This window comes from Pinus tabuliformis, chromosome J (assembly GCF_031772625.1).
Source record: "Pinus tabuliformis cultivar Carrire ecotype Pingquan chromosome J, CPIR1, whole genome shotgun sequence".
Lineage (NCBI taxonomy): Eukaryota > Viridiplantae > Streptophyta > Pinopsida > Pinales > Pinaceae > Pinus > Pinus tabuliformis.
In genome coordinates this window covers 1,183,688,978-1,183,755,823 of record NC_142295.1, presented here as the reverse complement: position 1 = coordinate 1,183,755,823, position 66,846 = coordinate 1,183,688,978, and the positions used below count along the sequence as shown (strand labels likewise).

The 66,846-nt window shown below is 39.1% G+C and overlaps 1 protein-coding gene across 1 annotated transcript; it reads right to left on the bottom strand.

Annotated features, from left to right (window-relative positions):
* Positions 1-25,406: 25,406 nt before the first annotated feature.
* LOC149231301 (uncharacterized) lies at positions 25,407-66,411 on the bottom strand. Its single transcript, XM_089376264.1, has 3 exons — positions 66,091-66,411; positions 65,916-65,986; positions 25,407-25,835 (listed from the first exon to the last, which is right to left on the bottom strand). Exons 1-3 carry the CDS (start codon positions 66,206-66,208, stop codon positions 25,632-25,634), a joined length of 393 nt encoding a protein of 130 aa, XP_089232390.1. The 5' UTR covers positions 66,209-66,411; the 3' UTR covers positions 25,407-25,631.
* Between the last annotated feature and the right edge of the window lie 435 nt (positions 66,412-66,846).

Genomic DNA, 66,846 nt, shown 5'->3' with positions numbered 1-66,846 from the left:
AAATGGATTAGTTGAATTACACTAACAAAAATTTGATGAAGATCCTTAAGAAAATTACTGCAGAGAACCAGAAAGACTGGGATTCTAAGTTAAAGTTTGCTCTATGGGCTGCCAGAGTGACTACAAGAAGGTCAACAGAAAAATCACTTTTTGAGTTAGTGTATGGAACTCAAGCCCTGTTCCCAAGCCAACTTTTTAAGCCTGTGATTGCAATGATTCAAGAGGAAAAAGAAGAGCCCAATGCTCTGATAAGAAGAATGAATAAGGAAGTGGAGTTGAGCGAAAACAGGGATAAGATAAGAGACAACTTGATCATGTACCAATCAAAGATGAAGAGTATTTTTTACAGAAAGGCCAGAGAGATTGATTTTAAAGTTGGAGACCTGGTATTAAGGTGGGATACTAGAAGAGAAGATAAGGGCAAACATGGAAAGTTTGATCCTCTTTGGTATGGACCATTCAGAATTATAGAAGCAAGGACAAATAATACATTCTTCCTAGAGAATCTTGATGGCGAATCTTTGCAGCTGCCTGTCAATGGGCAGTACCTCAAGCATTACTTCCAGTTCTGAAGCATAAGCATCCTATCATTGTAGATACTGGAGTGAACTCATTGTACAAATTCCATAGAATTTTAATTGGCTAAGCAATATGTGACTCCATGCCCGAGGTGAAGGCACTGATCTATGGTTCTTGGTGCTTCTGTAGTAAAAGCACTATCCCCAGGTGGAGCCAGATGTTGTAGCATCCATTGTCCTTTTAATTCTATTTTCAGTTTTATTACAAAAAATGAAAAAATCAAATATTAAATTGTAGCGGAAATAAAGAGAAAAGCGGAAATTTAAAAGAAATAACTTATTTTAATTGATTGAAGGATTTTTAATGTGAGAAACCCATGAGAAGATCTAGGCCATCCAATCAACAGGCCACAGATCCTACGGTAATCGTGCGGTTAACTAGAACAGGGTTTATTTCGAAAATCGAACTCGATGATGTATGAAATACATTTTCATTCGTTGAAGTCTGGGCCAATCACATACGTCCATCGAAAGAGACAGGATCTGACGGATATCGCATCAAAAAGTAATCAGGTTTTATCTTTAAAATCAGACCTGATAAATCATTAACTGACAGTTTTATTTCTTATCAGGTCTGTATGGGAGTCAAAGGGGCGTTCAAAAAACAGACGCAATAAAGTTTTGTTCAAACAAGTTGAAAGTTTCATGAGTTCTGAGGAATTAGGCCATCCATTGAAGGCGTGATCGGATAGTGATCGCATACATCTCAAGCAGACGTGACAAGTTTATGAACCAGAGTTTTAATTCTTTGAGTTCCGTGGTAACCGAAGCTTTGCCATATTCTGTGTAAATTAATCAATTTCGCTATTATAGCAAAATGACCAAAGTTAGAGGCAGATGAATAAAATTCCAAAGAAAATATGATTGGTCGGGTTTCTTAGTGTTTCCACCAATTAGAACACTCCCGATATATGTGTGGGCCCAAGTTCACACACGGAGTTCTTGTAAAGTTGCAGTTTACTGTGTTAAAATAGTCTAACTGTCATCAGGACATCTACAAGGTTACAGCTTGCAGAATAACACTCAGACCACATACTCCAACTACCGATTTGAACAGTGAATAGCCATTACCTACTAATTTTTGTTACTTCATGTTATTTTATTTTCTTGAGAATGAAGTGTCTTTTACCCTCTATGTAATATTCTGTAATAACTTTTACTTTAGACAGTTAGGAGAATAGTTAAGTAGTTTGACAGTTTTGGTGATTACCAACTGTCTCATAATGTATAAAAAGAGGAAAATTTATAGAGAAGGGGTTCGAACTTTGGAGAACCTAGAGACTAGGCCACTGTATTCCTGATACAACTGTTGATTAATGAAAGAATCAGAAGTTTTCCATACATTGTTGGGTATGATTTTGTGACTTCTCTGTTATGTGTCATCAAATGTTTTCTTCCTTTAAGTATGGTAATGAAGTTGTAGGTCTTTATTTGCTTATGTAAATGAAGTTAAAATCCCTTAAAAGAGTGCTCCTATACTTGAAGTTCCTACCTCTGCAATTCTTCTAAGTTACAGATAGTAGATTCTGTATAAAACAGCATATTGTCTACGACTTCTATAAGCTTTCTTCATTCATCATTTATGTTCAGCAATCAATTGGAATTCTGGGATTTTCATGTCACCTAAGTATTGATGGTTTTAAAACCAAGTCTTTCAGGTCCTTCATTTGAGAATACCACATACAATTACGTGACAAACAAGTGACAACAATTATAAACATTAATGTCTTAAGCACAATTTCCACACAGCCAGGAAATTGGTTTCTTAAGGTACAACAAATACCAAGAACTATTTCCCACCAAGTTTTCATAAATGAAGGGTATACTAGGAGACCTAGGAGTTATGAATATTCCCCTTAAGCCTAATGCGAAGCCATTCAAACAAAGACCTTACAGGTGAAACCTGAAGTGTAAGGAGAAAGTAAAGATAGATCTTGATAAGATGATAGTAGCAAGAATTATTGAACATGTAGAAGAATTAGAATGGGTGAGTCCTATGGTAGTGCAAGAGAAGAAAACTCAAGGAGAAATCAAGGTTTATGTTTATCTGAGGAAGTTGAATGATGCATGTTTACATGACCCCTTCCCTACCCCTTTAATAGATGAAGTGCTAGACAATGTAGGAGGTCAAGAAGCTTACTCATTTACATATGGATTTCCAAGTTATCATCAGATTATGATTGCACCTGAAGATTGGCATAAGATCACATTTTATACAGAATGGGGCTCATATCAATACACAGTAATGCCTTTTGGATTAAAGAATGCCCCTGCTATATTTTCTAGAGTGGTGGTTGCAGGTTTTAAGGAATATATCCACAAATTTTTAGAGGTATATTTTGATGATTTGATAGTATTTGGGTTGCTAAGAAAACATATTGGAAGTTCAACACTTATGCTTGACACATGTAGACAATATCAAATCTCTTTGAACTTAAAGAAGTGCATATTTTGTGTACCCTTCGACATATTTTTGGGACATATTTTTTACAAGAAAGGACTAATGATGGACCCTCCTAATATTACAATCACTGTGAATTTTCCTCCACCTAAGACAGTAAGACAGCTTTGCACTACATTGGGACATACTGGGTATTACAGGAAATTCATCAAGGGGTATCTTCAGATCATTGAGCCTATGGATAAATTGTTAAAGAAGGATGCAACTTTTCAGTGGAATAAAGAATGTCATAAGAGCCTCAAAATATTGAAATAGAAAATGGTAGTTGCACCTATATTAGTGTTCCCTGATTGGAATAAGGAATTCCATGTCCACGTGGATGCCCCTTGTGTAGCTTTGGGAGTAGTATTGGTACAACCTGGTGTAGGAGAAATTGATCATCATATAGTTTTTCAAGTAGAAAGTTATCTAGAGCAGAAAATAATTACACCACTACAAAAAGGTAAGGACTAGCCATGGTGTATGCTTTGCAAAAATTTAGACACTATTTACTGGGATCACACTTTAAAATGTTTACAAATCATTCCACACTAAAGTATTTGGTTAATAATCCTATCTTAGGAGGAAATATTTGCATATGGTTATTGTTATTCCAGGAATATGACTTTGAAATCATTGTTAAACTAGGAAGATTGAATGCAAGACCTGATTATCTGTCAAGGTTGGAAATAGGGGAAGAACCAACCAGCATAGAGGATAATCTCCTTGATACAAAGTTATTTGCAATCAGAGTTTCAAATGACCATTTTGCAAATATAATTCAATTTTTTACCATGAGGATGGATCCTTCAGAGTATACTACGCAGCAAAAGAAATAATTAGTGGTTAAGGTAATTGACTTTTCATTAATACTAGGATAGATATATAAGATGTGATCAGATGAAATATTGTGCAGATATGTTCCTAAACATGAAAGACAAATGATTCTAGCAGAAGCTCATGGTGGCGTAGCTGGTGGACACCATGCAGGAAGAGATACTACACACAATATTTTGAGAGAAATATTGTTGTGGCCTACACTACATAAAGATGTGAAGGAGTATTGCATAGCATGTGATGTGTGTCAAAGAACAGGAAAACCTTCAAGAAGAGATGAGATGCCATTGGTACCACAAGTTACACTGTAGGCCTTTGACAAGTTGGCCATTGATTTTGTTGGACCTATCAACCCACCTGGAAAGAGGACTGGTGCAAGGTACATAATTACATCAACTGACTACTTGACAAGATGAGCCGAAGCACAACTAGTAAGGGACTGCAGCGCAAAGACTGTTGTGAAGTTTATTTTTGAGTATATATTGTCTATATTTGGATGTCCAAATATTTTGATGATTGACCAAGGTTTCCACTTCCTAAATAAAACTATTGAAGCATTGACTGAGGAATTCTAAGTTTATCATAAAAAGAGTACCCCTTATCACCCTTAGGCCAATGGAAAAGTAGAAGCATTCAATAAGATTTTGGAGAATGAACTGACTAAGGTATGCAATGTGAATAGAGAGTACTGGGACCTTAGAATCCCAATAGTTTTATGGGCTTATAGGACCACATGCAAAAACTTGACAGGTCAGACACCCTTCAGGTTAGTTTATGGGCAAAAGGTTGTGATTCCCATGGACTACATTGTGCTTAGCTTGAGGATTGTAACTTTTACAGATATGGAAAACCCTGATACAATGGAGGAAAGAATGTCGCAGTTGCTTTCTTTGTAATAAGACAAATTTATAGCAGAATTTCATCAGCAGATATAGAAAGCAAGAGAAAAGGCCTGGCATGACAGACATATTAAGTATAATAAGTTCCAAGTAGGAGACCTTGTTCTCCTCTATGACAGTAAGTTTGTAAAATTTTCAGGAAAATTCAAGATGCATTGGTTGGGCCTATATGTTATCAATCATATTATTGATGGAGGTGCAGTTTAATTAGAAAAGTTAAATGGATAATTAATTCAGGCAATATTAAATGGAAGTAGGTTGAAGTTGTATAGGGACAACCCTTCCCCTACAAATTCTCTCTAAAGAAGAAGGAAGAAAATTCTTAGTGCCACCTGTAGTTGAAAGTGGACAGTGGACTATAAACTATGCCACAGAGAGCTTCAACATAGGAAGTTACTTCGCTACAAATTGGATCGAAGTACATAGGATTTGCAATGTAAGAAGGGTTGTTTTCTACAATATGGATGTGTCGAAGTTCGCTGGAAAAGTAAAAATATAACCGTTAAAAGGGAAAGTAAACATAAGACACGCGGAAAGTTTCATTTATGAGGGCAGATTAGCAAGATCCAAGGATAGATATGCAATTAATGAACACAATCTGAACAAAATCTGGATAAAATCTAAGCTAATGATGAGGTTATAAACTTGAAATCACTATAAAAATCCACCTCCCTCCAAGATTTAACATTTTTCTTAATTGAGATTTCGAGTGCTACTATTGTGAAGAAATTACAGAGAAATTCTGCATGAACATCTTGTCAACTGAAGAATCCATTTGAATATTCAACGAAAAAGGCTTATCCAGAGTTATGGAAGCAGTAGCTGAAGCAGTAGTTGATATACCCACAACAGCGTCAACCGTCGCAGCATCATCCCAAAAATAGCAGAGATCTCCACGGAAGAAACCAACAAAGGAGTAGAGAGAAAAGAAGAAACAAGATAAGAAACTTGTTGAATAACCTGAGAAAATCATAGATACCAAGGAAGAAATGGAGTTGTAGATGGAAACAGGCGCAACATTTTCATCACCTCTCCCACCATATATTCCACCAAGAAAATTGAATGTTAAACCAATGAAAGACGCAAAGGATGTGAAGTTTGGCACCTTCACACCCCTATTGCCAAAGGAAGTACCATTAACTAGGGAATTACTTGGGAAAATACCACACCTAAATTTCACAAACTATGACGTCAATGACAGGTAAAAATACCCACAGTTTGCACCAGATCGATATTTGAAACAAGTGAACTACCTAGAGAGCAGAGAGATGAGGTTAGAACCATACAACTGGGCAAATGGATTGGTGTAGCTAGGTTTGATGAACATTTTGAATGTGTTGTACTACGGCAGAAGTCTGGAGAGCACGGCTTGTGTGCGAAATATACTCATGATGATGCACAACGGATGATTATGGATGGGAAATAAGATCCCTATAGATCCAATGTTGATTTGGAGAATCACCAAACTACCATATCGAGGGTGGAACTCTGGGGAGGAATTCATTGGAAAATATCAGGACCATGCCATAGGTGACAGTATGAAGAAGAAATTCAGTCTGACAAAAGGAAAGAGGGGATATCATATAAACTCAATCAGTGACCAGGAAGTTTGCTTTGCAACACACATACTGGCTGGGAAGATCATGAAAAAGTGTTGGGTTAATGAAGTCCCTACATTGGTAGTTTCATTAGCTTCACAGTGCACAAATGGGTTTCAATACAACTGGGTCGAATACCTTTGGAAGGAATTTTTGGATGAATGTCGCGAGGTCCAGGAAAAAGGTACAACATTTCATTATGCATGGTTAATTTTGATTGTAGCGATGCTAGCATGGAGAGAATCGAAGGATTTGCAGTTCCCTTCGGTAGCTTTCGATGTTTGTGAAGCCGTGTGGTATGTCTCACTGTGGTATACCACCCAACCTTCATGAGCAATGGAGAGTAAGATTCTTTTCATGTTATATCACATGGATTTGCATATGTTGGTGAACTAGCGCCCTCGCTTGTCGTCGAGCCTATACAAATAGTATAGATTTGTTGCAAAGTTTAAGGCTGATTTTCACAAAGTATATATACAGGATCATAGGGACACCAAGAATAAATGTCATCCTCTTCCATACTTAGTAACAAAATATGGTCTCCTCACACAAGTACAACAGTGGCCCATAGAATGGGATTGCGCTAGAGGTAGAGCTAGAAGATAGTACAACAGAGGAGGACACCTCGCAGCATCGTGAAGTGATTGGAAAGGACAAAGATCAGGATGATCAGGAATCAAAGGAAGAGGAGAAACATGATGAGGGTCACCATAATCCTCCTAAAGGAGATGAAAAGAATAAGAAGTCTGAAAAGACAGAAACAGAACAAGCTATGGCAGAAAAGAGGAAGGAACAGGGTGAAGCTGCCATGAAGATCAAGAAGAAGAAGGTAGATAAGATGAAGGATATCATGCCAATGGTCCTTAATGATGGGGACCTAGAGAAGATTAGGGATAGAAATCAAGAGGTGATAGTAGAGTCGTGGAATAAGTGGGAAGATCGCTACAACGCACTTCTCATAGGTGTGCAGAAGCAGATTGCAGAACTTAAAATTTTGGCATAAACAGTTAGACAACCCACACAGATAATGGAGAGGATTGGAGAAGAAAGGAAAATAGAGCCTACACTTTTAGCGAGGGTAGCGCCAATACCACCTAGAGCACTACAGTTTGACTCTGCCAAAGTATAGCAGCAAGCAAAAGGGTTGAAACATGTCAACATGAACATCATAACAGTACCATCGCAGAGATTACATAAGCTGCATTTCAAGATAATAGAGGAACTGAACTTGCGCGAAAAATGTAGAAATTTTGAATAATATGGCACTTATTCACAAATATTATCCTGATTATACACTATTTGCGGAATGCATGCATAATGCATAACCTCCTCTACTATTGATCATCAATTTGCAGTATTCAGAAACAATTGCATGCGCACATTGAAGCATCAATCACGCATATCAACACAGTATATCACGGGAAAAGCATACAGCTGAAAACCCCCAACTATCTATCTATTATATTGATTGAGAACATGTAACAAGACATAGTACAATACTCCTCGCAAGTACTCAGTACTATCTCCACCTGTTACACACAAACTAGCTCAGATCTGAATCAATCACAGGTTCAAATCTCCTCCGCTGCTTGCCTGCCTCCACTGCGCAATCCTGCATGAGAATAGATGAGAATGGCTGATCCAAACTCGTATTTTGCTTCGTTGAACCACGCAATCCTCATTGGCAATACTCAATCCATTGATTGTGCAAATCTCATGCACAACTATAGTCACAACTAATAGTTGTCTTGCCCTTTCACTCACCTCTAACACTTATCTCCACTGAACTGTCCATGCACTGAGTTAAAAAATGTATTCTTTAGTTGATTTATGAGTTAATAATTAGTGAATTAATTAACAATTAATTCACATCACTCATCACTAGTGTATTCTGCAGTTAGACTAAATACAACTAGTTCAACCAAGTCAAACTGAACACAACTCCATCAACTCCTCAATCAACTCCACCAAACTCAATCTCTTGAGTTCTGTTGGGTCCCTATAATACTAGTGATTACCCCATTACTATTGTAGTTATACCCCTTATTAATATTGTTGTGCCCCTATTGCCCCCATATTGTTATTACTGTGCCCCATAGAATCCCTCTATTGTTATTTTTGTGGCTTTATATTATTATTGTTAGGTCGGCTGGATTATATTGTGACTCCTTAGACTCCTATATATAGGAAGGAGGTTTTGTCATTTGTATCATCCGAGAATTGTTCATTTATGTAATGTAAAGGAGGTTTCCCCCTCGAAGAGGCTGAATTCTAAGGCGTTGATCTATCTTTTCTATCTTTTCTTGAGCTGGTTTCATAACATTTGGTATCAGAGCTTTGGATTCTAGGGTTTCGCTACTCCAAACAGGTCATCGTGGAATTTTCACTATAACTTTTTTCTGTGACGTTTCAGAAGTCTCAAAAAAAACCCATTTGAGAAGAAATCGCGTTGAACCTTGGGTCCAAATTTCAGATCTTTTCGCGCGATATTTGTGGAGATATGATCTGAGGAAGTTGGTCTTTTTGCAGACTCCTGAATTACATTCAAAACAGGTGACCTAGGGAAAATCGTCATAACTTTCTCTCTGGGGATCGGATTGAAGTTTCGTAAGAAGGTACAGAAAGAGGATGGACTGTAGTTTCTTGTGGGTTTTTTTCAGATCCAAAGGTCGAAACAGTGACTCGTGGCACGTCGTACAAGTTCACTCTACTGAACTAGTCTATAATCAAATGATTGTGGGAGATTTCACATAACTCTTCCTTGGAGAATCCAAATTGGGTCAGACTTGTGGCATTGGAAAGAGGACACAGAGGGCTACTACAGGTCACAAATTTAGAACTAGATAATTAGAAAGTACAGAGATACATCAGAGGCAATATCGCGCTCCTACAAAGTAAAAAAAGGTGTGTAGATTTTCTTTAATTTTTGCTTAAGCTTGGTTTGAAAATTTATTTTGAAGGAATTCAAAGGGCATATTAGAGAATTATTATCGATAACTAATGCCCCGAGGAAAGAAAATGCAAACACCTAGTAAGGAACCTGAAAGCTCTAGCATGACTCATGAAGAAGAAGAAGAAATGTTATATGATATATCAAAATTACAAGAACAAGTGCAACAAGTGTCACTTGCACAAAAAGCAACAGAATCTAAGATGGATGGTTTAAGGAAAGATGTAGAAGCTAAGATGGATGGTTTAAAGAAGGGTGTAGAAGCTAAGATGGATTGTTTAAAGAAAGGCGTAGAAGCTAAGATGGATGGCATGGAAGCTAAGGTGAATTGCATGGACGCAAAAATTGATCGCATGGATGATAAGATGGAAGAATTGAAGATAAATATGAATAAGTTGCTACAAGAAATGGTCACTAAGGGTGAAAGGGTACTAAAGGAAACTCATGATGAGAACAAAAGAAATGTTAATCATGATTCCATAGACTCTAATGTTGGATCGAAGACTCACCATATTCCAAAAATCGATATGAGGAAGTTTGATGGCAGGGATCCCGCCACATGGATATTACAGATGGAGCAATTCTTCGATCTCAATAATGTGCAAAACACACAAAAGGTACGTATGGAAACTTTATATTTGGAACCAAATCAGTTTGTATGGTATCAATGGCTTTGCTCTCGTAAACAATTTATCACTTGGGAAATTTTTACGGAAGAATTGTTAGCACATTATGAGGATACAAAAAGCAACACTTTTTTTAACCAATTGATAAGTCTCAAACAAAAGGGTTCAATAATGGAGCACATTGAGGAGTTCCAAAAATTGAACATAAGGGTAAAAGATATTCCAGAGGAGCATAGGATTGATGTGTTCATAGGGTCTTTAAAGGATAATATCCAACATGATGTTCGCCTTTGGGAACCTGATTCATTAGAGAAGGCATTCAGGTTAGCAAGAAAAATGGAAAGAAAAATTATGGCAACCAGGAAGCATACCACTCACAACTATAAAGACGGAAGTGTTGTTGCCGCTAGTCTTCCACAACCTATAAGGTTGACACCACAACAATTGGAAGAAAAAAGAGCAAAAGGGCTTTGTTACAGTTGTGATAGCAAATACACTAAAGGTCATAAGTGTGCTGAGAAGAAATTATTCTACATAGATTGTGAAGAGGAAGAAGAAAAGGAGCAAGAAAGGTCAAAAGAAGAGGATATACTCCAGGAACAAAGCCTAGATAAAGAAGAAATGAATCCGACCATATCTTGTAATGCATTGGCGGGAGTTACCACTCCTCAAACCATCAAGATAGAAGGACAAATCAAGAAGAAAAAGGTAATAATGTTGATTGATTCAGGAAGTGCCCATAATTTTATTCATTGTAACGTAGTAAGAGAATTGAATTGCTTCTTATATCCAGCACCAAGTGTCAAGTGATGGTTGCAAATGGAGGAACAATAAATTGCTCGGGAAAGTGCCATAATATCAAGCTATCCATGGGAGAATATGTATTGACTAGCCCAATGCTTTCCATTCCAATGGGAGGTGCTGATGTTGTACTAGGAGTCCAATGGCTACAATCCTTGGGTACAATAGCTTTTAATTTTCAAGAACTTTTCATGAAATTTTCCGTGGAAGGAAAGGAAGTTGAATTAAGGGGTATTGCAGGGAAGCTGGGAAAGATAATCAGCTCTAACGGTATGACAAAGCTTCTAAAAAAGGAACAAAGAGGTGTAATTGCACAATTATGTTCGCTAGATGTGTCCACAGTGGAATCATCTATTTCTCCAGATATCCAAAAAGTCTTGGACAATCATTCCAAGGTATTTGAGACTCCCAAATGTCTCCCACCTATTCGTGATCATGATCATGCTATTCATCTGATTCCAGGAAGTGTTCCTCCAAACATCAGGCCGTACAGATATCCCTATGCCCAAAAGAGTGAAATTGAACGTATGGTTGCAGAAATGCTAGAGGCTGGTATAATTCAACCAAGTCAAAGTTCTTTCTCTGCTCCAGTCGTATTGGTGCACAAGAAGGATGGATCATGGCGCATGTGTCTGGATTATAGGGAGCTCAACAAGCTCACTATTAAAGATAAGTTTCCCATTCCTGTCATTGATGAATTACTGGATGAATTGCATGGATCAATTTACTTCACCAAGTTGGATCTTCGTTCGGGATATCATCAAATCAGAATGAAGATTGAAGACATTTTGAAAACAACATTTAGAACTCATGAGGGTCATTATGAATTTTTGGTCATGCCTTTTGGCCTTACCAATGCACCTTCAACATTTCAAGGTTTGATGAATTCAATTTTCAAACCATTCCTTAGAAAATTTGTGTTAGTATTTTTTGATGATATACTAATCTACAGCAAGTCTTGGAAGGATCATGTTGAACATGTTGACAGGGTGTTACAACTATTGGAGAGAAACAGTTATATGCAAAAAGATCCAAATGTTTCTTTGGAGTACAAGAGGTTGAATATCTGGGTCATATTTTATCTCATGAAGGAGTTAAGGTAGACCCTAGCAAAATTAAAGCCATTAAGGAATGGAAAATTCCCACATCCATAAAGCATCTGCGAGGATTTCTCGGTTGACAGGGTATTATCGCAAGTTTGTTAAGAATTATGGGAGAATAGCAGCACCTCTAACAACATTATTGAAGAAAGATGCATTTTCATGGACCCCAGAAGCAACAAAGGCATTCGAACATCTTAAAGAGGCAATGTGCCAAGCACTGGTCTTAGCTACACCGGACTTCACAAAAACCTTTATTGTGGAATGTGATGCTTCAGGAAATGGAATTGGTGTTGTTTTAATGCAAGATGAAAGACCCATTTCTTTTGAAAGTCGTCCAATCAAGGGAAAGTTTTTACACAAAGCTATTTATGGGAAGGAAACGTTGGCAATACTCCATGCACTTAAGAAATGGCGACCCTACCTAATGGGAAGACACTTCAAGGTAAAAACATATCATGATAGCCTTAAATACTTTTTAGAACAAAGATTATCCTCTGAAGAGCAACAAAAGTGGGTCACAAAGATGTTGGGTTATGACTTTGAAATCATCTACAAAAAAGGGAAGCAAAATGTGGTGGCAGATGCACTCTCAAGAAAGGATGAGGATGTGGAAGCATTTTTGTGTGCCATTTCTATTATCCAACCAGATTGGATAAACGAAGCAAGGGAGGAATGGAAGAATGACGAAGAAGTGTGGGCAATTATTCGAAAGTTACAACAAGATTCCAGTATGTCTGATACATTTAGCTGGCAAAATGATTCGTTATGGTACAAAGATCGCTTATACCTCTGTAAGAATTCCCAGCTAAAACAAATATTTTTATGGAATTGCACACTTCTCCCTTAGGAGGGCACTCAGGATTTTTAAAAACTTACCACAGGGTTAAGAAGGAATTTTTTTGGGATGGCCTTAAATCAGATATTCAAAAGTTTGTGGCGGAATGTTTGGTTTGCCAACAAAATAAAGTTGAAACAATTAAGACACCAGGTCTATTACAACCTTTATCCATTCCAAGCCAACGTTGGGAGGAGGTTTCAATGGATTTTATCACAAGTTTACCAAGTCTGAGGGAAAGAGTGTCATCATGGTGGTAGTTGACAGACTTACCAAGTATGCACACTTTTGTGCATTATCACATCCATTTAAAGCCAGTACAGTTTCTACTGCATTTATGGAAACAATTCAAAAGCTACATGGAAACCCAAAGATTATTGTAAGTGATAGAGATCCCATTTTCACTGGAAATTTTTGGACAGAATTATTTTCTTGCCTTGGTACTCAGTTAGCTCATAGCTCATCTTATCATCCTCAATCTGATGGGCAAACTGAGATAGTAAACAAATGTTTGGAAGGATATCTTCGTTGCTTTGTATCTGATAAACAGACACAATGGGTCAAATGGTTGCCTTTGGCTGAATGGTGGTATAACACTTCCTTCCATACAGCAACAAAAATGACCCCATTTATGGCACTTTATGGGTATCAACCACCATCCATCACATCATATTTAAGAGAAAATTCTAAGGTTCAGGCAGTGGAACATCACATCGAACATCAACAACAAGTCCTCCAACTCTTAAAGGATAACCTCGTGTTGGCACAGAATAGAATGAAACAACAGGCAGATCAACATCGCAGTGAAAGAAGTTTTGATGTAGGTGATTGGGTATTCCTACGGCTACAACCATATAAGCAAATGTCCCTCAAGCAAGCTAAGAAGGATAATAAATTATCACCAAAGTATTATGGTCCGTACAAGGTGTTGCAAAAGATTGGTACTATGGCATACAAATTGGAGCTTCCTGTAGCTTCTCGATTGCACCCAGTTTTCCATGTTTCATGTTTAAAGAAGGTTATAGGCGACAAGCTCCCAATTCAAACAATATTGCCAGAACTTGACGAGGAAGGAAAAATTATATTGGAACCGGAAGCAGTCACAAAAACAAGAACTCGACAGCTACGAAATCGATCAATTTCAGAGTATCTTATCAAGTGGAAGAACTTATCCGCTGAAGATTCCACATGGGAGGATGAGAATTTTATGCGGAAGTATCCAGAACTACTCAAGCGTTGAGGACAACACTTTTTTGAAGGAGAGGGGCATGTTGGGTCCCTATAATACTAGTGATTACCCCATTACTAATGTAGTTATACCCCTTATTAATATTTTTGTGCCCCTATTTCCCCCATATTGTTATTACTGTGCCCCATAGAATCCCTCTGTTGTTATTTTTGTGGCTTTATATTATTATTGTTAGGTCGGCTGGATTATATTGTGACTCCTTAGACTCCTATATAGGAAGGAGGTTTTGTCATTTGTATCATCCAAGAATTGTTCATTTATGTAATGTAAAGGAGGTTGCCCCCTCGAAGAGGCTGAATTCTAAGGCGTTGATCTATCTTTTCTATCTTTTCTTGAGTTGGTTTCATAACAAGTTCTAACTGAAGTCCATCATGCAATAGCTCAAATGACCCATAAGAAAAGCGTATTTCCTTCTGACAGTTGCATGTGCCATGTCCGTAGCTCGAACTGAAGTGCTCCAAGAGGATAAGATAATGTTTATAGTCCAAATATTATTAAGAGCTAATAATATTCGACTGTTCTATTTTTAGCCTGGCAGTCTAAAAATAGACTCCGCCCATATGTCTAAAAATAGAAGTCCATATATTTTACCAACATGACCAATAATCCACAAATAGCATCCTGCAACTCATAGACCATGATCCATATGTCTAAAAATAGATATAGTCTAAAAATAGACTTTGTGCCAAAAATAGCCTGCGGGCCCACTTAGTGAAGGCGACTTCTTTTCACTAAGCTCCATCATCTTGTTTCATTTTCAACGCTCCCTCTCAACAAGACATGGATTATCTGCAACCCCTATCCTGCAACTCTGGAATGTTCTGCATGCAACACATTTGCCTGGTCCACTTGCTTCAACAACACTTGGAACAAAAACACTCCCAACTAACCACTCTGTTGGGCTAGGAACATACTCTAATGCTGAAGCTCTACCTGCTGCTAACAAGTGCTCCCTCTCTGAAATCTGCGCTACTGCAACATCTCCATGCATCTTGCACCATTGCACACTTCTCTGTGCCACCTAGCACTGTGCAAAACACTTGTGCCTCTCGCATTGCTGCAGCCTGCTAGCTATGCGATGTCCTAGGATTCCCTACACTATTGCTCTCTCTGCCGCTCCATCTGCATCTGTCTCTACCCAATCAGTCAGTTCTTGCTACTCCACAATGGGGCTCCCATAGTAAGGTCTCATCCAAGAGGTTGGGTACCTCAAGGATCCTACCCCTCCTCCTTGGGACGATCAATCCACATCACCCCACCTCCTACCTGGAGGTATGGCTGCATGCGATCCCTCTGCCCAAATGGCTTGAATTTTCCCCCTACTGGAGGTCTCTGAATGAGTAGATGTCTCTACTCGATCTCCTCTTAGCTTCCCTTGTTGTGGCTACTCCACAACCTCTTGAAGTTGTTGCACCAATCGTGGCTCCTCCACAACCATCTGAGACTTCTTCTAGCTCTGCATGTTGAGAGGTAATATACACTCCCTCTCAACAACCAAGTCTCCATCAGTTGCCTCGCTGCTCAAGGCTTTGCATGCATCTTGAACCTCAAGAGCATACAGGTTCTTGACCCGAGAACCAATCTGCTTCACCTGTCTAGTGATGATGTGTCCAAGGAAAACCTTTCCCTTACTAAAGACTACATCACAGCCTCTATCTTCCAGCATCGCGATCGACACCAAGTTTCTCTTTAGCCCTGATACATACTTGACATCAGTCAAGGTAAGGCGAGCTCCATGCTCCCTCTGAAAAATAACCGTGCCTACACCTGAGACACTATACTTCTCATCATTACCCATCGTTATGAGTATCTGGAGATCTTTCTCCTCCAAAGTACTAAACAAACTCTTGTCACTGTTCATGTGGAAAGAAGCTCCACTGTCAAGAAACCAACCACTTTCCACCATGGATGAAACTATACATGCAAAGAGTGTGAAATCCAACTCAAACTGTGAAGCAAGTGCCTCACCTTCAGATCCTTCCCCGGATCCCTTCTTGGATTTCCTCCATGGAAAATTTGCAGCATAATGGCCCACCTCATGACAACGAAAGCATTACACTTTCAATTTTTCAACCTTCTTCCCATCATTGGAAGAACTGGATTCGGAAAGAGAACCCTTCTCCTTCCCCTTCTTTTCTTTGGCAGCCAAAGCACAATTTTCTTCATCAAATGCCTTTGATGAAGATCCGTCCCTGGTATTCCGCCTGATCTCCTCTTGCACAAGATCCAACCAAAGTCTCTTCCATCTTGGCAAGTTCTCCCGACCATTGACAGAGTCCTAATAGGAATGCCAACTCTTCGAAAGACCAAGGAGAGCCAAGCTCACCAAGTCCTCATCATCGACAGTCACCCCCACACTTCCCAGCTCATCCCGACATTGGGTGAACTTCATGAGATACTTGGGCATACTATCTCCATTCTCACACTTAATGTTTCTAAGTTTATCCTTGAGCGCCAACTTCCTCTGGTCGCTCTTCCTTTGGAATAAATCTGTCAACGCTTTCCACATCAAGTATGGAGAAGCCTTTCCATGCAGGTTGGATACAATGTGATCCTTCACGCCCTCCAACAGAATCCTTCGACACTTTGCTGTCTTCTTTTGCCAAACCTCAACGTGAGTAGCATTAGTAGGCTTTGGGACCTTAGCCTCTATGAACTCCTTCAGCCCATTGTCATCTAACACCTCCTCCATCCCGTCTTTCCATGTAATATAATTCGAGCTACCCTCAAGGGCATACTCCAATCGCAATCCGTTGAAAGACATTTCAACTTTGACACTAAGAAAACATTGTTGCAAATTCGAATTCCACCAGCTCAAAACTCAACCGCTTTTGATCTAAAATTTGTGAGAACAAGGTATTTCTCGTACAAAGATTGACTGTATGGGCTTTTACCGGATATCTCACCTTCCAAAAGAAGGATGAATCCAGAAGCTACTTGGCCCGATTACAGACTCTGCCTGAAGAAATAAAATGTAATCACTTTCTGAATAATAGATCTGATGATCAACTTCGCTCCGATACCATGTAGAAATTTTGAATAATATGACACTTATTCCCAGAGATTATCCTGATTATACACTATTTGCAGAATGCATGCATAGTACATAACCTCCTCTACTATTGATCATCAATTTGCAGTATTCAGAAACAATTGCATGCGCACATTGTAGCATCAATCCCACATATCAACACAGTATATCACAGGGAAAGCATATAGCCGAAAACCTCCAACTATCTGTATATTATATTGATTGAGAACATGTAACAATACATAGTACAATACTCCTCGCAAGTACTCAGTACTATCTCCACCTGTTACACACAAACTAGCTCAGATCTGAATCAATCACAGGTACAGATCTCCTCCGCTGCTTGCTTGCCTCCACTTCACAATCCTGCATGAGAATAGATGAGAATGGCTGATCCAAACTCGTATTTTTCTTGGTTGAACCATGCAATCCTCATTGGAAATACTCAATCCATTGATTGTGCAAATCTCATGCACAACTATAGTCACAACTGACAACTGTCTTGCCCTTTCACTCACCTCTAACACTTGTCTCCACTGAACTGTCCATGCACTGAGTTAACTGATGTATTCTTTAGTTGATTTATGAGTTAATAATTAGTGAATTAATTAACAATTAATTCACATCACTCATCACTAGTGTATTCTGCAGTTAGACTACATACAACTAGTTCAACCAAGTCAAACTGAACACAACTCCATCAACTCCTCAATCAACTCCACCAAACTCAATCTCTTGAGTTCTAACTGAAGTCCATCATGCAATAGCTCAACTGACCCATAAGAAAAGCGTATTTCCTTCTGACAGTTGCATGTGCCACATCCATAGCTCGAACTGAAGTGCTCCAAGAGGATAAGATAATGTTTATAGTCCAAATATTATTAAGAGCTAATAATATTTGACTATTCTATTTTTAGCCTGGTAGTCTAAAAATAGACTCTGCCCATATGTCTAAAAATAGAAGTCCATCTATTCTTACCAACATGACCAATCATCCACAAATAGCATCCTGCAACTCATAGACCATGATCCATATGTCTAAAAATAGACATAGCCTAAAAATAGACTTTGCGCCAAAAATAGCCTGCGGGCCCACTTAGTGAAGCTGACTTCTTTTCACTAAGCTCCATCATCTTGTTGCATTTTCAACAAAAAACACACTTCGCAACTTAACATTCGAGTAGAAAAATAGTGGGATTTGCTACAACAGAAGCTCGACCAGATGATTTAGGAGAGGTATCAAGAAGTTCAGTAGAAACATAAGATCAAAGAGGTGATTGAAGCAACATACAGAGACATTACAGACCTTGGTGTCCGAGAAGAAAAGCCATTGGAGGACAAGGTTGTGAAGCTCAGCCTTGCAGTGAAAGGATATAAGGAAAAGATCACTACAATACAGTTTAAATATGAAATGAAAAGCAATGAGCTGAAAATGAAGCTGCAACCAACCACGCCATAGTAAGTACAGGAGCAAAGGGAGACTGACCTAAAGGTTGCAATGGCCATCATCTTTGTAGCAATGGCGGACTGTGGGAAACTTTTAGATGAGAGTTTACAAATTTTGACTTCACTGTAAGAAGATCCAAATGTAAAGAAACTATATGAAGACATTCAGCAAAGGCAGCAGCAGTTGGAAGAGATTTGGGTAATTGCAAAGACCTTACCAATCTCACAGGAGCTCGCCAAAATCAATGAGGGAAAGGCCCTTCAAAAGAAGATTGAGTAACTGAAGAAGGAAGAATAGGTTTTAATAGAGAGGACTCAACCATGGCAGAATGAGGCTCTCCAACTATCACAGGGAGTAGATGAGAAGCTTCAAGAGCTTCGATAGAGGGAGACAACGATGGTGTAGAAGGATGCAGAACATGTGACAAAATCACTACTGGGAGAGGTGCACAGCGAAGCAAAGCAATTCACAGAGGCTTTATAGTATTTCAACAATACTTACAATAGTATTACAGCAAAAAATAGAGGCAAAGTAGCTGAGTGACTTGGGACGAGTCACATGTGAGTGTTGGGGGCCTGTTGGGTACAACCCAACTTGGCCTAGTTTTTGGCAAAGACTCCACATTTTTTGGAGTGGAGCGCACAGTGGAGTGCAAATTCAACCGCGCAGCGGAGAAATTTTGAATATATCGTGTGGTATAAGGGCTTCGGGATATGGTGAAGCCCCTTCTTTTTGTAATAATGTAAAATATCAATGGTTTTTGGGACCATAGTTGCTTGTTTTAGGGAGTCCATTGTATTTGGACCATGGTATTGTAATGATATAACCCTTGATGTAATAGTATATATAGGGTCAAATAATAAGAAAAAAGATAGATCGTTAAGATCCATATCTGTGTTATGGTTGAATTCTTGTGATATGTAGTTTGGAAAAGAAGGTAAGGCTCTACAGCTGAGTGTGCAGAGCCCTGAGTCTACAGCTGAGTGCATAGACAACCTGCAGCTTAGTGTGCAGGTCAAGATCTATTTGTTGTACAAGATTTCTTATTATAAGCAACAGTTCTTGTGGACATAGCCCACATTTGGGTGAACCATGTAAAGTTTGTGTCTTCATGTGTATATTTGCTTATTATCTGTTGTAGCATAGTAGCTTATTATAGTTTCACTCTATTTCAACACAGTGATGATTTATGGCTTTATATGATATATTTAAATGATGGATGTAATGTGGTGAAGTGATGTATGAATGTTAAGTGTAAGAAAACATAATAATACCACATATTCGCATCCCTCAAGGCTACATAAACCTAGTTCTACATCCTCCCATAGTCACTTCAGGTGAGACTATGATTTGCTTGCAGGTCGTTGCCGAAAGGGCCAGTGATTAAGGTTTTGTTGGTGCGCAGTATAGATCAAACCTAGGTCAACCCAAACCAAGCCAACATAGGTGGAAGGAAAATAAAATGTATCTAAGACATTTAGATGAATTACATGTAGCTTGAAATAATTTGTGACTAAGCACAATGGATACATACTCAACGATTATAGGTTCTATACCAAATGAAAATAGAAAAACATATCCTCCAAAAAATTTAATGTGTGAAGTATAAGGCTTGTCTATTTTTGCACTTCATCACATTATTGTTTGAGATTCAATACAAAATGCCACTATTTTTGGAGTGAACAAAACAATAATTGAATTGGATCACTTTTGTATGAAGTATATATCTTGTTCAAATGTGATCAATTTTATGTACGCACTAAGACATGGATTGAAATTAATGATTTAGGTTCCACATTGGCAAATTTGAATTGATTCTTGATTCAAAAACATTCGCAAAATGATCTATATGTTTTTGCATTGTATGATGTCATAAGTGCATCCTATAAAAGTGGATCAAAATACTTTATAAAATAACATAATGTGAGATGAATGCCTTCATACTTGTTCATGTAATGGGTGTTTTTTGAATGATATTCAAAGCCATGTGGGTGTCATATGCTTATATTTAATAACCTATCTACAATAAACATTGTCTCTAAGAAGATTCTAAAGAGTCACCACATGTGCCTAATGGAGATATCCTAAAATGACACACCATCTTTGCGGACCCAAATCTAGTTCATCTTGTTGACTTTATCCTTATGTTGTATCTATGTACCATATCTTTTCATATGCAATGCTTTCCATAAACTGGTGTCAAAACTAAACCGAGAATCAACTCTAGATCATTGATGGGGAATCAAATATATCGATTAGTTGAATAGGCATATTTTATATCATAATATAATCATGCAACTAGTGGAAATGATATAATAATGACTTGGACGGTGAGACCTTCTTGCTACTAAAAATGAAAAAACTATCATGAATGATACTATCACCATTCATAGACCTTTATGCTATCATAATTCTATGAAAAAAAATCTTCTTTTCTAGAAATAAATGATAACTTACCGAAATTCATCACACTTCCACCTTTATAATACACTAACTATAAAAAATGAATTCCTTCATGGTGGCATTTTTTATCCCAAGTTTTCCTACAAGACTTGTTATTTCATTATGAATTATTGTTGAGCAGTGAAAAAAACCACCTAGTGGTTCATTTCATTACCCAATGAAAAATCACATGTTTGACTATCCAGGTTCTTTAGAATAATTACTTATAAATATTTTGTGGTTTTGTAAATGTGTGGAATCAAAAACCCATGAATATTGACCAGCAAATTTGATTTCTTGCCAAGCTATGTTTTGGTGTGTAACAGTACATTTTCTATGTTTAATTATTATTTTTCCACTTTTGATCCCAAAATGTGATATCGATGCCAAATCTTGATGTTAGATGGGGCATCCACATTGTGCATACTTGAAGGATTCTTTTTTTTTCTCTTATTGCTATTTCTCATTAATGTGGGCTACATGAAGACTAGGAATGCTAAGTTGTTTGTATTGGAGGTTGAAAGGAGGAAGTGCCAATTGCAGAGAAGCACATTGCCTTGATGAAAAGTTTCTTGGAAGGAGAATAGGAAGTGTAGGTGAAGTGTGAAGACTTTTCATTATTGGTGGTGTCGAGGTTGGTCCTTTATGATGCTAGTCTAGTGGTTTTTGTATTTCTAGAACAATTGAAGACATGGATGTTAGTGAATTCATTGTACCAATACCTTATGTTAAACATATTAAGCTCTCAAGTGTTGGAGGTGGGATAATAATTTCCTTTGATGGTGTATGCTCTAAAAAATATGCAAAGGCATGCAAAGGACGATCAACAGAACTCGCTACAATACAAGTAGTAGAGAATGGCTCTTCAACTTTCATTATCTGGTAATCTATCTATGGTATATCATATATATTGAAAACACTAAGGCTAAGAAGATACTCTAGAGGTTTTCTTTTGTACAATATAAAGGTGAATAATTTATTTATGTTGGAGAAATCAATTTCCAAGTAGCATGCCAGTAAAACTCTTAATCTCATAAGATTTACACATGAAGTTTTTTTTTTTTGTGTATGTGTTTTCTAAACCAACTTAGCACTAGCATAAACTATAAAAGTCCAAAGGAGGTTATGTGTAGAGAATGGAAAAGATAATGAATACACAATTTGAGGTAGAGAAATTCAATGGGAAGAATAACTGCGAGCCGTGGAATCTCAATATGTGGGATTTGTTTGTGCAACAAGGATTGCACAAGGCCTTAGATGGAAAGAGAAAGAAACCAATGGGCATGTTTGATGAAGATTAGGAAGATTTATATGTGAGAACCCTCAACACTATTAATTTGTGTCTAATAGACAATGTCATTTTCAATATCATTAGAGAGGGAAAAAAAATCAGGCCTATGGAGTAGAATGGAGGGCCTCTATATGATGAAATCCTTGAAAATCCGAATCTACTTGAAGAGGAAACTATATAGTCTATAAATGAAAGGAGGTGCCAAATTTTTTGATTGTTTGAATTTTTTAATACACTTATGTGCTAGTTAAATAACATGGATGTAAGGATTCACAAGTAAGATAAGGAAGTGACGTTATTGTGTTCACTACCTAAACCTTGGGATCATATAATCATTTCCATTTCTTTAGTACAAATAACTCTATTGACTATGATTCTGTTGTGGGAGCATTATTGTTTGAGGAGGTGTGAATGAAATATAGTATAGAAACCTCCACACTGAAAGAAATGGTAGCTAGAGGTAAATATAGAGAAACAGAGAGACATCAAGAGGTCCATTAAGATCCAAGTCAAATGCAAAGAATGCTAAAGTCAAATTTCTATATTGCAAAATAACTGGGAATCTCAATAAATATTGTTGGAAGAGACAAGAATCCAAGACTCCAAGATGGAAGCAAATCAAGTTCAATTAGTTTCAAGTATGGTTGATGAAGTCTTATCTATTTGTAATGACTCCCAATTGCATGAATAATGGTAATTGGATTATGGTGTTTCACATCATATATGTCCACATAAGAGTTGATTTTCCTCTTATCAAAATATTTATGGTAGTTTTTTTCTTATGGGGAACAATGTGTCTTGTAAGAGTGTTGGGTTTGGGAGAGTTAAAATTTTAAAAAATTATGGTATTTAAAGGACATTGACATAGGTAATACATGTACTTAATATTAAAAGGAATTTAATTTATTTGGGAAATTTTGGTTTTGGAGGTTACAGTTTTACAAGTTAAAGTGAAGCTTTGAAAGTGTCGAAGGGCATCCTGGTGGTTATGAAGGCTACACAGATAGGGAAACCTTTTACAAGTTGGAAGGAAACACCCAAATAAATGAAAAATTGATGGCATCTAAGGAAAGACATGGAACAACCATAGGTAGTTATTCAAGATCACAAGAGAAGATTTTGATCCAACTCGAGAAGCCATTGTATCGCCTGATGTAGTGTTCAAAGAAATTGGACGAGAACTCCTTCATAGTGAGCCAAAATCTTATTGGAAGTGAGTATGAACATTGTGTTTCAAAAGTTTAATGGCATATACATTATCGTGATGTGATATGTTGACAATATGCTCACTGCAAGCATCATTGAGATTAATATGTCAAACAATAAATTGACTAGAGATTTTGTTATGAAGGGTTTATGAGCAATGAATCAAATTTTGGACATTGAAATACACATATAAAAGAAAATGGTAAGCCTTAGTTGTCATAATAGAATTATGTGGAATGTGAAACTCGTAAATATTCCTTTTGCTTCCATTTTAAGCTTTATTCAAGGTTATGTCCTAGTAGTAATGAATAAAAGAGTTATATCTCTTGTGTACCATATGCCAAGACAGTAGGATGTTTAAAGTATGTGATGAAATATTTCACATCAAGTTAGTGTTATCAATAGATACATGTAAAATGTAGGTATAGATCATTGGGTACAAATAAATGAGTGTTTTGATATCATAGATGCACAAGTGCTCATTGTGTCATCTTTGATGGAGGGGGAGTATATTTTGATAGGATTATTACTCAATAAAGTTGTGACACAAATGTATTCCCCTTTTCTTACAAGAAATATGATGAATTGACTTGGGAAAAGTATCAATAAATTGTTGTCAAGGTGGAGATTGTTGAGTGGTGAGAACAATTTCTTGGCAGTTCATTTTCTTTCTCAATAAACATCCATGTCATTTAGTTGCCTAGCTTCTTTAGAATAATTTCTTACAAGTATTTTGTGGCTATGTAAATATGTGTAATGACAATCCCGCAAATATTTAGCAATCAAATTGAATACTTTCCTTGAGTTTTATGTGTAACAGCGTATTCTTTGTGTTTAATTTATGTTATTCCATATTTGATCCCAAAAATTATGACCGAATGTTTACTGAGATTTTGGGTCAATTTTGTGCACATGGGAAAACTTGAAACCTTAAAAATTTAGGGTTATCTTGATGACCAACAAAATTCTAAATTATATCACCAATGAAACCTTCATATGCAATAGTGGATAACACCACTTTAAAAAGCTTATAGGTGGAAGGAAAAGAAAAACTATCTAAGATATTTAGATGAATTACATGTAGCTTGAAATAATTTGTGACAAAGCACAATGGATATGTACTTAATGATTATAGGTTCTATACCAAATGCACATAGAAAGATATACCCTCCAAAATAATGGCATTTTGTATTGAATCTCAAACTCCAATGTGATCAAGTGCAAAAATAGACAAGCCTTATACTTCACACATTAACAATTTTGGAGTGAACAAAACAATAATTGAATTGGATCACTTTTGTATGAAGTATATCTTTTTCCAATGTGATCCAAATTTATCTACTCACTAAAACATGGATTGAAATTGATGATTTAGGTTTCACATCATTGGTGAATTTGAATATATTCTTGAGTCAAAATATTTGCAAAATGATTATTTATTTTGGCATTATATGATGTCATAAAAATTATTATATGTATAAGATCTAGTTGGGGATGGTTGGTACATAGTCATAACATTTCCTCCAAAGGGATTAATGAGCAATACAACACATGAACCTAATTGTGAAATTTTATTAAAAGCTTTAAAATTTGAAGGAACAATGCACATAACCAATGAAACATAGTTGATGATGATGTTAATACACCCAAATCATGAAAGCATAAGGTTAAATGATAATAAATATAATATATTTTTCATTTAATTTTATTTCCTCAAATTTAATTTAGAAAATCAATAATTATATTTTTTTAATTTAAAAATATTTTTTTTACATACATATATTAATTAAATGACTCTAAATTTTCTTAATTTATAGGAAACCCAAAAATATTTTTTTAAAGTAAAAATGCTACCAAGTACCATATTTAAAATAAAATGAAACTCTCTTTAAAACACCTCATATAACCTATATTAATAATTTTGTTTCAGCTCATGTTTTTAGTAAGCCTAAGATAGTATGTAACTTCTCTTTGCATATGTTAATATGATTATAGGTAATATATTTGAGTGCTAGATTTTCATAATTAGAAATCATGTTGCCTATGGGAAAGTAGGTGCTTTCAATCTTTTCCCAAAAAAACAGATTTACTTTTGATAATTTCTTGACGAAGGCTGAATAAGTTGGATTATATTAGGGTAAAAAGTACAGATTTACTCTTGCTAATTTCTTGATAAAGGCTGGATAAGTTGGATTATATGAGGCTCTTCACCGTACAAAAGTCGGTGCAGTTTTACAGGATCAAGAGAGTTTAAACTGCACCAATCTCAACAATCTGAAAATATAGAGATGGTGACGATCATGGAGACTTTCTGTGAGACGGTGGTTTGAATTTTCTGGCCGCGTCGTCTGCCTGCATGGGGAAGGAGTTGTGTCCCTTATTTCCAGAGTTGTGTATTGGGTTCGGTCCATGGTGCACTTGATGTAGAATCCGACGATCGTCAAGCCATCGTCTCGAACGCTTGTAAAGTTTTTTCTGAGAGGATAAAGCCCTGGGAAAACCCTGAGTGCATTTGAGGACAATTTTCCATTAGATTAACCCTTTTCATCACATACATATATATATATATATATATTCAATCCAGTTACCATAACTGCCCAGGTCTAAATTCAAATTTGTTTACATACTGAAAAAATCAGACTTTCAATCTATCACAAAAGGGTATAGAGAAGTATTTAATATGAACATATCCATGAAATGATTCAACATCAAATAATTTATTCAGCAGCGATGAATGCAGAAAGTGGCATTCCACAGTTTTTCCAGAAGCGTCGATATATAAAGACGAACTTTCAATATATCAAAATAGGTATAGAGAAGTATTCTTATTATAAAAACAACTCCATGACAATATGAACATATCTCCAAGAATTAGAATAGAGGAGTATTCATATTATAAAAACAACTCCAATACTTGGATTTTGGATGTAGGTTAAGGTGGACCAGATGCAGTCTAGTCTGGTGCGGATGCTGGTGTTGTTGGGTTCAACCTGAGGATTCTGGTAGTGTCGTGTTTATAGTTGGCTGCATAGTTGATGTTTAGAGTGGTGCGTTTCTTTTAAGGTTTCCCAGGTTTAAGAGGGGGAAGCGGAAGTCTTGGTCTCGACACTCTTGTATCTCTTACACACAAGAGAGGTTGGATCCTGGGCTTTGATCTGGACCTGGTATTTCGATCCTGGGCTTTGATCTGGACCTGGTGTAACTACCATGAAGATTGGATTGGTAGAGGCCACATAACCGTTTCAAATTTCATCTTCTGGGAGTTGGTAAGCTGGTGGAGTATTTTTTATATGCCATCTAACGATGAATGATTTGGGTGGTTGGAAATCATTTTGATAAATTTATTTTCGGATTAGAAGCTAAGTTCAGCAGCAAATTCTACAGGGGTGATTAAATTTTAAGAGTTGATCTTAATTTCAATTGGAAGGGCTTATAATGAAAAATAAAAAGAAAATACATTTTAATCGATAATAATCTGAAGAGTATATAATGAAAAGTTAAAGGAAAATATATTTTAATTGACAACAATATATTATCTCTACATTTTATTTTCAATCAAATTTATTTCTATTAAATAAATTAAAGTCTTAAAATTAAATTTGAAAATAATGATAAATTATTGGAATGACAAATTTTTATAATTAAATTTGCATTTTTTTAATAACAAAATGGTTTGAGTATTTTTTTAAATTCATATTACATTCAAATTATGCATTCTCAATAATTAATATCTATGATTCCATTCATTCTTCTAATTTTTAACTTAAAAAGTTCCAAGTAAAGATTGTACACAACACCAACCCACTAGCATGGTTGTAGTTGATGGTTATCTCGGCTAGACCTTATATTTTGGAATTAGGTTGAAATAATATTGGTCATTGGACTTGTGAGTGGGTTCATGGTACAAAACTACAGCATGGATTCCCATTGATTGTGGTTTATCGAGTCTCCCACATACAATAGTAGTTTGTCTCTCAAACTTCCCAGCACCTAGACATGACATGCAAATATGAGAAACCCAACAACATATGGAAACATATTGAGAAAGACAAACAGGTTATTGATTCAATGATAGCAACATTAAATCTAACATTATCATGAACAAATAGATTACCTCAAAAGTTCACAATCTTGAGGCTTCCATCTCGTAATTGGAATCCATTCTACATTTTTTTCAGTAGTCAAAATCAATGCTACCATAATGTCACAACCGAGCTGGATACAAAACATAGGATTCACCATACATCCATCTCCCCTTGAAAATATCACATTGGTGATTCCTACTAAATGAGACAAAGTTTATGGCATGGGCATGTTGATGCCTATGCCTCCCATGGGCACATTATTAGCACTCTTGTTACCTATCCTTGGATTCAGCCTATTGACTTCTTGATGTGATAGGATTTTTGTAACATTATTGGCATTGTATTCCACCCCAATATTACTCTCACATTTACCCAAGGAAACTCCTGAATCTTGTTGTCGATCTCTGAGAATATTATATCCGAATACACTGTAAATCTTAGGATGGGAACCAAACACTTCCACTGTTGATGTATAAGCATTACGAAGACAAAAAAAGCACTTATTTTAAGATATCCCAACCCTCTAATTCATTTGAACCCAGCTTAATGAAAAGAGATTCTGATAAATAGGGGGGCCACCTCCCAACGCAACATTATGTGGTGTCAAGCAACACACTGGCCCTCTAATTTTCCAACTCCTCCTCTTCATTGATGGTCCCTATCATAAATTCTTCCATCTATTTTGTTTGCTACCTTGATATAGAATTTTCCCCATAAATTGGATGTATTGTAGTGTAATAAATTTCTCTTGTTCCCACCACATACACACCCTCTTACTGTTACTTCCACACATACAACAAGCCATCGAATGAATGAATGATCTTGGGTCATTGAAAAATTCTCGAACAACCTAGAACAATTTGCAAATCTCCTTTGTGTTGGGTAATGGATTTTGAAGTCATGAATAAGCACCATCATTGAAGGCCCATATCAAGAAGGCAGATAACATGAGAAAACCACCACTCCATTCCACCATGCTCGCAAAGCTGTTGCCACCTTCTTTCCCACCTTTTTATCTACATGAGGTTGAAATACCTATAGTTTCTCTGCAGGTTCGTGAGAAAAAGCCAAATCGAAGGAAATTGCTCAATGCTAACCACACTTCTTTGTCCTTCTCTTGATTAGCAAGATATGAATATGAAAAGCATTGGTGGAGAACATATTGAATCACTGAGTTGTGTTTGTGTGAAACTCATGAAATTTATTCAAATTGCAAAGATATAAAGAAGTTAATTATGACTCAAAATTCAATATTTATTGCTTGTAACCTAGCACGGTCGATTTATCAACAAACAATAAACCTTTATATATGAATCTCTATAGAGTGTGTGGAGGGTATTAATACATAAGATGGTTTGGATTCTAAACTAAATTCCATGTTATTATTGTAAATGGTTTGAGTCAGATAATTAAATCCCTTCATCGAATCGCTAATCGCCACAACATTATGTAACCTATAATTTATCTGAAATCCCTTCGTTGGGAATTTTGTTATATTATTTAAATTTTTTAAAAGCAAGTAGAAACAAAAATTAACATTTCTTTTATGCCTAATTTTTGCTTTGGTACATGCTAGACCCCCTTTGAAGGGCTATGACATGTTCAATTTTGAACATCGGTCTATAGTTTTCTCATCCCTTATAGTGTTGTCATTACTTTTCCCTATCCAATCGATTTTTATGGCATCACTTTGAATATCTGACTACCACCTTGAGTGTTTAATTCCTACGTGGATGATCGAAGTTTTGGCATTTGTGATATTCTAGAATATAGTTGGCATCCAGTTGTCTACATGTAGATCGTCCTTTCTTGGTCTAGCTGTCAGGTGGTTCAGGGGACTTGGTGGAAAAAGGTGTGTCAGTTTTTTTGGACACTTGGGGGCCATGCACAAGAAAACATATCCATCATCAAAGACGTTGAACGAGATTGTCATCCAAGCAGAACAGGAATCCCTTTCTCGTCATAAACCACAATCAGTCATCTCATCGAGACCATGGCCTGTGCGGGAGGATTTCGGTGGGGAGGACCATGTTGTTGATGGTAAGTATCAGGCATAGGTGCCCACATTGATTGGTGTTACTAGGAGGAAGCAGATGACACCAAAGGTGGTGGTGCATGAACAAACTCTTTCTCTTAGAGCAGGGTCTTTTTGGGAGAATATCGAAAGATTAAAGCAGGGGGCCTTAGTGGGACGCTGACACTATCTAAGGTGGACTAGGGAATTAATCAAAGCATGGGTGGAATCTAAATGGTTGTCATTGTTGAATATCAGCCAAAGGTGAGTATAATTCTCAATGGATGGATCTGTTTTCATTTTCTCAGTGTTGAATATTTCGAGCATTTTTTACAGTTTCCTTGGGTAAAGGGTAGGGGTTTCCTGATTTTGAAAATATGGAGGGTTTGTTTTGATCCATTTAAGGAAACCCTAAGGAATAAGTTTGTATGAGTGAAGCTACAAGGATTACCCTTAGAATTTTGGAATAGATATGTTGTGCACATCTGATTTCGGATTGTCCTTAAGGATTTCAATGTATCCTTAATGACTTGGGACTTGCTCTACTCCTGGACCTGGTGAAGCGGGTGGGGTGACCTCTTGGTCCATAGGCATGAGGTCAATGTCATGATCTAGCTTGGGTTGAACCACATTCGTGTCCATCCACTCTAACATCTGTTCAATCTCCTGAGCAAAGTCCTACTCCTGTCACTGCTCACCATGTCTGTTATTTTCTAGTTGTTCAGATGAATCAATAACCTGTATGGACACAATTTCATCAATGTGTTTATATTATTCCTCCTGTTAGTCATGTTCCTACTACACTTCCTTCTTTCTTCTACGCAGCTCTTGTTCCTCCCTTAGTTGTTACTTCAACTCCTGCAACTCCTTTTCTGCCTCATCCATCTTCTTCCTCTCCCTCTGTTTTTGCACAATCCTTATGTTGCATTGTCTCCTCTTTGCCTCAATCTCCAAAGCTACTCTTAACACAAGTGGATCTGCTTTGAACTTGCATCTTTTATTGGCCTATGTGTTGTCGCCAACCTTCCTCTTTCCTTTGTCAAGCATAGGTCTGCTACCCTCTACTAGTGTTGATGTTGCTCCTCTCTAAGATGTTGTTTCCTTCTATGCCACTAACCACTCTACAGCCATTCTGACCAGTTCATTGAGCCTTGAGAAGTTATAGCAGTATCTCCATGGGTCTTCCTTGCGCCAACGACATACCCCGTGGATCCAAGGATGATACACTCTTGTAAGTGGTATTTCACTAAGTGATGTGGGTCATATGGATTGAAAATTTTGGTGCTGAAGGTGAATATATTGAATTCCTCCGTCTCAGCCTCAGCATGCTTGAGATTTTGGATCGCATACAACCCGATCTGCAAAGGAAGAGTGGGCCAAGGTGCCTTCTTCTTCCTATGCAGTCTTGCATACAACCATGTCAAGATGTGGTATGCAACCTCTTAAATGACCATATTATCCATAGAAAACTTTTGTAAAACATGTGGAGCCTTCTCTGCGTTGTATCTCCAGATGAAGGTGCTAAGGGGTGAGGCATACCAATCTTCCATGTTAACCAATGCCTCCATCATTGCTTGTGACATGCAAGGCGAATCTTGTTCAAAGACCATCCTGTACACTGGGGTGACAAAGTGATCTGATAGTTGTATTATAACTCCACGGAAGTTGCATTCAGAGAACAACCTGCAATAGGTGTGCACAGAGGTTTTTGAAGGTGTCCATGGCCAACCCAAGCCAAGGAACTGCTGACGAGCACAGAATACATCAAGTATGTAAGCGCACATGAATAGATTTTCTTGCTGACCTTTGGGTGGATGTTGAGCATCTATTACTTGTCCCTTCAACTAGAGAGCCAACATGTCGAACCAATTGAAAGGTATTCCTATGTTCGCTAGTTGATCCAACACAATCACCCAACTCAGTAGGAAGGTCTCTGTACACTCTGTTGGCCATATAAGTGGCATGCGAAGATGACCAAGAATTTATAAGCCTTTCACAGTATCTTCATCTTGTATACTTGGTTGGGTGTGTTCCTACACTTAGATGGTTATCTCACCCAGCCCTTCAAGATATATATTGAGTTCATACTATTGTTGGGCCTAGTGAAGGGTGCATCCATTGTGACCACTGGCTGTAGCAAGTGATACATCTCTTGGAAGTATTTTTCCCTGAATGTAGCAATTTTTGTTCCACTGACACTGCTCAACACCATTCTATCTGGATCAGTATGCGAGACAATCAAATGGATCATGTTTGCGCATGGAAATGCAGGATACCTGCATGCAATTCGGTACAAGCCAGACTTGTGTATGTTGAAATAGACTCTGTGGTCCTCCAGATTCTCCTCAAAGGTGCTTGAAAAGATGTAATTGATGTGCTTCCATTTGATCTTGATCTCCTTGTCTATGAACAACTTAGTGTCTTCATAGATGGAGAAGCTCATAGACACTTACTTAACCGCATCTCCAGTTGCGCTCTCAATGGTGTCCTTTGACCCCGCTCTCTTGGAATCCATTGTACTGGTACTACTGAGAGACTGTTGAGCACCTATGATACCTGGAGACAAAGAAACACTCAGGGCAAGAGCAATGTCAGTTGACTGGAGAATTTGCGCAAGTTACACTGGGAGGCTAGGAGACTTATTGCCAGAACTGTGCAAAACACAGTTTGGACTGTCAGTGAGTTGATCGACTGCTGAAACTGTGAAGAACACAATCCATCTTGTCCTACTAAGGACTGAAACTACACAATGACCAGTTTCAGTCAGCATGACTACAACCCGGAAAATTTCATTGCACAATTCTGGGGGCCAACTAAGGCACTGCATCTTACAATTTCACAGAGAAATCCTGGGAGGCCAGTGTGAGGTAAGCTCTGCCCAATTTCTAGGATCAAGGTAAGGCCTTCCATCCCAAAAATGTGCAGTGCAAGCCAGGCAAGGGAATGTCCGAGCCAAGGCAGCTCAAACCCGCTGACGGGCGACTGAAAACAATATGGACTGAATGCATGTGTGAAACTGGTGCAAACATTAGTGGATGAACATGCATGCAATCATTCAGTGTAGGATTCAGTAAAATGGGAAAAATTACTAAGTGTGTGAAGTGATTTGCCGCAATAGCGATTGTTAGTGCAATAGCAAGGTTGAACCAGTGCTTCTACAATCTAACATGCATTAAAACGACAGCAAGCATTCAAGAAAACCAAGAAAATAGCACTCACACAATCCAAAATACAAAAAGCGATAGAAAAGAAGCAAAAGACATGAAAAGCGGACTTACCCAGAAAAAGTTGAGCTGAGTGTGCTGAAGGTTCCTAGATGCGATGGGGAATGCCAGAGCTCCAAGATCGAAGTAAAGAATGAGCTCTGAAGCGTCGAATAAATATTTTTGACAAGATCAAGGCTTATGACGTGCATGCCACAATTCTAGGAAAAAGTGACAATCGATGGGAGGTTTCTAAAACAATTTTGCATGTAACCCCCAACTACTAAAATTAGATCCCTAAAAATTAGGGATGCTTTTTTCTTTTTTCTTTTTTAGGAAAAAACTACCCATGCATGCAAAGCAAGATTTCTTAGTCCTAGAGGGGACCACTTAGATGAGCCTCATCATTGGGTAATTATATGGGCCTTAATTATATTGAGTAATTAGATGAGTTAGTGTTGGATATTTTGCTTTGTGGTCTAATGTGCATTTAATTCAGGATTAAAGGATAAAAGCAAGGAATTTTGGCAAATACCTTGGTTAAAACTAGAATGGGACAAGGGAGAGGAATTATAGGAGGTAAATCCTCCTCATTTACTATCCCTTCATTCAAATATTCCTCCATCATCATGGAGTGCAAACAGCCAAATCATGAGGACTAGAAGACAGTCAAGCAAGTGAAAGTCAAAGCACCAGTTTATCTCAAGTTTTGGAGCTGAGCCTCCCTAATTTTAAGGAAGTCGTTGGAGACTTCAGATGTATAAGTAGAGAGGCCTAGGACTTCAGTAGGATTCATATTTTTTATTATAAAACTCTACTATATTTTCAAGATGCAGGACGTGTGACAGTTTTTGATGTAATCCGTGGTTTTGATAATAAGAATGAGTTTTGTTTTGAGCTAACACTGAATTAACTCAGAGGGCTGAAGCTCTTGGGTTAGGGCCCAACCCTAGCAGCCAAGGCTCCTCTTTATTTTACATGTATGCTAGCATAGGTTCATGGTTTAATTGTTCATTTTCTTAAGTAGCGGCATTTCCATTACAGCAGTGTAGAGTAGATTGGTTATGTTTTAGTTTCCTTCCATTTGTGCCTTCTTTCAATTAGCAGGTTAGCAAGGAGAAAAATATCCCCATAAGTTGTCAATAGGTGTCTCAGCCTCACGTCCTCCCTCTAGGACCATGACTTGAGGAAGAGACCCTTCAGCAACCCCAAAAACATAGATTTCTAGTTCTTGCATGAGCTTTGGATTTTGTTTTCTTGATTCAGTACTTGGTTCATTTCATCGTCATATTTTCCCATCACTCTCTTTCTGTAATAAGATCTCACTCATATTATCATTTCCTTCAACACTTTCTTCATGCATAATATATGCGAAAGCTAATAAATCACATCTTAATTAGATTATACCCGTGGATTTCCTTACCATCCAATCCACAATGAACCTGACCAATCACCGTCAACCGCGTGTCGCATAACTGACATATTCATTTCAAATTTTGACTTTAGGTGCTCCAAATCTCCACCATCGATCTGTTTCGCTTGATCCAACAGCTATCACGTCACCCGCTCGTTAACTATCTTGTCCGATCTCCACCGTTGATCAATCCCGCATGATCTAACGGCTATCGCGCAATCTCTCGTGAAGTCTTGCATGACCGATATCCGACCGAGAGCACACGAGAAAAGTGGTTTTCCTGTACTACGTGTCACCGACTTAGGCTAATCATGTGAAATTTAGGAATACCGCTTACAGCTCTTAGGGCACGCAAGATACTGCTTACCACATATGAAGACTGCTCCATCGTGTCCCTCGCTCACCAACTAGCTTGGTCGATCTCCACCGTTGATCAATCCTGCGTGATCCAACGGATATCGCGCAATCTTGCGTGAAATCTTGCACGACCGATATCCGATAGAGAGCACGTGAGAAAAAGTGGTTTTCCCGTGCTACGTGTCACCAACTTAGGGTAATCACGTGAAATATAGGAATTCCACTTACAGCTTTTAGGGTGTGCGAGATATTGCTTACCACCTACGAAGACCGTTCCATCATTCTACACATTTTCCACCCTTCTATCAACACGTGACTTGATGTGATCCATCCATCTATTGACGTAATCTCCTATGATAAGATCTTCACCACTCATTTTCTATTAATCTTGTTCGTTGATACAACTGATCCAATGGTTCCTATGCACTGTTGCTTCATTACTTCTTCCTTTCACTGATTTCGATCTTCGATTTCTCTTCCACTTGACTCCTTCCTGAACTTTGAAACGTTTCCACTCCTGAGCTTTGATTTGGTTATTCAATCAGACTCCAACATTGTCTGATCATCGCAATACTCCTCTAATCATTGTCCTCTCTCTCGAATTCTTTTTGAATTTCCTACACACTTATGTTATGCAGAATAACTCTAATCCACACACAGTTTATAATGCAATTGCTCAACGCACACCACACTATCCAAACACTCCATAAACCTTTTAGCCATCCTCAACCATCTTCCATCCACCTGTCACGTTTACAAGAACAATTAAATTGCATGCTTGATTTTACCAAAAAATACCAAAAAAATGAAAACAGATTTAGTTTAGTTTCCTTACTTAGAAATTAGAATGGTTTGATGCTCCTTACTTCTGTAAGTTAGATAACAGCATTAGGTTAGTGTTGATTTAGCAATTTTGCTTAGAATAGCTATTTAAATGGTTAATTAGGATATGGTGTGATTTAGCATTACATGTTGTTTTCTTCATTACTGTAGTAGAGTAGCTCTCTTAGAATAGATTTGCTCTTCTTCCATCAAATAATCAAGCTTCTTCTGACTCTATAGAAGTCTGGCTTGGAACCCCTGGGGTCTCTTACCAGATCAACAGTGACAACAAGCAGGACCTTCACTTTTACTTGTGCATATAGCACTATCACCTCCAAGTTTGTATGAACCCGGGTTGATAAGTAAAGTTGGTAGCCTAGGAGTTGCAGCATCCTTGCTACAATACTGGCGCTCATCACTTTTTGGTGCCATTGCCGGGGCGGTGCTTGAGTAGACTGTGAGTATTGCTTTCTTTTCTTCTATTTCTAGTCTCCCATTTTCTACCACTAGTTTATTTCTACAAAAGTAATCTAGTAGCTTCCTTTCTTTCAGTTGTCATTATCTGCTTTCCTTTCCATTCTGCAAGTAGAATTTCAATTCAGCAAGTAGTTCTTTTTTTTCTCTCAGTAGTTTTCATTCAATCAACAATTTCATTTCTACAAAGTACTTTCCAGCTTAAAAAATCTTACAAAAACCAACCCAAAAACATTTCCTTTCATGCCTCGTAGGAATAGGGACAATTTAGGGAAATTCTTGCCAAATACCCCCACTGCATCCAACAGCCAACCTTCTCTCTTCTTCGGTGGCTATGAACTGGAGGAACCTTTAGGTGAGAAACCTGACATATTTGAAGAGCCTATAGGGGAAGAAGAAGAAGAGGAACCCATTCCTACTGAACCAATGGCTAAAAACCGAAATGACAGAGGGAATAGAGAGAGAGTTGAGGGTACCTTCCCCATCAGGGAAACCAATGGGGACACCAAGATGAAGAAGATAAGCCCCTCTGCCCTACCTCATTTCCATGGCCTGGCCACAGAGGACCCTGACACTTTCCTATTTTATTTTTATGTTATATGCCGAACCTATGACTATACAGATGATGAGAAAAAGTTAAAAGTTTTTCCACCTACCCTCAAGGATGTAGCATTGCGCTGGTTCATGGGTTTACCTGGAGATAGCATCACAACTTGGGCTCAGATGCAACAGGTTTTTAACAAAAAATATCGGGACTACTGTAGGTCAAACGATACTAAAGAAGAGATTTTCAGGATGACCATGGGCCAAGATGAATCCTTAGAAGACTACGAAGAAAGATTCCAGCTCATATACAAAAGGGCCAAGTGCACACTTGACCCCGAGTCACTAAAGCTGGTCCTGCCCAAAGGAGTAAGGGAAGATCTTCTGGATACCTTACATTTGTTAGTAGGAGGAGATGTCTACCAATTACCCTATGAGGATATCAAGACTGTCTTTAGAAACCAATCTAGGGCAGCCAGGAAAAAGGGTAGGAGTAGTCAACCTATGGCCAGTGCATCATCTTCCAACTCATCCATCAAGGGTGAAATTGGAAATATGATAGAAGATTTCATAAGTGAGATGTTGCAAACCCTTGCCTTGCAATTGGACACCATGAACATCAAAAGGAAGCAAGAAGAAGCAGAGATTGTTGGCCATCTTTTGCCCTAGATGCACCAGGAGGCATCCTAGGAATGAATGTCCATTGAACTGTATTGAAATTTCCTCGGTCTGTGAAGAAAACCACTCCACAGACAAGTTCCCTTCTTTACCTAGAATCAAATTTGTATATCAAGGAGCTGAAGGGGTCACTGAGCAACTTTGCTACATCAACCAAAGGAGACCTACTGGGCCTAGACCATACCAGCAAGGTATGCAAGGGTCATCCCATGCATATTACAACCCCAACCAAACCACAGCTATACCTTCTTGGGAAACCCCTACTCATCCTTCCTGTTCTACACCCCCTCCTTGGTCCTATGCATCTCAGTATCATTCCCAGCCAGCCAGTCAGTCATTTCAACCTTACACTCTGCCACAACCTCAGTGGAGACCACCACTCCAAGGGTGGAGGCCCCAATACAACAATGCTCTAGCTCTATTGCCTCCACCACCTACCCAACCACAACTCCTACACTCTCCTTCGCCCAAGCAACCCCAGATGCCTGCCCAGCCAAATCCGAACTCGAACAATAAGCAGGCTCAACAAGTATACAGTGGAGAGACATCATACCCAGCTTATGTTGTAGAAATACAGGAGATCAACCTAAGATCTGAGAGAATTCTCCCGGATAACCAACCTCCCTCTCCACATAGGGAGGTTGAGGAAGAAAGATAGGAAAGAAACCTTAAATTAAATCCACCCTTTCCTGAGAGATTAGCCCAACCACACTAACCTACCCCGGAAGAAATTGAACTTCTAGGAGAATTGAAAAATCTATGTGTAAGGATCCCTCTTCTCCAGGCAATAAAATATGTTCTCATTTACAATAATTTGATTAAGGAGAAATTCTTCAAGCATCCAGGAAGAAGAAAAAGGGATTCCCCTACCATTAATTTCATTGGGCAGTTGTTCGACTTAATGTTGGGGTAGGTAATATGTCTGAAATATTTGGACCCTGGAAGCCCTATAGTAGATGTGCACATCAATGGCACCATTGTCCCACACAATCTGATCGATCTTGGGGTTGCCATTAATGTGATAACCAAGGACACCATGCTTAAGCTCAACCTCCAAGGGTCATTGAGGAAGACCACAACATTTCTGCAACTTGTAGACCGTTCCACAGTCACCCCTGAGGGAATTGTGTAGGATGTGTGGTCTCCATTGACTCCTAGGAGTACCCTGCAGATTTTCTTGTTATCCAGCCTAAGGCTAAGCTTACTAGTTTGGGAGGCCATGGTTGGCCATAGCCGATGTTTACATTAGCTGCAGAGCTGGGAATATGACCATCAATAATGGCATATGTCCAAGCAGTTAGTCCTATACCCTCCTGCTCAACCTTCTCTAGAGCATGATTTACCTTTATGGTTGGAGGAAGAGGAAGAAGATGAGGTTTATTCCACCCAACTTTATGCTTTGGAAGCAACCATAGGAGGAGGACATCAAGATGAGGATGACTTAATTGAACACCTGCTCCAAAGTCCAACTCCTAGTTCATTACTAATAGAAGAAGAAGTAAGGGAAACCCAGAAAAATCATCCAGTTGACTTATTCTTGGCCAATTCCAACCCACTCCTTGTCAAAACCATAGAATTTAGCCCAGAGAAAACTTTGAAAATTAATCCATCTCTTTCTGCTCTCAAAGAGGAAAAGCTATGCAACATTTTGAGAGAAAACCCAGAAGCCTTCACTTCGAGTTACAAGGAAATGAAGGGAGTACACTCCTAAGTGTGTACTCACCACATATACATAAAAGAAGGTTGTAAGTCAGTCCGGAAACCACAAAGGAGGATGAATCCAGCTCTTAAAGATATAGTGAAAGAAGAACTGCAAAAACTGCTAGATGCAAGATTCATTTACCCTATCTCCGACAGTGAGTGGGTCTCTCCTTTAGTGTTAGTTCCCAAGAAAAATGGTAAGTGGAGGATTTGTGTCGATTATAGGGAGTTGAAAAAAGCCACAAAGAAGGATCATTTTCCCCTACCCTTCATTAACCAAGTGCTAGATGGCCTGGCAGGGAAGCAGTTTTTTCTTTCCTAGATGGATCAGTGAGTACAACCAAATCCAAATCTGCCCAGAAGACCAAGATAAGACCACATTCACATGTCCTTGGGGTACTTTTCCCTATAGGGTCCTTCCTTTTGGCTTATGCAATGCCCTTGCCACTTTCCAGAGAGCAGTCTTGAGTATTTTCACCGAATTAGTACATGATGCGGTGGAAATTTATATGGATGATTTTACACCTTATGGTTGTGATTTTCAAGAAGCCCTGACTAACCTAGGAAAGGTATTGCACAAATGCATTAAAATGAACTTGTCTCTCAGTCCAGAAAAATGTGAATTCTTAATTACTGAAGGGACCATGCTAGGTCATTCAATATCTCAGCAAGGACTGCAGGTGGACCCAAACAAAATAGCAATCATCCAAAGGGTCCCACCTCTGCAAAAGAAAAGGGATTTCAGGAGTTTCTTGGGGTTAGCTGGATACTACAAAAGGTTCAAAAATGACTTCAACAAGTTTCCCTCTCCTTTATTTGGGTTGTTGGCCAAAGATTCTGAGTTTATATGGTAAAAAAGCTATCAAGAGGCCTTAGACATTTTAAAGGGTAAGTTAACCACTACACCAATTCTTCGAGGCCCAAACTAAGCCCTCCCTTTTCATATTCATGTTGATTCCTCACACAAAGCCATAGGAGTAGTCTTAGGTCAGGTAGAGGAGAAATTTCCCTATGCCATCTATTTTATCAGCAAGAACCTATCAAAGATTGAGCTAAATTATACTGTGACCAAAAAGGAACTCCTAGTTGTTGTGCATTCATTAAACAAATTTAGGCATTACATTACAGGCTACCAAACATTTGTGCATATTGACCACGCTGCAATCAAATATTTAATGAAAAAACTACATGTGAATGCTAAAGTTATAAGATGGTTGCTTTTATTACAGTGGTTTGATCTAACTATTGTTGATAAGCCTGGTAAGGAAAATGTTGTTGCAGACTTTCTATCTAGGATGAATCTACCTGCAGGTGAAGAAGGAATGGTGGATGACCAATTACCAGACGAGCATTTTTTTCTATTTCGGTTCTCTCCCCAAGGTTTGCTGATATAGCAAACTATTTGGTATCAGCACAGTTCCCACCAAACTTGCCCTCCAAAGAAAAGAGAAAGATAGTCAAGAAAAGTGCCCCCTTCACCTGGATTGGGGGAAATCTTTTCAAACTTGGCCCAGATCAAATCTTGAGAAGGTGTGTAAGGGAAGAGGAAGTTTTTGACATCCTTCTAACCTGTCATGATGGGCCTTGTGGAGGTGACTTTGCAGCAAAGAGGACGACATTCAAAGTGTTACAAGCGGGCTATTATTGGCCCACTCTTCATCAGGATGTGAAAAAGTACATTATTTAGTGTGATCAGTGCTAGAGGATTGGAAAGCCTACTCCAAGAGATGAAATGTCCCTACAACCTCAAGTGACTTTCGAGCCATTTGACAAGTGGGGCATGGACTTCATTGGGCCTATCAACCCTCCTTCAAAGAAAAAATAGTACATTATTGTGTGCACTAATTATTTGACTAAGTGGGCTAAAACCAAGGCGATTGAGGCATCAACAAAGGTGAAGGTGGTTGAGTTCCTAAGGGAGAATGTATTCTACAAATTTGAGTACCCTAGAGAGCTAGTCACAGACCAAGGTAGCCAGGTTACCTCCAACATGATTGAAGTACTGCTCAACCATCACAAAATCAAGCATAGGACCTCCACTCCTTATCATTCACGAGCTTTATCATTCACGAGCTAACGGGAAAGTGGAGGTGACCAAAAGGGCATTGGAGAGAATCTTAACCAAGGTAGTGAGCAACAGGAGGAAGGATTAGGTAGAGAGACTAGTTGAGGCCACCTGGGCCTATAATACTTCATGGAAGACCACCACTGGATTTACACCCTATGAGTTGGTCTATGGGAAAAAGGATTTGTTGTCCATTGAGTTTGAATATAACATATTGAGGATGGCAGCCCAACTAGTTTGGATCTCAGTCATGCACAGAAATAAAGAATGTTCCATTTGAATGGCTTGGATGAATTTAGAATGCAGGCCCTCCTACATACAGAGATAGTTCAGCTTCAGAGGAAGATCTAGCATGATAGACATATTAAGGAGAAGCAATTTCAAGAGAGCGATTGGGAATTGTTATATGATTCTAAGTATAAAGACTTCAAAGGAAAGCTAAGGACAACATGGCTCGGACCTTATGTTGTGGAAAGATGCCATGATATTGGTTCAGTGCAAATCATAACTATAGATGAAGAAGCCATTCCATTGCTTGTTAATGGACAAGGATTGAAAATGTACAAGAGGTGTTTATCAAAACAAGAGTTCATCGACAATATCAATAAGACAGTGATGATGGTGGAGCAAGTTCTAGCTCCTCCCTCATCAGGTCACTGAAAAATAGAAAGAAAAAAAAAAAGAATAAGGATTCAAGTGAAAACCTCCATTAGGCGCCTGAGTCCCATCTTTAGGTTGAAAGCCTTGTGAGGCAACCCAATGATGAAGAAAAAAGAGAAAAAATAATAATAATATCCCTAGGTGAAAACCTTCCTTGAGGCATCCAGGGCAAACATCTAGGGTGTAAACCTCTCTGAGGCAGCCTAGGTGTTTTTCGAAAAAAAAAAAAAAAAGACATAATTGTTATTTGCAGGTGGGCGAGAAAGACAATCAAGGAGCAAAGATAAGATCCAAAGGGAACCCTGACTCACATATCTTCATCTCCTCCACTACTTACCATGAATCCCTCCATCAATTCCATTGTTTTTTTTCACTCCATTGCTTAAATTTAGGCAAAGATTGTGTTTTCTACAGGATCCCCTGAAAACCTACATGATGATCTTGTAGGAATTACAGTGGCCCAGAAAACCTATAGGAAGCAATCCGAGGGTGAATGGTAGGTTGGTTAGGTCCCCAAAATTCATTCTAGACATGTTCTAACCCCTCACCTCGTCCATTATCATCATCCCTACACTCACCATTCAAAATAAAAAGAGATCAGTTTCTGCTAGTTATGAAAAAAGAAACAAAGGGAAAACACAGGAGAGTAAGAGCATTACCTGAATGTCCCTTACTCCACATACACTCCTACTCCCTCTTTCCATTCATTGCAGCATCTTCACAGCCCCAGCTAGTAACATGACTAAGAAATTATAATGGAGAAGCAGACAGTAGAGGAGGAAGAAGAACGACCATGCAGCAAATAAACAACATAGCACCTCTGATCTTTGACAACTACAACATGGCATCGAGACCACAGGTAAGTATCCCACTCACTCACTCATATGCATCATTTGATCAAAATTTGTAAGGGTTACGAGGTAGTTGGTTTATAAGTGAAAAGGTGGCCAGTTAACTTGGCCACCTTCGTTCAATCATCACATACAAAACTAAGTGTCCTCTCACACATGGCTGCACTCAACTCAAAAACAGAGGAGGAAATGAAGGAAGAAACTGATGGAGATGAGAAAGAACAACAAGAGGAAGAAGATAAGAAAAACAGAAGGGGAAGAACATAAGGAGAAGTCACTTAGGGTGTCTCCAGAGACCCCTGAGAGGGAGGTAGCAACTTCCCTCACTGCTCTCAGCACCCCACTCAAGCAAAAAGGGAAAAGGAGGAAAACCCCTCTATATTTTAGAACAAGAAAGAGCACAAGAATCAAACAAGGGAAGCCACAAATATCAACAAAAATCCCTATTGAGATTGAAGATTCCCCTACACCAAGAGACAAAATGCCTTCCCCTAAGTCACAAATCACCTATGTAAGGAGGCCTAGTACCAGATCAACTTCCTTAAAGGGTAAGGCCATCTTACAGGATCCACAGAAAAAGCTACATGAAGCACAGCAATTGGAAAGCAAGGTAAGGGAGCAGCAAGAAACAAAATAGGAAGGCCGTGAGATAAAGGAACCAAGTCCCCAACCTAACCTAGACTCCTACTACCAGTTTATTGAAGGAGGTGGGGTGATACCTCAAAAGGGGTGGAAGACATTGGGAACATGGAAGAGAAGCTCAAGGAAATGGTCAAAGAGCTAAGTGGCTTAAGGAATAGAGAAGCAATAATGAGAGATCAACTTGAGAGGGAAAATGCATGGTTGAGAGGACAGCTATAGGAAAGGGAAAACCAACTAGCATGTATGGCCAGCCTCTCCTTGGAGGCCATCCAATGTAGGATGCCAACTAAATGCTATACTCTTTACCTCAGAGAACAATTGCTGCAATTTCATATTAAAACACTAGCACAAAGGGCACCATGCCATTTTAGGACTACAAGTAGTTTATTGATCTTTGTGATCAAAGAAAACTAGAGGATAGGGTCAAAATGGCTGAGTTTTACTTGCACAACATGGCCCTCATAGACATGAATGTTTGGGATCCTAATGCTAAGCTAGGAGATCTACAATTAATGGCTTTGGCATCATGGATGAACCATGAGGATTCAAGGGCTGTAGAGATGAAAATAATATTGGCCAGAGAGAAAAATGAACCTCTTTTCATCAGAGTTGAACAATCAAATCCCATGGCCCTAATCAGCACCCATAATCTAATTGCAAATGATCCTCAGCTAGCACCTAGATATCTTGTTGCCCAAGAGCAAGCAATTTCACATTTTGAGGATATGTTTAGGCTGCTAGGAGATGATAGCATGCATGCTTGCTTAAGGAGATAGAACACACTGCCACATAGCTTGAAGATCGGAGAATATCACTCCCCTCAAAGGTTGAGAGAGGCACTCAACAGGACACCTATGTATAAGCAATCAATGCAAAGGTTGAAGGTCAATTGGATAGGCTTAAAACTCAGTCCACCACTACTCCTAGGGATGCTAAAAGGGAGAAAAGAAGAAGAGGAAAAGAGGCAGTGGGAAGAAGTAGAAAGGAAGGTAGGCTTCTATGAACAAGGTGAAGAGACCACGGCAGAGGCATGGGATGTCAGAGAGGCTACCAGAGCCATGAAGGACATGGACACTGACTAAGTTGCTCAGAGCATGAGAAACACTTTCAGTAGGGGGGTGATGATGAGCCTCATCATTGGGTAATTATATGGGCCTTAATTCACCTCCTAGCTTATTCAAACCAACTATTCTCACAACTTATTGCATACTTTTGATTATATTTTGTTTATGAGATGAGTTAGAGTTGGATATTTTTCTTTGTGATCTAATGTGCATTTAATGTAGGATTAAAGGATAAAAGCAAGGAAATTTGGCAAAGACCTTGGTCAAAACTCAAATGGGACAAGGGAGAGGAATTATAGGAGGTAAATCCTCCTCATTTACTACCCCTCCATTCAAATATTCCTCCATTAGCTCAAAGTACAAATAGCCAAATCATGAGGACTAGAAGGCAGCCGAGCAAGTGAAATTCAAAGCACCAATTTATCTCGAGTTTGGGAGCCAAGCCTCCCTAATTTTAAGGAAATCGTTGGAGAATTCACATGTATAAGTAGGGAGGCCTAGGACCTCAGTAGGATTCTGATTTTTTATTATAAAAATCTACTCTATTTTCGAGTTGCAGGACGTGTGACAGTTTTTGATGTAATCCATGGTTTTGATAATAAGAATGAGTTTTGTTTTGAGCCAGAACTGAGTTAACTCAGAGGGCTGAAGCTCTTGGGTTAGAGCCCAACCCTAGCAGCCAAGGCTCCTCTTTATTGTACATGTGCACTATCATAGGTTCATGCTTTAATTGTTCATTTGCTTAAATAGCACATTTCCATTACAGTAGTGTAGATTATATTGGTTGCGTTTCAATTTGCTTACATTTGTGCCTTCTTTCAATTAGCAGGTTAGAAAGGAGAAAAAGATCCCCATAAGGTTGTTAGCAAGTATCTTGGCCTCACCTCCTCCCTCTGAGACCATGACTTGAGGAAGAGACCCTTCAACAACCCCAAAAGTACATATTTCTAGTTCTTGCATGAGCTTTGGAGTTTGTTGTCTTGATTCAGTACGTGGTTCATTTCATCATCATATTTTCCCATCACTCTCTTTCTATAATAAGATCTCACTCATATTCTCATTTCCTTCAGCACTTTCTTCATGCATAATATATGCAGAAGCTAATAAATCACATCTTAATCAGATTATTGGTGAGCTCCAGTATTGCAGCAATAATGTTGCAACTCCAAGGGCTCCCTACTTTACTTTTATCAACCCAGTAGTTCGTAACAAACTTGGAAGCGACGGTGTTGTATGCACAAATACTAGCTCTTACTGCAAGTTTTCACTTGATCAGCTAGCACAAGTTCGCTAGGAGCTTAAGTCAACTTCTATGAATTCTCAGAAGAAGCTTTTAACTGTGATGAAATAAATCTAACTCGAAAGAGGCTATTCCACTTGCAGAAAGAGAAGGAAAACTGAAATGTAACGCAAACCCTAGCAAACCCTAATCTACCCACTAACCCTACTGTTGTAGGAAAAGAGATCAAAACTGATGAAATGAGTGCCATTGACTACTGAAAAGGTAAATTTCATTTATTCAAGCTACTTCTGAAAAGAAATGAGAAGAAAACATATTTTTGTGCTTTTGAGTATTTTTATGTGAAATTATTATGCTTGTGATTTATCTGGCTATGACTGTGTAGAGGTTTGGTGGCAAAGGAAGATGGAGTTGGTTGTTGCAGAGGTGGAGTAAGGTGTGGAGAGGTTCTAAGAAGCCCTAGTACCCTGCTGAAGACTTCCATTGCGATCGGACTTCGAAAAATCACTCGCAGGAAATTCTATAGGAGGCTGTAGGGGATCTACAAGAGGAGGCCGAGAGTTATTTTTGGAGTTTTGAAGGTGGAAAATTGATGGGAAAGGGGAAATGAAGTCTGGATGAAGGTGTTGAGGTGTCTAGAACTTGTCAAAGAAGATCAGGGATGAACGTGATGGTTGGTTTTGTTCAAAGGATGAAAGGAAAGCTTATGGAGAAAAATGCAGAAATTAGAGTAGATTGGTGAAGTGATGCAATTGACTTGGGAGATCTATGAGAAGTGAGTTGGTGCTAGCTATTGCATGGATGGATGGTGAGCTGGAAGGTCCTGCAATAGATCTGCACAAAAACTGATCAAAGGAAGAACTACTATACCATGAAAACAGAGCTTCTTCTATCTTGACCTAATTTCTGACCTACAAATAGAAAATGTTGAACAGTAACCTATTAACAAAAAATCATACGGAGAGAATCATGGTAAAAGAAAAAAAATTGATCTAAGTAACTGAATATATCAATCTTTCCAAATCAAGTCGTCACACTAGAACTTGCATGGAAGAGCAAAACTGTATTTTTGGTGGCAACAATAGTGCCTTGACCTCAAATCATAGTCCCAGGAAGGGAGAAATGAGATCAGGGCCTGTTGTTGGCCTTTTTTAATCTTATTCTGTCACTGTAGTGACCTACTTGATCAAATGAAACAAAAACAACTATACTAACCATCAAAAGCAACCTAATTTAACAAAGTAAAATGAATCTATACAACAGAAATTAACTGATAAACTAAAGCAAAAGCATATAAGTACACAGTAGGAGGTGTTGGGCAACTTGGGTTGGGCCCTAACCCAAGAGCTTCAGCCCTCTAAAAGAGATCAGTGCTGGCTCAAAAACTATTTCATCTTCATTATCAAAAATAGCAGTTACATTACATAAAATGTTCTCAAAAGGAACTCGAAAATAAGTTGAGCACAATGTTGCACAAAAGTGCGAAAATCCACTAACAATTGGCTAACATAATGAGGCTCAAAGACTTATTATTTATACAAATGGGGACTTCCAACAGTCCTCCTAAAATCAAGGAACTCGGCTTCCTAGAACTGAAGATAAATAGTAGTCTTACTTGACTTGCTCGGCTACCCCTTGGAATCATCAACGTGGGCCTTTGTGCTCCGAGTTGCTGATGGAGGATTCGAGAAAAGGGGTCATAAATGCAGGAGAAACCCCCCTACAAATCCTCTTCCTTGTTTTCCTCAAGTTTTGGCTGCCATTTGCTCATAAATCCCTTGACTTTGTCCAAAATTGTCCAAAAAATCTGCATACAACACAAATTAGACTACATCGCAAAGTGACTAACCCAATTCACTCTATCAGCATAAATATATTCAAAAACATGCATTAAAATAATGAGAATGGTGGATTAAGTCAAAATAAGAGGTAGAATGAGCCCATATAATTACCCATTTCTGGGGCTCATCAATTATACCCGTGGATTTCCTTACTGTCCGATCCACAACGAACATGACCAATCACCGTCAACCGCGTGTCGCATAACTGATGTATCCATTTCAACGTTTGACTTTAGGCACTCCAAATCTCCATAGTTGATATGTTTCGCTTGATCCAACAGCTATCACGTCACCCGCTTGCCAACTAGCTTGCTCGATCTCTACCATTGATCAATCCTGCATGATCCAACATCTATCACGCAATCTTGCGTGAAGTCTTGCACGACTGATATCCGATCGAAAGCACGTGAGAAAAGTGGTTTTCCTATGCTACATGTCACCCACTTAGGCTAATCATGTGAAATTTAGGAATACCGCTTACAGCTCTTAGGGCGCACGAGATACTGCTTACCACCTATGAAGACCGCTCCATCGCATCACCCGCTCGCCAACTAGCTTGGCCAATCTCCACCATTGATCAATACTGCATGATCCAATGGCTATCGCGCAATCTCGTGTGAAGTCTTACACAACCGATATCCGATCGAGAACGTGCGAGAAAAGTGGTTTTCCCGTGCTACGTGTCACCCACTTAGGCTAATCGCTTGAAATTTAGGAATTTCGCTTACAACTTTTAGGGTGCACGAGATACTGCTTACCACCTACAAAGACTGCTCCATCATTATGCACATTTTCCACCTTTTGTTGACACGTGACTTGATGTGATCCATCCATCTATTAACGTAATCTCCTACGATAAGATCTCCGCCGCTCATTTTCTGTTAATCATGTTCGTTGATCCGACTGATCCAACGATTCCTGTGTATTGTTGCTTCATTACTTCTTCCTTTCACTGATTTCGATCTTCAATTGCTCTTCCACTTGACTCCTTCCCAAACTTTGTTCTACGTATTATTTAAACGCTACCACTCCTAAGCTTTGATTTGGTTATTCAATCAAACTCCAACATTGTCTGATCATCGCAGTACTCCTTTGAGCACTATCCTCTCTCTCAGATTCTTTTTGAATTCCCTGCACACTTATGTTATGCAGAATTACTCTAATCCACACACAATTTATAATTCAATTACTCAACACACACCACACTATCCAAACACTCCATAGACCTTCTAGCCATCCTCAACCACCTTCCATCCACCTGTCACGTCTACAAGAACAATTAAATTGCATGCTTGATTTTACCAAAAAGACCAAAAAAATGAAAACATATTTAGTTTAGTTTCCTTGCTTACACATTAGTATGGTTTGATGCTCCTTACTTCTGTAACTTAGATAGTATCATTAGGTTAGTGTTGATTTAGCAATTCTACTTAGCATAGATGTTTAAATTGCTAATTAGGATATGGTGTGATTTAGCATTACATGTTGTTTTCTTCATTACTACAGTAGAGTAGCTCTCTTAGAATAGATTTTCTCTTCTTCCATCAAAGAATCAAGCTTCTTCTAAATCTATAGAAGTCTGGCTTGGAACCCGTGGGGTCTCTCGCCAGATGAATAGTGACAATAGGCAGGACCTTCACTTTTACTTATGCATATAGCATTGTCACCTCCAAGTTTGTATGAACCTCGGGTTGATAAGTAAAGTTGGTAGCCCAGGAGTTGCAACATCCTTGCTGCAATATTAGCTCTCATCACGGTCAAATTGGCAGCACATGCAACGGACTGCAAGCCCTGGAGTGACTTCTGGCGCAGTTTCTAGGTTGAGTGGCTCTGGATGCCCCTCAAGCTCTACCCAATTTCTGGGTTGAAGCTAAGGCTGCCAGCCAGAATTGCGCAAATTCTGAGAGCAAGCCCAGTGATGGGTTTCTCTACGAAATTTTCAAGGGGAAGGTAGTCTGATTGCTCTATGCATTTCTAGGGAGTAGTAGGTTGCCTTGATACTTTGCTCAATTATAGACAGCAATGATAGTTTCCCTCTAGTTCTGCACAGTTCTCCGATTGCGCACAGGAGCCAATTGAAGACCAAGTCTTGGGATGTTAGCTTGCGGGTGAAAATCAAACAAGTTAGAAGACACAAGCTGATAAGCCAAAGAAACTCAACTGAAAGCATATATACCTGGGCATTGCAAGACATGCTGTTAAGGATGGTTGGTAGGAAGGCTCCAAATGAAGCTACGGAAAAAAATTTGGAGGATGGTTGTAGCCGCTACAACATTGGTGACACACTAGTAGAACTCCAGCTCTCTGAATGGACCTTATTTCATGAAAATCAAGTCTAACTTCTCTGGAAGTATTGTTTGTTTCTCTAATCATCGTGGTTTCCACACTAGCTTGAGTGAAATATTTAGCACCTGTCATGCTCTTGATCGGTCAGCACACATTCCAAGCCAAGTGAGCTTAGTTGTTTCGAGTGGGGATGGTGGGTATATTGGTGCACAAGTAATATTACTGACAGAGTTTAAGTTTCATCTCTAGTGTTGTTTCGCTGCCAGCATGCCTACACAGTACCCCTTCAGAGTCATGCAGGAACACAATAATCACTCCACTGCCAACAAACCTAGTCAGTACCCCTGTGCAGTTAATTATATCACCTCTCTGCACAGGACTCCTTTCTCTTCTTTCACCTTATTCATTTTTTCACAATTTTCATATTTCAATTTTTCCTTTTTTCATGAAACTGTGCATAGGCACTTATTTATTTCAGAGGCGGAAGAGGGATCTCAACTTATTGAGAGCAGAAGAGGTTGTTCCTTCATAGAATTATGTTATATATACCTCCAACATACTTGTTAAGATTTCCCCCCTCACCTTACTCTACTTGATTGAGCTGACAAGGGTTAACCCAAAAACAACTAACTAGAGTAGGTGGTACTAATTAGAGTGCAAGTGTTGTGTTTTCACCAAGATTCACTTTGAACAAAACATACTTTCCGTTGGTGTATCATTGAATGAAGACAACAATTTCTGCATAAAGAGAGAGGACAACAGATAACCAAGTGTTTATAGTTGTACAAGTCTTCTTGTACTTTACCCTGCTTGTCTTAAGAGTCGCACACGGTTTCATGCAAAACTAACCTATGGACGTAACAAGAAAACAAAACAACAAAGAAAAGAACAGAAACAAATGTGAAAGCAAAGTGAGTAAGAAAAGTAGGCAAGCAATAAAACACACAAACAAAGAAATAAAGCAAACATGCATAAAAGAAAACAAGACAAAAGCAAACACTACTCCTACTCCTAAGCTAATGATGCATGGGTCTGCTCACATGAAGTGATATTTCCAATGCAGCCACCAACACATTGGTTGACCCATGTTTGTGAAGGCATGGTTCACGAACAGGATAGTTAAGTGAGACAATGAACATAAAAGATATAACAATGAAGACCAACACACTTTGAGTTTAAAAGCGTCCACAGAAAATAAAAGGGTGAAAGTGCAAGACAAGCATCATGCGGAATTAGCATGGTGTTGAGACACACTGGGTGTAGATGATAAGCATGTGCACTCTCTTGACTGTGATAGACAAGAAAACATGAGAAAAAGAGACATCTTACGTCTTGCAAGTGTGCTTGTTGTGTATGATTCCTCCAATGCGTGAGCAATGGGATAATGTGATTCGGGTGGAGGAAGTACAATATGTGTGTTGGATTGATCTTCAAGGCATACAAATGAGTGATGAGGAGCCTTAGGTAGTTCAAAAATTTCCTAGTCAGAAGTGAAACTATCCTCAAGACAGTGAGGGCCTGACATAACCATCAGCTCAGGCTAAAGTGCCTCGACAGCCTACGGGGTTTCGACTTCATCGACAGATAGATCATCATAAATAGGTGGCTTTGAGAGATCAACAATGATTGAATCAACATCATGATTGAATACAGGAGTAAATAGATCACGACAACTCCAATCAGAAAAATTAATGAATTCATTGACATCCTCATGATTTGATGAATTAAACTAAGGGGTAGATGAGAAGCAAGAATGTTCACCTTCTAAAATTCCGAAAAAAGTAGATGAAAAATCAAGTGGATTTTCAATGAAAGATTTGTCCTTTTCATTGTTGAATGATGGACTGACATCGGGTGTGTTACACAAATGATCAGAAGTAGATACATCTGTGGAGGGATTGACACAAGGGACATCATTGATAGAAGAATCACCAAATATGTCAGGAAAAAGTGGAGGAGGTGCGGATAGAAGGAGGTCATCCTTCACCATGGTTTCATGCTTAGATTCCCAGTCATACTCATTGTAAATGACAGCGCAGCTTGGTTGTGCAACACCAACTCCGTCAATAGCTTGATCCTAATTCACAATAGGCATAGAGTCTGGAATGGAAGAACACAAGACAGTATAATCCAGAGGATCAGCAGAACGCGGAGATGGAGGTTGAGGTAACAAGTGCATATGAAAACCCATGGGATTCCCAACCAAATATGCGCAGAAATTGAGAGTAGTGATGGCGGGAGAATGTAGCAGTTGAATAGTCTTATGTGCACGCTTTCCCACGTCACTCTGTGGGGGTGGAGTTGTTTGATGAGGGGAAGGTAGACAGTCACTTGTTTCAGTGACTGTGTCCGCTTGTGATTGCACAGCTCCATCACCAAAGTATGTTGAGCCGGGTTTGAGCTTTTTCTTCACTTTGAGACGGAGTGATTTGTGATAGACATACTCATATCTATCCATAAGATATTGGAATTTCATCTAACTTTTTGGAGATTCAAAAGAAAGTAGATGGAAGCGCACCCAAAATTCCATTAGCGATTCATAAGGGTCCTTCCATTGTTTTAACATTTTCTTATCAATTGCTTCAAGATAAAAATGATGAAAAACATATTCGATTATATCATTGAACTGCTTGAATGAGTGCACATAATTAGGAGGCATCTCGCGGCACCATAGCGATGTGTATTCACGAAGTGTGTGTGCAAGAAGCATACTGACCTCTACTTCATCAAAACCTTCAACATTCTCTATGAATGCATGGAAGTCATCTAAGTGCTTAGGCCAGGCCACTTCGCCTTCACCATCATATATGAGTTCCCACAAGCGATCATAGAACTCCCTCTCGACTTCAAAGGGATGTTCGTTGGACAAACATTGCGGGCAATTTACTATAACAATAGCCATGATAGACGTGTGAAGATTCAAAATAGGATGTGAGGACTCTGCTTGTCATCTGGCCCTCCTTCTAGTGCCAGAAATGTTGACAGTGTTGGACCCACCAACATGTCAAGGGATCTCCCCAGTAAGAAGTCCCAACTAGACCTCAGACCGTTTGGAGTAGGAGTCCCAGCAGTGGGTAGTACTGTATCGCCTTGACTGCAGTTACACGCAGAGGTAATTAAGATGTCCTTGTTGGAAGCAAGGGTGTGACCTTGCAGCAAGCCAAGGAAGATGCATGGCAAGCTCTAACACATGGAAGGGGAGAAGAGTGTGCCCCTTAGAAGCCTGTGATAACACGCAGCTTGCAAGAGAACACACGATTAGAAAGACAACATGAGATGGAAAGCAGGATAGCCGACGATCCAAAGTAATGAGTTATACCAACAAAACGCTTCGATAAGATTCATACAAACACATATGGAATATTCGATACATACATGCATAAATTATAGCTACATACATCATTAAAGTAACCATGATAGCCAACCTACAATAATAATATATGCATGAAACGTGCTGGCTCTGTTATATTAAAAGAGTGAAAGGTCCAATCATACATACAACCATGACAACCACTAGCCCTGATAGAGGAACATTACAGTCATTGTTGCCTGCTCCTCCAAAGAGATGTACTAGCTCTGAACTATGGAGAAGGCAAGGCTCGTTACAATACACTCCAATCCTTCTCTAAGTTATACCTATCAGAAGCATGGCTCCCAAAAGCCTGTACAATGAGTTATGAGGTTCTATATATAGCAAAGGGTGGGGTGACCCTTGACATTCCCCTTTTTGACTCTTCACCTACCCTCATGACTCTTCAACTTACACATGATTGTTTACATTCTACTATTGACACTAGGTCTTTCACTTTACAACATGTTTACAATACATTCTGCACATGTACCCATGTGAGACAAAAATGGGCTTTATTAAGGTCATGGAAGACATCACTAAGACTTGGACAGTTATGGGAAGACTAACTCATCGACATCCTCTTGGTGATCGATGGTAATGAACTGATGCCAAGCTTGGTAGTATGTTATGGTGTCCGCGTACTCTGTGGTGACATCCTTCTGAAAGCAAACTCTTGCCTCTGTTGCATATGGGCACATCAATTTGGCACCTCTGTCCAACTCTTCAGATGACATGTGCATCATGGTATTGAGTGCAGTCGGACCAGCGACATACTGGTGCATAGTGTCTGCACTCATCTGCAAGTCTACGTTGGTGGCTATGCACATCAATTTCTCAAAGTACATGTCCAGTGCCAATCGGACTTGGTTCTTTACTTTCACCTCGGTGAGTGTGCCAATGGATGGGATCGCATGCGTGCACACAATCACATCCATGCTCTTGAACACTCGTACATGTGAAGCTTGTAAGATGGTGATGAGCTGCGGGAGTTCCTCATAGTTCTGTATCTGACTCTGGATGTGTGCCTTCAACTCCACTACCTTTGGCTTCATCATCTTTGGCAAGTACAATGGAGCTCCCTTGTACCTCATTGTCCATATCTGCTTGTGATCGACATCAGTGTGTATGTCTGAGAAGATGCATGCTCTCCTAAAATAGCATTGATGCCAACAATTAAGATGGGCAACTGACTTATGCATAATGACGAACCTGAAGTATAGCTTCTGCATGACTGTCTCGAGAGATGATACTTCACCAAGTATTGCTTTCTTCAACTCTTCTCTAGCAGATGTTGTAGCTTTCTCTTCTCCATGATTGGCCGCTTGTAGCTCCTTAGCCATGCACTCATACTCAGCTATCAAGAATCTAACACTTGAGATGGTGGCTTCGGCATATGCCTTTGTACCATCTGCCAATGCAATTGGATGTTTGTGCACATCAGACACGATCACTTGTTCTTCAAACTACACAAGATATACATGGACATCCGGAATGGGCACTCTGTGTGACTAGACTATTGAAAATAGCAACAAGAAATGCTAAATATAGAAGTGCTAAAAATAGCATTTCTATAAACAGCATTTCGGGATACATTCCAATTTTAATTAGTCCCTAAATTAAAATTGTGAATTAAATTTGAATTTGATCTTAGTAGTTGTTTGTAAAATAATTAATTAACTCATCTTGCGTTAATTAGTTAGAGAAAATCAAACATGAAGTCTATGTGAAGACATGCAACAATTATCCCTTTGATTGAGGAAGTTATCCCTTAATTAAGGAGATCAGGATGAGTTGTACTTTGAGTTGTAATTAGTTAGCTCAGTTAACTGAGTTAATTCCAGTTAGATTAGTTCCAATAGTTTGTGGAACTAATTGTGAGTTCAGTTAGTCAATGCATGCATGCATGCAACTAGTGTATTTCAGATAACTGAATATTCTCTCATAAATAACTCATGCATGTCAATTCAGATAGAGACCCACTTGATATCAAAGGATGGGATAGTGTACTATCAGTTGCAGGAATATTTCCATGAGGATATCTCTTGCATGCAGAAGGAATTCTTTCCTTGAGGATTGCGCAGTTATTTCTAAGTTTGGTGAGCAGTGTGTGAGGTAATTACACACAGGTGGCAGCTTGAGAACCCAGGAGAAACTGCACAAGGAAATAGGAGGCTTGGAGGACTGAAGGAAGGCATATGTGTTGTCTATTCTGTCTATGAGCAGCATTGATGGATTGTACTGAGAGCTGGATAGCTTGTGAGCTAAAGCTTTGTGTAATCCGAATATATTTCCACTTGTATGATAATATAGAGATCGGGGTTTTTAGCTGAGGCTTTCCCCAGAGTATTCTTTTGTGTTCATGTGTGATTTATTTCTCATTCTTTATTATATGTGTTCTATTTGATCTTGCTCAAAATCGATTAAGATTCCGCAAGTTTGTTTGTAGAAGTAGATCAAGTATTTTGCTTAAGTATATTGCATTATCAGGTGATCTACAGTGAGAATTTCTACATGGTATCATAGCAAAGGTGATCAAAGCGGAGAACAGTATACAAAGAAGGGAGAAGTTCGAAGGTTGAAGTTCTTGATTATATAAATCTAATTCTTATCACATCTCAAATTTCACCAATGGCGTTCAACGGTTTGAGACTCGAGTATGCCCTGGATGGCAGCTCGAATTATATAGCTTGGAAGGATCCAATGGAAGCAGTATTAGAGGACAACGATTTGAAGGAATTCATTGATCAAGAAGTCCCCAAGCCAACAGCAACTAATGCCCAAAAATTAGCGGAATGGAAGAAATTTGTGGCTAGAGCGAGGAGGATTCTTCTGGAGGCAGTTCAAGACCACATTGTCTCGACACTCCATGGGAAGGAGACATTGTTTTCAATGTGGAAAACATTGAAGGATCTATATCAGAACAACAGTGATCAGAGGAAGTTGGCACTGAAAGACAAGCTTCGGAAAATCAAGTGTGAAAAGGGTGACATGATCTCTACATATCTGAACAAACTCACCACCTACAGGGATGAGCTTGGAAGTGTAGGAATCATGACATCCGATGATGACATGGTAAGTCTTGCTCTCCTCGGTCTTCCTAAGAGCTAACATAGCTACCAAGACTTAGTAAATGGAAGAGAAAAAATGCTAGATTGGGAATGGCTATGGTCGGATCTAATGCAGGAGGAGATCAAGAGAAGCACCAGAGAGGTTTCTTCATCAAAACATGATGATGAATAAAATCTAGCCTTAGCGAGTAAGGCAAGGAAAGGGAAAGGGAAGGCTTCCCATTCCAAATCGAGTTCTTCCCATGGTGGGAAGAAGATTGAAAAATCTAAAGTGCGATGCTTTAATTGTCATGAGGTGGGCAATTATGGAACAAATTGTCCACAAAAGAAATCCAAGAAGGGATCCTCGAAAGGATCAGATGGTGAGGCACTAGCCTCACAGTTCGAATTGGATTTCACCCTCATCGAATTCATGGTTTCATCGATGGTGGGTTGTGTTTGGTACCTGGATAGTGGAGCCTCATTCCACATGACCGGAGACAAGAGTTTATTTAGTACCTTGGAGGAGAAGGACCTCCAGATGCGCATAGAGATGGGTGATGATGGAAAGTACTGTGTTTCAAGTGAAGGCACGGTTTTGTTTCAGAGGGAGCATGGAGCTCCTCTCACCCTCACTGATGTAAAGTATGTGCCTAGACTGAAGAAGAACCTGGTGTCCATCACAATGTTGGAAGACAAAGGCTATGATGTAGTCTTCAGTAAAGGAAAGGAATTCCTGAGACACATCGGCACGGGATAGACCAAGAGGGTTAGGATTCGAGTGAAGAATCTCTACAATCTGGAGGTAGATGATTATGTTACATTGAGCTCCAAAGCAGAGTTGGTGCAAAGCCAAGATATTGGCAAGCTATGGCATAGAAGATTGGGCCACTTGCACCATGGGGCCTTGAAGATCATGCAACAGATTTCTATTGGACTTCCCAACGGTAAACTTGAGCAAGTGGATACATGAAAAGGTTGTACCTTGTGTAATTATGCAAAATATTTCTTTCAAGATCGAAACAGTTGAGCTAGAGAAATCTTGGAGCGAGTTCATATAGATGTGTGTGGACCATTACCGATAGCCTCCACTGCTAAACAAATGTACTATGTTATTTTCATTGATGTTTTTTCTCGTAGATGTTGGATCTATTTCATGCAAAATAAGGATCAAACCTTCTCAAGGTTTTGTGAGTTCAAAGCCTTGTTTGAGAAAGAATCAGGAAAGAAGATAAGGACCTTGTGAAGCGACAATAGTGGAGAGTATGTCTCTCAACAGTTTAAGGACTTCTGTGCAGCAGAAGGAATTAAACGAGATTTGACGGCACCCCATAACCCACAGTAGAATGGGGTGGCCGAAAGGAATAACAGAACAATTGTGGGAGCAGCTGCCTACCACTTCATTTGTGGGCTAAGGCATGCAATACAGCAGTATACTTGCAGAATAGAAGCCTGCATCGTATACTGGGGATGAAGACACCAGAGGAGGCTTTCTCCGAGAAGAGACCAGATGTGAGTCACTTCAGGATCTTTGGCTCATCGGTATTTTTCCATGTGACCAAAGATGCCCGGAAGAAGCTAGAGCCAACAGTTGAGTTGGGGATACTTGTGGGGTACACTGATACACCCCACAACTATCGGGTGTTCTTGCCTACCAGTCAGAGGACAGTGGTACGCAGAGATCTAAAGTTCGACGAGCAGAAGGCCATGCGAGTTTCCCTTGAGAGGGAGCTCAAGTTGCATGCAGAGGAGGAACTTTTGGTTCCTAAGGAGGAGGAGCCTCAGACTGATGTGGAGCAGCTGCATGCAGAGGATCCAGGAGTGGAGACATCCACTCATGCAGAGTCTTCCAGAGATGGGCGGAAATGCTCAAGGGAAGCTGACAAATTTTTGATGGATGCAAGAGAGAATGTGGGACAACCATCTTCTCAGCACAGACAGAGGAGGTCACCTGAGCGGTACACTGGTTACATGGCCCTGGTTGGGGAATGTATAGAGACTGAACCATCTTCCTTTGAGGAAGCAGTGCAGCAACTAGTTTGGGTTGATGCTATGGTGGAGGAGTATGACTCCATAGTTTGGAATAGTGTTTGGGATGTTGTTCCAAGACCAGAGAACAAGTCAGTGGTGAGTTCCCGATGGCTTTACAATGTAAAGCAAGCAACTGATGGTAGTGTGGAGAAACATAAGGTAAGGTTTGTTGGTTGTGGTTTCTCACAGGTCGAGGGGATCGACTATGATGATACTTTGGCTCTTGTAACAAGGTACTCATCTATCAGATTGATGTTGGCACTATCAGCACAGATGGGTTGGAAGCCATCAGATGGATGTGAAGACTGCGTTCCTCAATGGAAAAATTGAGGAAGAGGTGTACATAGAGCAGCCGGAAGGATTTGAGACCTTCGATCATGAGTCACATGTGGGCGACTCAAGAGAGCTTTGTACATGCTAAAGCAAGCACCTCGTGCTTGGACACTAGGATCGACAACTATTTCACCAGGCTGGGCTTCACCAAGAGTGAAGCAGATGCGAACCTATACCACATCATGGTAGAAGGTAAGCCATTGATCATTATTCTTTATGTTGATGATTTGACATTGACAGGTGATGATCAGTTGATGAAGTCTTGCAAGGAGTACCTTGTAAGAGAGTTCGAGATGAAAGACATGGGTCTCATGCACTACTTTCTAGGCATGGAAGTGTGGCAGAAGGATGGGGAAGTGTTTGTGTCTCAAGGCAAGTATGTCAATGAGATACTTAGGAGATTCCACATGGAGAAGTGCAAGCCCATGGAGACTCCTCTAGCAAGTAACTGGAGGATGGAGGATGCTACTTTAGGTCAGGTAGTAGTTGCTACTGTGTATCAACAGCTTGTGGGTTCATTGATGTATTTAGTGAACACACGACCAAATTTGTGCTTTGCGGTGAACCAGCTGAGTAAAGCTATGGTTCAGCCTACCAAGTTGTTTTGGAAGGCAGCTAAGCATGTGCTGAGATATCTCAGAGGCACATCTCTGTATGGATTATGGTATAGACGGACAGAGGGCGTGAAGCTTCTGGGCTTCACATATGCATATTGGGCAGGGATTCCATTAGATAGGAAGAGCACTTCAAGAGGAATTTTCAACCTTGGTTCAGCTGTAGTTTCTTGGTACAGCAGGAAACAGAGGTCAGTTGCACTTAGCTTAGCAGAGGTTGAATACATGGTTGCCAATCAAGCAGCATGTGAGGCCATTTGGATGTGGAAAATTCTGGTTGGATTGCTTGATCAGAGGATGGATCCAACTGTGATCTATTGCGATAATCAGAGTTGTATCAAACTCTCTGAGAATCCAGTATTTCATGATAGGTCCAAGAACATCGATATCCGGTATCATCATCTTCGAGACTTTGTGGTGAAGAGGATCATGTTTTTGCAGTATGTTTCGACCAAGGAGCAAGATGCAGATATTTTGACTAAGGCATTGTCAGAAGGGTAAATTCAAGTTCCACAGAGACAAGATCGGGGTGACAGATAATCCCTTTTTTGTTGAGAGGGAGTGTTGAAAATAGCAACAAGAAATGCTAAATATATAAGTGCTAAAAATAGCATTGCTATAAATAGCATTTCAGGATACATTCCAATTTTAATTAGTCCCTAAATTGAAATTGTGAATTAAAATTCGAATTTGAGCTCAGCAGTTGTTTGTAAAATAATTAATTAATTCATATTGAGTTAATTAGTTATAAAATCAAACATGAAGTCTATGTGAAGACATGCAACAGTTATCCCTTTGATTGAGGAAGTTATCCCTTAATTAAGGAGATCAGTTAACTGAGTTGTAATTAGTTAGCTCAGTTAACTAAGTTAAGTCCAGTTAGATTAGTTCCAACAGTTTGTGGAACTGATTGTGAGTTCAATTAGTTAATGCATGCATGCATGCAACTAGTGTACTTCAGATAACTGAATATTCTCTCATAAATAACTCATGCATGTTAGTTCAGATAGAGACCCAGTTGAGATCAAAGGATGGGATAGTGTACTATCAGTTGCAGGAATATTCCCATGAGGATATCTCTTGCATGCATAAGGAATTATTTCCTTGAGGATTGTGCAGTTATTTCTGAGTTTGGTGAGCAGTGTGTGAGGTAATTACACAGAGGTGGCAACTTGAGGACCCAAGAGAAACTGTGCAAGGAAACAGGAGGCTTGGAGGATTGAAGGAAGGCATATGTGTTGTCTATTTTGTCTATGAGCAGCATTGAGGGATTTTACTGAGAGTTGGATAGCTTGTGAGCTAAAGCTTTGTGTAATCCGAAGATATTTCCACTTGTATGATAATACAGAGATTGGGGTTTTTAGCAGAGGCTTTTCCCAGAGTATTCTTTTGTGTTCATGTGTGATTGATTTCTCATTCTCTGTTATATGTGTTCTATTTGATCTTGCTCAAAATCGATTAAGCTTTTGCAAGTTTGTTTGTAGAAATAGATCAAGTATTTTTCTTTAGTATATTGCATTATCAAGTGATCTACGGTGAAATTTCTATATGCACAACTATGTGTTGTGACTCGTCAAAGGATATGTTGTGCACATATGCTTCCGGATTGTCCTCAAGGATTTCAATGTCTCCTTGATCGCTTGGGACTTTCTTTGCTCCTGGATCTCGTGAATTCGATGGGGTGACCTCTTGGTCCTTAAGCATGAGGTCAATGTTGTGATCTAGCTTAGGCTGAACCACATCCGTTTCCATCTGTTCAATCTCTTGAGCAAAGTCCTTCTCCTACAACTGTTCACCCTGTCTACTATCTACCATCTATTCGAATGAATCAATAACCTGTATGGGTGGAGTTTCATCAATGTGTGCATGTTGCACCTCCTGTTATTCTTGTTCCAATTGCGCTTCCTTCTCTCTTCTACGCAACTCTTGTTCTTCCCTTAGTTGTTGCTTCAACTCTTGCAACTCATTTTCTGCCTCCTCCAGCTTCTGCTTCTCCCTTTGTCTTTGCGCTATCCTTTTGTCGCGTTGTCGCCTTTTTGCCTCAATCTCCAAATTTTCTCTTAACACAAGTGGATCTTCTTTGAACTTGTATCTTTTCTCCACCTTTGCGCTATCGGCAACCTTCCTCTTGCCTTTTTCAAGCAGAGGTCTGTTGGTGTTGATGTTGTTGCTCTCTGAGATGTTGCTGCCTTCTGCGTTGATAACCACTCTACAACCATTATGACTGGTTCATTGAGCCTTAAGAATTTATAGCAGTATCTCCATGGGTCTTCCTCAAGCCAATGAAACGCCTCGTGGATTGAAGGATGATACACTCTTGTAAGTGGTCTTCCACTAAGCGATGCAGGTCATATGGATTGAAACTTCTAGTGCCAAAGGTGAATCTCTTGAATTCCTCCAACTCGGCCTCAGCATGCTTGAGATTCCAGATCTCATACAACCCAATCCGCAAAGGAAGAGTGGGTCAAGGTGCCTTCTTCTTCTTATGAAATCTTGCTGACAACCCCGTCGAGATGTGGTATGCAACCTCTTGCATGACCAGCTTATCCATGAAAAACATTGGTAAAAGATGCGGAGCCTTCTCCACGTTGTGTATCCGATTGAAGGTGTCAAGGGGTGAGTCATACCAATCTACTATGTTAACCAATGCCTCCATCATCGCATGTGACATGCACGGTGGATCCTGTTCAAAGATCATCTTGTACACCGGAGTGACGAAGTGGTCTGATAGTTGTATTATAACTCCGTGGAAGCTGCATTCAGAGAACAACTTGCAATAGGTGTGCACAAACGTTTTTGAAGGTGTCCATGCCCAACCCCAAGCCAGGGAACTACTAATGGGCACATATTGCATCAAGTATGTAAGTGAACATGAATAGCTTTGCTTGTTGACCTTTGGGTAGATGTCAGGCATATGTTACTTGTCCCTTCAATTGGAGGTCCAACATGTTAGATCAATTGAAATGTATTCCTTCGTTTGCCAGCTGATCCAACACAATCACCCAACTCTAGGGAAGGTCTCTGTACTCTCTTGACCGTATAAGTGGCATGAGAAGATGACCAAGAACTAATAAGCCTTCCACAGTATCTTCGTCTTGTATACCTGGTTGGGTGTTGTCATGAACTTAGATGGTTCTCTCACCCAACCCTTCACGATAACTCTTGAGTTCGTACTATTGTTGCGTCTGGTGAAGGGTGCAGCCATTGTGACCATTGGCTAGGGCAAGTGATACATCTCCTGAAAGTCATTTTCCCTAAAGGTAGCAAGCTTTGTTCCACTCGCACTACTCAAAACCATTGTCTTTGGATCAATATGTGAGACAATCCAGTGGATCATGTCCGCGCATGGAAACGCGGGATACCTACATGTAATGTGGTACAATACAAACTTGTGTATGTTGACATAGACTTTGCGGTCCTCCATATTCTCCTTGAAGGTACCTGAAAAGATGTAATTGAAGTCCTACCATTTAATCTTGATCTCCTTGTCTATGAACATCTTAGTGTCTTCATAGATGGACAATCTCATAGACACTTGCTCAACTGCATATCCAGCTGCTCTCTCAATGGTGTCCTTTGACCCTGCTCTCTTGGAATCCATTGTACCTATACTGAGAGACTGCTAAGCACCTATGATACCTAAAGACAGAGAAACACTTATAGCAAGCATAATTTCATTTGAAAACCAAAAGAAACTTGAGGACTAACATGTAACACACCTGGGTGACTGACTAGAGGATTTGCACAATTTTCACTGGGAGGTTGGGAGACTGACTGCCAGAACTACGCAAAACACAGTCTGAACTGTCAATGAGTTGACTGACTATTGAAACTATGCAAAGCATAGCCCAGCTTGGCTTGCTGAGGACTGAAACTGCGCAATGCACAACTTCAGTTAGCATGACTGCAACCCGGGAAAACTGCATTGCGTTATTCCGAGGGCCAACTGAGGCACTTCCTCTCAGAATTGAGCAAAGCAAGCCTGGGAGGCCAGTGTGAGGCAAGCTCTGCGTAATTTCTGGGAGCAAGACAAGGCCTTCCGTCCTAGAAATGCACAGTGCAAGTTTGGCAAGGCAAGGTCTGGGCCAACGCAACTCAAACTCGCCGACGGGCGTCTGAAAATAGTATGGACTGAATGCATGTGTGAAACTGGTGCAGACATTAGTGAATGAACATGCATGAAATTAGTGAGTGCAAGATTCAGTAAAACGAAAAAAAACAACTAAGCGCGTGAAGCAAGTCGCCGCAACGGCGACCGTTAGTGCAGAAACAGTGTCATGCATGCAAGAGCAAGGAGATGCAATGGAAAAATTGAAACAGTGCTTCTACAAGATAACATGCGTTAAAACGACAGCAAGCATTCAACAAAACCAAGAAAATAGCACTCACAAAAACCAAAATACAACAAGCGACAGAAAAGCAGCAAAAGACATGAAAAGCAGACTTACCCGGAAAAAGTTGAGCTGAGTGTGCCAAAGGTTCTTAGATGCGATGGGGAATGCCAAAGCTCCAAGATCGAAGTAAAGAATGAGCTCTAAAGTGAAGAATAAATATTTTTGACAAGATCGAGGCTTATGACATGCATGCCAAAATTTTAGGAAAAAGCGACACTTGGTAGGAGGTTTCTTAAACGGTTTTGCATGTAACCGCTAGCTACTAAAGATAGATCCCTAAAATCTAGGGATGCTTTTTTTATTTTTCCGGGAAAAAATTTCCCATGGATGCAAAGAAAGATTTCTCAGTCCTAGAGGGGCTTGGTCAACTTGGGAGCACATCAACAAACTACAAGCCCTGGAGTTACTTATGTGCAGTTTCTAAGTTGAGTGTCTCTGGCTGCCCGTCAAGCTCTGTAAAATTTCTAGGCTGAAGCTAAGGCTGCCAACTAGAACTGAAAAATTTTGAGAGAAAGCCCAATGATAGGTTGCTCTACAAAATTTTGAAGGGGAATGTTGTTTGCTTGCTCTGTGCAATTTCTAGGCTGAAGCTAAGGCTGCTAGCTAGAACTGTAAAATTTTGAGAGCAAGCCCAGTGATAGGTTGCTCTACGAAATTTTCAAGGGGAAGGTACTCTGCTTGCTCTGCACATTTCTGGAGAGTAGCAGGCTACCTTGATACTCTGCACAATTCTGGAGAGAGGTTGGTTTCCCTCCAGTTTTGTGCAATTCTCCAAGTGATCACAAGGGCCAGCTAAATACCAAGTCTCGATATGTCAACTTGCAGGTGAAAAGAAAACAAGTTAGCAAACAAAAGCTGATAAGCCAAAGAAACTCAATTGAAAGCATATGTACCTGGGCAATGCAAGACATGATGCTAAGGATGGTTGGTAGGGAGGCTCCAAAACGAAGTTAAGGAAAAAATTTGGAGGATGGTTATAGCGCTACAATAGGATGTTGGAGATGGCTCACAAATTGAGACTGGTTTAGATGCTCTAAAAGTATTTTTTGGAAACCACTCTTTATTAGTTCCCCTTCTTAGCTTTCTACATGACAAAGCTATTTTCTATCTTAACCAAATACATTTTGTTCATAATAATGGCTCCATTTTCCAATCATGGCACAAGGCAGTTGACTTGGGATTACAAGGGAATCTTGTTGTAGATGGGAGGAATATCTATCTCAATTATGCACTGCAGGTATTTATATCTCTTACCAAAAGGATAGGATAGTCTGGGACAGGATGCAAAAGAAGGGACAAGCAGTGACCCGGAAATATATTTCAAGCTTCTTAAGGATGCGATGCCAAATCAATACAAGTGGTTCCAATATGCATGGAAATGGGAGATTCCACAAAAACTTAAATGCTTTTGTTGGCTGGCACTTCATGATAGAATACTCCCCTTGCATAACCTACAATGTCAAGGTTACATTGGTCCTAATATTTGTCCCATGTGCAAGAAGGGGTTAGAGGATGTTAATCACCTTTTGCTGAGATGTTTATTCACTTTGCCTGTATGGGATGGGGTTCTTAAAGCATTAAATGTTACCACGATATGGGAAAATCATTCATTGGAGGCATGCTTATCCTCATTCTTTAAATCACAAAAGAAACACAAAACCCTTCCTTTTCACATCTTTTGGTCCATCTGGCATAGCAGGAACTCTCTTTTGTTTGATTAGAAATTGGCCACTGTCAGGGAAGTTATCATTAAATCGGTGGCATACTATGCTGGAATCGGGTCGACTAAGAAAAGTCCCTACAAGAGGGATATTAGGTACAAGGACATATGGGAATATCTTCTAGCAAGTTTTTTTTATGGTGCATGTCTACAAAGGAAATGTGGGTGTGGTACTTGTATTGTGTTAGAGCCTAACATATATTATCATTTCTTGTGGGAGGGTGGAATTGGCACAAATAGCAGGGCAGAAATTATAGCCTTATGGGGGGTTGTCATCTTTGCAAAATGGCAAGGATTGGAGACTCTACATGTTCATGGTGATGCAAAGGGAATTATTGACTAGGTAAAGGATTATACTCAATTTAATCCTCCTATCCTATCAAACTGAATGAGGTGTATTCAAAATCTGGTGGGTTCTTTCCAGCTTGTTACTCTCGAGCATATATATATAGGGAACAAAATCAGGTTGTTGATCTCCTATCTAAGAGAGGCATCACAAAGGAGGCAAGGAAATTCTTCTTTGCAGCTTTTGTACATGATTTCTTGGTAAACGTTGGTAGCACTGATTTCTCTTAGATGCATTCTGGTTAACTTGCTTATCTCCAGTGGGAAAATTTTGTTGTTTTGTTAATGCTATGTGTATACTTTAAGACCTTCACTTTCTGAAAAAAGGTGGAATATCAGTGTATTTGTGATGAAATTATCAATAAGAACATATAGAGTTTATGTTGATAGACTGTGATTTTGTATATTTTGACATAACCAAAAGTAAGGAGAGTAAGTCTCACAAGTGAATGAAGAAAGAGAGAGATTGACCTCTAATTTTTGTACTCTAAGAAAAAGAAGACAACAAAAATAAAATATAAATATAAATGTAAAAATATGCATTCCAACTGTAAAAGCCTAACTCTCAAAAACACGTGAATTCCAAAAATAACTTTAGAATTGCAAATCTGTAAAGATTCCACTTCTTCTATAGTATAAAAGATGACTGTAGACTGAATTTTTCTCTTTCTGCGAAAGAAATGGGATCCAGATTCATGCAGAGATCGAATCTAATGAAGTGAAAATGTCATATTTTTTAATCACACAACTTATGCCATGCAACAATATAAAAAAGACGCAACCAATGCCCTGCAACAATTATTTACCTGTTCTATGGGAATCAGAGTTTTCTCTGGATATTCATCCATCTTCTCTGGAACTAAAATTGTCTCTTTCCCTGAAGAAAAACGAAACCCAGAACTATATGCTCAACCCTATGGAAACCCATTAAATTGCATTTAAACATTAATACTACAAAGTATGCGTTGTAAACATTAATACCTGTGTGTCTGCTGGAACAAGCTGCAAACCCCATAAGTGACGCAAAATACAAGAGCAAGATCACAGTGCAGGATATGAGTTTTATCCTGGTGCGTAACTCTGGAGGCCTGCTGGTCATCCTTTTTCTCTCTATCTCCACAATGAAGAAGAAAAATCCTGATCAATACAAGAAATCTCGACCTGTTTACCTTAAAATGATTTCTTAAAATGAATGAGATTGAGGTGGGTGGATCAATTATTTGAAGATTTGAGACTATTTAAACAGATGAATCAGAGCGACAACATATTGAAAGTCAGCGATATTTTACAGCAATTAATTCAGCTTTTGAGTCATCGTGAAAAAGTGTACCATACAATTACACACTATTTCATTATTATATTTCCCTTAATTTGATCATGCTGAGCTGCTCAAAACAAAAGATTACAGGAATGGAATAACATCTCTCTTTCAACTAAAAATGAACCTTTTTCCCTATATATATAAATATATAAAAGAAATAAGCCAACATTGTGGGTCACTCTTTGCTTTATTGGAAATTAAAATAATCAACTTTGACATTGCAGTATGCTTTTTATTAAAGTGTAAGCAAACCTTGTGGGTCACCCTTTGCTTTATTGGAAATTACAATAATCAACTTTGACATTGCAGTTTTCTTTTTATTCAAGTGGGATAAGGAGTTTGCTTCTTAAGATTTTCATATGTCTTGTTGTAATTTTTGTAAAGATACATGGTGTGCTTTCTTTGTTTTTAATTTT

Bases quoted from the DNA above. Each gene is read 5' to 3' on its own strand.
- LOC149231301 (XM_089376264.1), bottom strand. From the start codon at position 66,208: ATGACCAGCAGGCCTCCAGAGTTACGCACCAGGATAAAACTCATATCC. The intron at 65,987-66,090 runs GTATTAATGTTT...GTTTTTCTTCAG, and splicing joins TTGTTCCAGCAGACACACAG to GGAAAGAGACAATTTTAGTT. The intron at 25,836-65,915 runs GTAAATAATTGT...AAATGCACTCAG, and splicing joins CTCTGATTCCCATAGAACAG to GGTTTTCCCAGGGCTTTATC.